Source organism: Peromyscus eremicus, chromosome 14 (assembly GCF_949786415.1).
Source record: "Peromyscus eremicus chromosome 14, PerEre_H2_v1, whole genome shotgun sequence".
NCBI lineage: Eukaryota > Metazoa > Chordata > Mammalia > Rodentia > Cricetidae > Peromyscus > Peromyscus eremicus.
Window position 1 is genome coordinate 53,291,244 of NC_081430.1, and position 71,637 is coordinate 53,362,880.

At 48.8% G+C, this 71,637-nt stretch overlaps 2 protein-coding genes across 2 annotated transcripts; both read left to right on the top strand.

Moving 5' to 3' along the window:
- Nucleotides 1-4,369: 4,369 nt before the first annotated feature.
- C14H14orf132 (chromosome 14 C14orf132 homolog) lies at nucleotides 4,370-40,817 on the top strand. Its single transcript, XM_059279171.1, has 2 exons — nucleotides 4,370-4,747; nucleotides 36,980-40,817. Exons 1-2 carry the CDS (start codon nucleotides 4,370-4,372, stop codon nucleotides 37,202-37,204), a joined length of 603 nt encoding a protein of 200 aa, XP_059135154.1. The 3' UTR covers nucleotides 37,205-40,817.
- Nucleotides 40,818-58,349: 17,532 nt separating this feature from the next.
- Nucleotides 58,350-59,047, top strand: LOC131924246 (RNA-binding protein 8A-like). Its single transcript, XM_059279507.1, has one exon. It carries the CDS (start codon nucleotides 58,358-58,360, stop codon nucleotides 58,880-58,882), a length of 525 nt encoding a protein of 174 aa, XP_059135490.1. The 5' UTR covers nucleotides 58,350-58,357; the 3' UTR covers nucleotides 58,883-59,047.
- Nucleotides 59,048-71,637: the final 12,590 nt, after the last annotated feature.

Here is a 71,637-nt window from a genome sequence, read left to right on the forward strand (position 1 = left end):
TCATTTGACATGCCTGTGAGCAATCCTGACAGAGCATTTAGAGAGGACAGTGACCTGAGGGAAGAAAGTGATCCTCTAATGTGTCACTCTGCCCAGGAGGGGGTTAAGGTGGAGGCCAGAAGCCAACATTTAAGGAGAAATGCAGAATGAGCTTCGGAGTGGGTGCCACCTTAAACGCTGAGTCTCTTTAGTAGTGGCAGGACGGTCTTCATCACAAATGGCTCCAGCACAGTTGGATATTGTTTTAGAAAAGAGAAAAAAAAACCCAACCTTTAATTCAAAGCTCATATAAAAATAAAAATAGGTGACAGTTCGAAGCACAAAGAGGAGGAAAGGTGAAACATGCATCCTTTTAGATAGAATTCTAAAGATTCACTAGATTTTATTAAAGCTAAAAAAAATGCCACAGACTGAGAAAATATTTGTGTGTGTCTGACATGAAACTTGTTTCCTGAATATGTAAAGAACACTAGCAACTCAATAACAAAGTGGGAAGTGATCCAAGCTTTCAAAAGTGAGTGAAAGATTTACACAGACCATTTGCAGAGGAAAAGAGACCCATGGCCCCTGAGCCCATGAACTCACACTCAGTATCATCTGCTGTCAGGGAAATATATATCTGAGACCTTAAGGAAATGCCACTTCACACCCAGTCGGGTGGCTAAATAAAGAGCAATGAAAGTATCAAGTGTTGGCAAAAAGTGCACCAACTGAGACTATCGTCTTCTGCTGAGAATGTAGAATGTGCAGAACAAACACAATGTCCTAAAGAGATTCAGACACCAGTATTCATAGGAACTTGATTCACAACAGCCAAAGGCTTGCCAGAATGCCAGTGATCATCAACAGGACAGTGGCTGGGTAGGCTGTGCCTACCCATCATCCGTCAGAAGTTACTCTGCAGTAAAATGGGACTGTTGGTACACACGGCGTGAAAAGGAGAAAAATTCCTATCTGTGTGTTGAGGCTTGCCAACTTGAATAGGTAACAGTGGTCCATTTGAGTGACCAGAACTACACCTGCAGACTGACCTGTGGACAACTGTGGAGTCCTCGAGTGTCCCAGGAAGTTGCCCTTTTCCTTCTTTACGGTGTGATGAACTAGCGCTTACCACTGAGACTGGAAATGAACTCTGAATTAACCAGGCATCCCTGCCTTTTCTTCCAGAGGTGAACGGCCCACAGCCCAGGGACAAGGAGGGCAGATGAGCCTTGTCCAAGGACATGGGGCTGGACTTAAGTACTGACCTTGGGGTGCTCAGGGAGCCGTGGGTTTGCAAAACAGAAATGAAAACAACTGGATTGACTCCACCCAGTCCCTCTCGTCCTCCTGGGCACAGTCAGGAGAAGTCTGGGTTTCTAGTGGGCAAGGTCAGACCTGCAGGCTGAGGAGCCACTAAAGGCCCTGATCTATGGGACGTACTGTAGAGGTAGCATTGCTCCAGGGCCACAGCCGTGGGAATGGGTGAAGGACATGTTCATAGAACACCTCAGGCATGCATGTGTATAGCAGCTGTTTTCATAAGCATCAAAGAAAAGAAACACCACTGTGGTGATATTGTGTTCCCCAAAATATTGTGCACCCTAATAAACTTATCTTGGGTCAGAGAACAGAACAGCCACTAGATATAGAGGCCAGAAAATGGTGGCACTCATGCCTTTAATCCTAGCATTCCAGAGGCAGAGATCTACCTGGATCTCTGTGTGTTCAAGGATACAGCCAAGCATGGTGACTCACACCTTTAATCTCAGAAAGTGAGCCTTTAATCCCAGGGAGTGATGGCAGAAAGCAGAAAGGTATATAACGTGTAAAGACCAGAAACTAGAAGCATTTGGCTGATTAAGCTTTTAGGCTTTTGAGACACAGTTCAGCTGAGATTCATTCTGGATGAGGACTGAGAGGCTTCCAGTCTGAGGAAACAGGGTCAGCTGAGCAACTGGTGAGGTGAGGTGAGGTGGCTGTGGCTTGTTCTGCTTCTCTGATCTTCCAGCATTCACCCCAATACCTGGCTCCAGGTTTGTTTTATTAATAAGACCTTTTAAGATTCCTGCTACACACCATAGATGTCCTCCGATAGATGTGTGGTTAAACTAACTGTGGTACATCAATCAAATAAAACACTACCCAGCAATAAAAAGGAACAAACTATTGCCACCACAACATCCTGGATGAATCTCCTGGTAACCAGAGGGTTAATCGTCGCGCTTCCATTTATAGAACTTTCCTGAAATGATATAATTACAGACATGGAGAACAGATTACTGGGGAGGTCAAAAGCAATCATTGAAGCCTTGTTCATTTTAGGAGAAAATCTGGGTAGCCTGTAAATACCAGCAGATCGATGATGGCATCAATCACCATCAACACAGACGCAGTGCTGACTGGTATGGGGAGGCCAGGAAGAATACATTTCAGATGGATTCTATGTCCCCATAAAGGTTAAAGCAGGTAAACAATGTGGGGGAGGGGGGAGCTGCAAGAAGAGAACAATGATTGTGACCATTTAGATGACAGGAGCCTAGGGCCGTGGGACAGACAAGAGCGAGCTTTGGAGAGACGCCCTCAAGATTAAAGGACACTGTTTGCTCTTTTTAATTATGAGCCTGATTCTTTAATGGACAGGACATCTCTCCAGCTCCATTTCTCCTTCTTGTTAGACTACAGAGGGTTATTACTGTTTAAATTGTACCCCATACACATTCACACATATGTGCACATGCACAAACAAACTCATGCATGCACACACACATGCACATGCATGCATAAATTCACACACACACACATGCACGCATGAATTCACACACACACACACACACACACACACACACACACACACACACACACACCTCTGCGGGTATAAGACTTCATGGTGAAAGTGCAGAGAAGCAATGGATGTGAAGGTTCTGGGTAGGCTGAGGAACTACCAGGCCACAGACCAGTGGTTCTCAACCTCTGGGTCAAGACCCCTTGGGGATCAAATGACCCTTTCACAGAGGTCACATATCAGATATCCCGAATATAAGATACTTACCTTACGATTCATAACAGTACCAAAATTACAGCTATGAAGTAGCAACAAAAATGATTTCATGGTTGGGTCGAGGGTCACCATAACATGAGGAAGTGCATTAAAGGACCACAGCATTAGCAAGGTTGGGAACTACTGCCATAGAGGGATGAGACCCAGTAGAGTAGCTCTGGGCACTAAGACTGGAGGTAGATACTTGGATTGTGTCTTAGTTAGGGTTTCTGTTGTGATGACCATGACCAAAAAGCAAGTTGGGGAGGAAAGGGCTTATTTGGTTCACACTTCCACATTACTGTTCATCACTGAAGGAAGTCAGGACAGAAACTCAAACAGGGCAGGATTCCAGAGGCAGGAGCTGATGCAGAGGCCATGGAGGGGAGCTGCTTCCTGGCTTTCTTCCCCTGGCTTGCTCAGCCTGCTTCCTTATAGAACCCAGGACCACGAGCCCAGGAATAGCACCACCCACAGTGAGCTGGGCCTTCCCCCTCCCACACTGATCACTCGTTGAAAAAATGCCCTGTAACTGGATCTCATGGAGGCATTCCCACAAGAAGCTCCTTCCTCTCTGACGGCTCCAGTCTGTGTCAAGTTAACACACAAAACCAGTCAGTACAGATTGGAAGGGTACAGAAGTGACGGGGGCCAGAGGTGGGGAATGAAGAGGAGCTGAGCCTAAGAAGCAAGAGAGGACACAAAGCAGAAGAGGAGGGTGGGAGGTGAGAAGGGAGAAAAAGAAAGGAGGGAGGAGAGAGAGACGTTGACGGGGTGGACACCCCCCCCCCAGAGAGCCCACTGGGCATCTCTGTGGCTCCCTGCTTTGCAGCTATGACACCTGTGTGGCTTGGGCCACCTTTCTGAGGTAAGACATCTTAACGGAGCCACAGGCACTGTCTGCAGGTTGTGTATGTCATCCTGGAAGGACATTCACTCCACGGTCTCCGCTAAGGGACAGTGGTCGTGCTACAGCTCACCCTGTGGTGACACATGCCACGGTCTTATTTAATTCATAGGTTCCATTTACTCCCGTTATACAAATGAGGGTACCCAGGCTCAAACAAACACTGATTTACCAAGCCACACAATACAGAAAAGCCAGACTTCCCGCTTTGTTCTGCCCAATTCAAGAGCCAAGCACTCCGGAGTCTGGGCACAGGGTTGCCACTGAAAGCTCGGGTCTATCTACTCCTGGTCACCCCGTCACTCGGCCAACCCCAGGAAGACTGGAGTCGAGTGCCCTAGGAAGGGCGCCAACCACGCTGGATTTGGGCTGGAGGCTGGCTCACCAACCCAGCTGGCCCACCGCAGCCCTCAGTTTCCCCGTTTGGCCAAGGCAGAGAGCGGATGGCGAGAAATCAGGGGTCCTGCTCGGCCCGCCCCCGGGGGTGGGGCTGGGAGTGGTCACGTGGAGGGGCGCCGCACCCGGGGTCTCCCGCCCACTCGGCGTCGGGAGCCGGAGCCCGGAGCCGCCAGCGAGGACGCCGCCGCGAGGGCTGGAAAGGCGCCGCCACGCCGGGGCTGCTGAGGTCACGGTCACCGGGGCCTGAGGGCACCTGCTCGCTCCTCCGCCCGCTCCCTGAAAGCTGTGCGGGTGGCTGGACCCGCAGCGGCGACGCCGACGACAGCAGCAGCAGCAGCAGCAGCGAGGACTGGAGCGCGGGCAGCCCCAGCAGCAGCCACGCCAGCAGCGACACCATGGATCTGTCTTTTATGGCCGCGCAGGTAACCCGGAATCTTCCCCCACGCTCCCCAGGTCTCCAAGTTTGCAGGACCCCAGCCTCGCTGTCCTCCTCGGTGCAGCTCTAGCGTCCGCGGCCAGGTCCTTTGTCCCGAGCCCGGCAGTCCCACCTGGTGCACGTACCCGGGGCCGGCAGTTTGGCTGTCCCGGGTGAAGTGGCCCGTGTCCCTCGCACACCGAAGGTGGAGTGGAGCTGTCTCCACTGAGCACCCCACTTCTGAGCAAGACAGCTCTGAGGAGCCTGGACAGCAGGAGTCGCCCCTCCCTGCCCAACCCCCACTCGCTGTTTGCGGTGGTGCCCCCGGGCTGGCAGAGGACAAGCTGAAAAGGAGCTGCCCTCCCCACTCTGGTTTTGCTTGGTGCTGGCACTTTGTCACTTGTTGGTGTCCTCGGGGCAACCTCCTTTCTCTCCACTGTGGGTGGGACTTTAGCCCCTACCGCTCAGGGAGGCAGTGGCAGGGCTTTGTGACAGAGATGGATGGTTTAATCCGTTTTTGCTTTGTGCCGGATTTGAGCAGGAGACCACTACCCTTCTTCCCTCCACACAAAACAGGCTCCTCCTGGCAGACATACAGATGACCTCTTGGCGCTCTGCCTGGTCTCCGCGGCAGGAGAATGCCTTGGAGTTGTGATCTTAGGTGTTGATTCTCTTGAGCCAGAACAAAGACACACGCCCTTTTTTCTGGGGTTGTGTGTAGCCCTTGAGAAGACCTGGAGCTGACCATAGTGTAGCTACAGGGAGAGGCTACATCTGGCTGGACACAAGTCCCAGCCTACAAGTCAGACATTCCACCTTCTGTGGTTGTGTTGGGAGCGCAGGGACAGCGAAGCCAACCCTGTTGTCTCCTGGGTCTGTGCCCAGGGCCCCAGTCCCTGCTGCTTGTCTTCGGGAGTGACGTTTGAAGGGACACTTTGCTTTCTCCAAACTTCACCAGTGTGGTGGAAGTCTGTTTAAAATGTAACTTCAAAGGCCAGACTGGATGTAGAGGGTTATTCCCAAATGGGAGCATCAAATGACACAAAGTCCCCAGGTTGGCTCTGGGTGATCAGGACCCAGAGTTGAGAATGGTTCAGTTAAGCAAGTGAACCATAACCCTAACAATTCCTACAACCTGCCCTTCTTTGCTGATGACCCACCCCGTATTTTACCCGTATGTAAATACGGTCATGTGGAAAACAGTCACTTCCACTGAAGATGGAAGCGTGTTTAGCTGAGCTGTAACTGAAGTGAGGAGAGAAACTCAAATGCTCTCTGCATCCCACAGAAGCTGGTGTTTCCATGGTTACAAGATAAATTGATCGTTACTAACTAACCTTTGGGGCTGGCTAGAGCATCCACGGTTGCTATGGTGACTTGACAGTACAAACAGGGCTTTTCTGCACCTGTGGGCAGAGCCTGCGGGAGTCAGTTTGTTGTGGTGGTGATGTGTCAGTGGGGTTTTGTTGTTTTTGGTTTTTTTTATAATTCACATTTCACTTGGTCAGTTTGTTCGTGCCAAGAGACGGCATTGATTACATGCTCAGCACCCTGCTCCCTGAAAGGAACAGAAATGTGAATAGGCACACCAATGGAAGACACACTAAGGTTTGTTGAGGACCTACTGTGTGTAAACGCTTGCAAGTCCCATTAGCCTGGAGTTCTATAGGTCAGCATGCCAGATGTCAGGAATAATTTACCTAAGGGCAAGCAGTTCGTGAGGGAGGAAGCTGGTTTTTTTTAACTTAGACCTTAGGCTCTGCAGAGATTCTGGGGTTTCCCCAGTGTGACTTCACCCTAGGGACACATTCCAAGATGGTTTATCTGTCCCCTCCCTCTGGAGGTGGAGTCAGTTTGTTGTGGAGGTGCTGGCACCATGGTGTCTCCTGCACAGCATGGCCTTGGTTGTGCTCAGTATTGCTTCCTGCCATAGATTTGTCTCACTGTCTCCATAGGATGGGAATTGCTACTTTTTTAAAAAATCTGAAGGACCTAGCAGTGTATGGGGAGTGAGCACTCAGCCTCTGTACACCTCTATATGTGTCTGTGTCTGTGTGTGTGCGTGTGTGTGTGTGTGTGTGTGTGTGTGTGTGTGTGTGTCCCTGCTTCCTGTCCCCAGTTTTGTCTGGCAGTGAGCGCCTGCAGAGATATGATGGAACTCCATTTACTACTTCTTCAGTACCTTTGTCATGGACCCTGTCGAGCACTAGGACAGGAGAGCTGAGAGACAGAGTTGGATGGGACCTAGATCGTTTCTCTGGGTGCTTACAGGTCAGACCAGGACCCAGCAAGAGAAGTAGATCAAGTACTGGGCCCAGCATGGAACTAGCACACAGTAGTTCTTCAACAAGATTGGATGAGGGTGAGATGAGATGTGTGCTCATGAAAAGACACAAAGATGAACAGAGAGCGAATGCAAGATGTCACATGTGTACACCATCACCAGGACTTTGAGAAGGAGGCAGTGGACGTGTTAGGATGACGGGCAGATGGTCCCGAACAAGCGTGGGAATGAGCCTTCTCGAGAAAGCAGCATGGAGGTAGTGGGGCCTGTGACATATTCAAAGCCCTTCAGAGAGCTAGAGGGCGGGAGACACAGTGGGTCTGAGAGCGAGAGGTCAGAACCAGGCTACGGAAGGTGTTGACTGGCAGATGAGAAGTCGGGGCTGAATCAGAGAACACTGGGAGCCGTTGTGTTCTCCAGCACAGAAATGGTGTATATGCCTGGGGAAAGAAACCCTCTTCCCCTGTGGGGAATGGAAGCTGGAGGAATGGGCGGAGTCAGGAGTGTGTTCACTGATGAAGGGAATGAGGCCAGATCCTACTCCAGACCTGGGCGTCCTGCCTTCAAGTGCAGCCAATACTCAACAGGATTCCTTTCAGTATCTTAACATGATTCAGAGCATGTAAGCCTTTGGAAGAGTTTGGGACTGCAAAAAATAAGTGTGGAGATGGCACCCCATCACTGTGCAGCGTGGACACGTTACCCCGATGCAGGGGTGTGCCCTTCACGCTCCATAGGAGGCTGAGAGAGAGCATAGGAGAGGTAGAGACCCTGGACCGCAGCCTGGGGCACCCGGCCACCTTGGGAATATCCCACACAGTCCCTTACGATCCCTGGATCCTGGAAGCTTTGGAGATTGTGGACATGTGGGACATCCATTTCTCTGTAGCCAGAGGTGACCAGATGGGCAGGGCCGCCAAGACTCCAGGGCTCAGGAGAGAGGGAGGGTCACAGGTCTCTAAGATTGAGCCCAGATTCTTGCACTCAAAGATGGCTACCACCCACTCTTTCTCCTCGGGAGCCCTTCAAACCTGGACCGCCATAGTGACTTTCAGGACCCAGAACATGTTGGTGACACTTAGGAACTTCTGAGACTGAGTCCTGAGAAACAACCTGGGACCGGTGTACATCTACTGTAGGGGAAGCCAGTGTCGTGCAGGAGGTGTGATATTGCTGGGACCTTTGTGCTAGAGGAAGGATTCTGCTGTGTGCCGAGCTGGCGCTCATTCCCATAGGGTTTGTGACCGGGATCACACCTGCCCGTACACTTTGGATCAAGCATGTAGGAGATGTCAGCCATGCTTCTTCTATCTTGGACTGTCTCTAAAGTGACTAGTGTCTGTCTGGTATTAGTCAATTTTTCCTGACCTTAGGGTCCTCCTGGGGGCTTTAGAAGTTCCATTACCCTTGCCTCCAGTCCCACCCCAGTACCCCTATCACAGTAGTACTTCCAGTGTCCATCAAGGCAGAGGCCTGGAATACACACTCAGCCAGCAGCGTCCCCTCCCTGTCCTTGCTTGAAGCATGTCCTCAGCTCTGTGGCCAGCCTTAGGTCATAAAAAGACATGGGGCCATGGAAATTACCAAACACAATACTGATGTCACAGCTTGAAATGTTTAAGCCAAGAACTTGCTCCAAATCTGAGAGTCCCCTTCCTGTAGATTCTGCCTGTCACAGGGGCCCATGGGTAATTCAGTTCTTCCCATTGTTCAGACTGGGAGGAAACAGATAGCCTGGGGGCACAGCTACCTCCTCCACAAACAGGGGAGTGGAGCCCCCAGAAGTGGTGGTGCATTGAACCCTTCTAGAATCAGCCTCAGGGAATCCCCCATTTTCTCAGATATACAAAACCTTAGGTTTTATGCCCATGTTTTAAGCAAGTCCCTTAAATGAGCAGAAAGCCAGTTCAAACTAGAATTTCTACTCCTATACCTCTGAAGCCAGAAGTCCACACACAGGTGTCCACCTGTCCCGATCACTGAAGGCCTGGAAAGAGGCTTGCCAATGGAGCATCCGGGTATCCCCTGCCACCATCGGTACCCCTTGACCTCTAGATGTTCATCCCGGCCTCCGCTCCTATGACTACATGGCACCTCCCCGTTTGTGCTGGGTCCTCATATGGGCCCCAGCCTGGTGGGCTGAGGACCACCCTAGAACCTTACCTTAATCCCATCTGCACATAGACAGAGGCTCTCTTTGCAACTAAGAAAGCTGCTGGACTTCAGTATCCTTGAGGGGACACAACCCAACTGACAATGGGGTCTGGAGACCCCCACCTTAGCGAGTCGGTGAGCAGACTCCTCTCCTAATCTCAAGTTCTTCAGCTTTGAAATGTTGACAAAACACTGCTCATTTTGTTCACTGGGCGGGGATTTTTGGTGTGTCAAGCCCACAGGGGATTGGAGGGTGTGGCCCCAGACCCCCGGGAGCCCACCAGGAGCGCCTTTGATAGAGCTTGACTTGAAGGCTGTGTAGCTGTCATACACACACAGTGGTGAGGGGCGGAGGAACCAGCATGCCATGGTCAGCATCGTCTTTAACACGGTGTGTCCTTTCCAGTGGGGATTGCTATGCTCCCGGCAGTGGGTTAGAGCAGAGGGATGGATGACGAAGGACTAAAAGATAGCGCTAGGGAGCCTGGGGACAGTTGGGTGGCCTCGTGGAGTGGAACAGAGTGGTTGAGGGGTTGTAGTATCCTGAAGAGTAGGGGCCTCATCTGCAGGTGTGACAGACACTGGTCCCCATGCTGTAGTTCTTACTGGTACCAGGCATACACAGGCCTGGGGCAGTGGTGCTTCTGTGTTTTAGAGAAAAGTAGAAATGGTGATATTTGCATGCATACTCTCTCTTTCTCTCTCTCTCTCTCTCTCTCTCTCTCTCTCTCTCTCTCTCTCTCTGTCTCTGTCTCTCTCTGTCTGTCTCTCTCTCTGTCTGTCTGTCTCTCTCTCTCTCTCTCTCTCTCTCTCTCTCTCTCTCTCTCTCTCTCTCTCTCTCTTTCTCTCTCACGTGTGTGTGTGTGTATGTGTGTAAATGTGGAGGGGCCAGCTGTCAATGGTGGGTGCTTTCCCCAGTTGCTTTCTACCTTAGCTTTTAATACAAGGTCTTCACTGAACCTAGGGTTCACCAGTTCACTAAGGGGATTGGTGTCTAGTGAGCCTCAGGGATCCTTTTGTCTCTAACCCCCTGCCCCAGCACTGGACTGCTAGTGTCTGCCACTGTGCCTGGCTTTTTATGTGGGTTCTGGGTCTCAAACTCAGGTCCTTGTGCTTGCTGTGCGAGCCCTTCACCTCCTGCACCATCTCCCCAGCCTGCAGATTAGATTTTTAGATGTTAACAATTAATTAGAAATCTGTACCATACTGACCAGCCGCAGCGTGGGCTGCTTGGTTACTGTTGATTTTTTGGGTTGCTAAGAAATCAGGAGTTGTCTAAACGGCTCGGTTTTGTGGGACAAATTCAAGAAGGACTCTGCTCAGTAGTTTGTATCTGCTGCAGTGGCCTCCGTGCAACATCTAGGCTCCAACTCATGGCTTCTTCACAGGTATTTCTGTCGCCTCCCCACATGGCCACTCTCTACATGATGCTCCCCTTTACAGGATTTGCTTTTAGCAACTTGGGCCTCCCAGCACAGAGTCCTCAGTCTGCCCACTCCCTGTGGAGCACTGGTTCCCCTAACATGAGAGTTCAGGGGTCCCAGGTAGAGGCTTCAGGCTCCTAGGATCTAGCCTCAGATGTCCTACAGTGTCTGGAACACTACATCCTCCTGGTTGAGAAAGCTCTGAGGCAATCTAGATGCAGAGGAGTGGACCAGCCCACCATTATCCATGTGGGTTGATCTGCATATCCAGGAGGGTGGGAAGGCATGGACCATGGCATCCTTGGAGATTGGTGACTGCATTGAACCACACAGGACAGGAATGTGGGCTGGGTTCGTCCCGGAGCTCCAATGGATTTTCAAAGCCTTGTATCTCACCAAGCGTAGGAGAGAGGATAATTACTCTGAACTAGGTGGTGATTATGTTAGGTGAGACCTGTGCATATTTGACCATTTCAGACCTGACAACTTGTATGACTTGACCTCATGGCAGAGGAGTCTGAGAAGGCTTTCTGTGTCTGGGGAGATGAGATTACCCCTCATCTTCCTTCAGCCCACCCCTCGGAACTTGGCAGGTGGGAAGGCACCAGGAACAGGGTACTAACCCTGGCCTGTTTCTGGGAGACACCACAAGATCTAACCACTACTGGCATATTTCCCGCCTGCCCGTTTTGCCTCACCTCCAGGGCCGTAGGAGACTCACAGTAAATTTGCTTTTTATTTATTTATTTTTTTCCCCGCAAAGAGGGAGAACCACAGAAGACTTTAGTCATATGGGTCACATGACTTTATTTTCTCTTTAAAACAGAGGTCTTTTTTTTATTGTACAAAGGAGCCTATGGGATCATTCCAACAGATCTGTAAGAAATTAGCAGACATTTCTTGTCCAGAGAAACACCACTGCTCAAAAAAATAGACTCCCGGGGAGCCAGGCAATCTGCTATTTAGCCCATTGACGGGGCGGGTGGAGGGGTGTCTCTGCAGGTGTCAGAAACGAACTGAGAATATAAACTCGGTTTGGATTGACTTCATCAACCTGAATCATACTTGAGGGAGTCTGACACCAGGCGGTTCATTGTCAGCATATCTTTTACAAGATTTATTTATTTATTATGTATACAGTGTTCTGCCTGCACACCAGAAGAGGACAACAGATCTTATTACAGATGGTTGTGAGCCATCATGTGGTTCCTGGGAATTCAACTCAGGACCTCTGGAAGAACAGCCTGTGCTCTTAACCTCTGAGCCATCTCTCCAGTCCAGCATATTTTTCTTAATAAATTGTTTATTTATTCTACCTTTTTGACAGTACTGAGGATGAAACCTAGGACCACATGTATGCTTAGCAAGAGCTCTACTGTTGAGCTGCGCTCCGGCCCCATTGTCAGCATATTTAAAACACAATTTGGAGGAAAGTTTCCAGGCAACAATTATTCCAATTCCAAGTGCCCAATAAATCTTAAAGTGCAGCTACACAGAAACTCCTTGGCAGAGTACATGTGAACCTGAGGGTAGGCTCTATAGCTAAAAGGCCTAGAATCTAGTGTGGTCTCTGACTAGGATAGCATAGAAGTCAGTAGGCCATAAAAATACATGTGATGTTAACCCTACAGATGGATTCTAGTAACTAGGAGCTAAAGCTGAAGGTCTAGGGAAGGAGAATCTGGGTTACACATTCTGGGGGATTTGGAAGGAGAGTCTGGGTTACACATTCTGGGGGATTTGGAAGGAGAGTCTGGGTTACACATTCTGGGGGATTTGGGTGTGGTCTGCCTCCACAGATAGCAAAAAGGTCACCACCAGGTCATTAACTATATCCACTTCCATCCTTCTGGATGGAACCAGTCAACTCCTTTGAGACACCCTGAATGTTTAACATACCTGATTCCCTAGTGCTCTGTTGGCACAAGGACTTCTGTGCCAACCACAGCCCACGTTTTCTTAAAGCAAGAATTATCATGAAAGTACTAATTATCTATTATCTCAGATGGTTCTAGCCAGAGGGCCTGTCTTCTTCAAATTCTCACTGGAAAGACCTAATAAGTACGTGGACGTTCTCCTCAGGCCTCAGAAGAGGCTGTGGTGCCGTTTCTTTGGGAATGTAATGAACAATTAACAAAGGCATCAACATCACAAACACTTTCCTAGATCAAATTTCTAGGTAGTGTTTTAAAACCTAGGACTTCCTGGAGCCCAGAGAACAGGTAAGGGGGTGCACATTTCCAGGTAAATGCTGCTTATGTAACAGTTTCCCCATGCTCTGCTTTGCTTTTGGGCCAAACTGCAACTTCTGTCCCAAGAGTTGGAGACCCATAGATGCACCTTCCCTGCCCATTCTGTCTCCCTGGGATGTGTGTGTATGTTATACACCATACTACATTATTGTGTGTATGTTATAAACCATACTACATTATTGTGTGTATATTATAAACCATACTACATTATTGTGTGTATGTTGGTTCTCTTCCATTTATTGAGTAATAAGGGGAAATCTCGTGTGTTTCCCCCACGCATTAGTGACTACTCCTGTCTCTCTTTCATTTGTGTGGTCTCGTTTCTTTGGGGCATCATTTCCTTTCTGCCTGGAAGGGCTTTGACATGTCTAGTGCTGCTGAATTGCTGGATGGATCCTTTCAGCTTTTGTAGGTCTGGACAGTCTAAGTTGGTGGTTCAGTTAAAAACACGGCTTCCGCTTCTCGCTTGTGTTGTTTCCAGAGAAAACCCTCTGCTATTTCTAAGTATAGTGTCTCCTTTCCCCTCTGGCTGCTTTTAAGATTTTATCCTTCTCTCTGATTTTGAGCAGTGTGGTGAAGCTGTACCTTTGTGCAGTTCTTTTCATGTTTCTAGTGTTTGGCCTTTCCAAATGTGTGTGCAGGAAGCTGGAGAGGTGGTTCAGCAGTTAAAGGTGTGTGTTGCTCTTCCAGGGGACCCCAGTTTGGTTCCTAGCACCCACGTCTGGCCACTCATAACTCCCCATAACTCCAGATCTGATGCTTCCTTCTGGCCTCTCTGGGTACTGCAATCATATGTGCATATACCACATGTATGTGCATATACCAGCCCACATACATGTACACATCATCAAAAATAAAATAAGTCTGAAAAATGCATATGTTCCATCATATTTGGAAACTTTTCTGGCATTAATTCTTTGTGGATTTTTTTTCTGTTCCTTCTTCTTGCCTTTCAGACTCGTTCTGACTGCGTTAGGTGGCCTCAAACTGTCTCACAGCCCGTTGCTCTTGTTCTCTGTTCTTTTTTCTCGCTGTTTCATTTGAGTAGCTGTCATGGACGCCTCTTCAGGATCACCGCCATTTTCTTCCGCCATTTTTACACGAGTAGCAAGCCCATCCGGAGTATTACTATTCCGGAGGTTGTGGGTGTTGTCTCTAGACACTTAAACTTGTGTCTTTTGAAAATTAACTTGCATTTTCTTAACATGTTCGGTGCTTGCTTAAGCCACTTAAAAACCAAGTGAAGCACAAGTGTAGCACCTGTTTTAAATGTCCTCTCACACTAATTCTTAGTCTTTGGGATGTGTCTGCGTGATGCCCTCACCTCCTAGCTTGGGTTGCATCTCCTTGTGTGTCTGGTCATTCTTGGTCAGATGTCAAACACTATGAACTTTCTCTCCCTCTCCCTCTCCCTCTCCCTCTCCCTCTCCTCCCTTTCTTTCTTTCTTTCTTTCTTTCTTTCTTTCTTTCTTTCTTTCTTTCTTTCTTTCTTTTTTAAGGCAAGGTTTTTCTGTGTAGTCCTGGATGTCTTGGAACTCGTTCTAAAGACCACACTGGCCTTGAACTCTGACATCCACCTGCCTCTGCCTCCCCTAGTGCTGAGATTAAAGGTGAACGCCACCACACCTGGCTAAGCACTGTGCATTTCACTTCATTGCATGGTCGGTATTTCTGTATTCTCTAAATCTTCTTCACCATTATTCTGGAGGAAGACCACTCATTTGGGAGCAGCTTGGAATCTTCAGGGATTTATGATTGGCTAGGCATTACAAATGCCCTATTTATCTGATGGTAACTATTGCAGCTGTAGCGAGGTGGGGCCCATTCTCCCTGCTGCCCTGTGAATTATGAGATCCCCAAAGTGACCAATGGGAAGAAACAGGAGTGGTGGTTTTGTGTGGGCACCAGGCACTGCTCACTGCCATCCCTTTGGTTGATTCTTCTCAGCAGCGCATGCATATCCATGACTCACCAGCCGCAGTCTGTGGGAACTGTGAGCGCCCTCTGCAGGCCTCCAGGGTTCACCATGCTTTCTCCGTACTCAAGCCTTACTGGCTTGACATTAAAGTCCTGAAAACTATTTTCATATACTGATCTTGTTTTTTCCAGTTGAGTGAGTGAATTCGGTCCTAATGACTCCATCTGGGCTGGAAGCAGAATTTCTTAAGCCTGTGTTTTTAGCGTCCGTATTCCTGCCCCTCTTTTCTCCCATTGTGGTAAAGAGATGTACACTGGATCCATTCTGGAACCTTGGACAAGAACTTCTCTTTCCAAAGGCAGTATAACTCAAGAGCTCAGATTACTACACTGGACGCAAGGGTCTGATGCTCGAGTTAAACCCTTGTGCAGACTGCCTGCCTTGGCCGCTTGGGTTCTTCTGTGTATGTGTCCCGTGACAAGACATTCCAGAAGAGGCTGAGGGAGCTGTTACCTGGTCCCATGTTGAGGCTGTACCAGGAAGCCAGGAGGGGTGCATCCCAGTGACAGAGCTGGGTGTGGATCTGCTTTGGGAGGGGTGGTTTCCATGTTAGTGGGGCCAGACTGTCCTAAAACTTACAATCCTTCTGCCTCCACATTCCAAATGGGGAGATTATAAGCATTCACCACCACACCCAGCTAAATCTGGGTTTCTTTAGGCTTCGGTCTCAACATCAGGACCACAGGAAGCCCCTTGGAAAGAAGAGGGCAAAGGAGGGGAGCAGATGCTGCAGACTGAGCGTGGCTGCCTCCCACTCAGCCTGTCCCCTGCAGGTCCCACGAGGAAACCCCATCTGTAGCCTCAACCCGCAGCTCTGGAAGCTGATTAGAAATGCATTAAGACCAGGCTTCTGTGCCAAGGGAGGCCTGCGAGGTGACTAATGTGTTCTCTCGTCCTCCACCCTCCGCTGTTCGCCCTGCCACAGCCACAGCGGCACCCACTTTAGCCGCTGCCCGACTTCCTGCCCTTCCTTCTCCCTCCTGTGGAAGTTCATCTGGCCCTGCTGTGCCAATCAGTCAGCATGGCAAGCCATGAGCCATGCAGATGGGCAGGCGGGAGAGTGATGAGGAGCCAGCACCATCTTCTCCAGCCCTCGTCCCTTTTGCTATCGCTCACCCCCATCTCAGAGCACAAGTGACATAAAAAACGTCATCAGGGAGGCAGGAACCCCCCCTCAGGTGGAAGAAGCAGGAACAGATAACAGAGATGGCACCCCCAAAGGACAAGTCACCCCCAAAGGGCAATCTAGTGAGTACACCCATATGAGAGAGAGAGAAAACACACACACACACACACACACACACACACACACACACACACACACACAGGCTCAAAGGCTTTAAGATGGTACCCAGAATCATGCAGGCAGGGAAAGAGCTAAGCTATGGCTTTTTAAAAAAGAAGAGTAACAGCTGGTCGATTGCAGAGTGCTGGAAGGACATCCGAGGCTCAGACACATGTGTTACTCTGTCACGATCTTCTTCAGGTCCAGACTATGTGGGCAGAATGGACCGTGGCCGAGGGAGTTGTCAAGGCTCGGGTGGACTGGGGTCAAAACTGGAAGGAAGGGACACCACGTCCTTCCACACAGCCCTCCTCCCTCCTGCACCCCACAGTTCTGTCCAGTCCTCAGTCTGAGCTGCCCTGCTTGATGCTCTCTGACAGCAAAGACCTTCATTTCATATGTACCACACTCACTGTGCCCCAGCCCAGGGCCAGACCCAGTAAATATTTAATGAACGAAGTAAGGTCCGCACAGAGGTCAATAAAAGCAGAGTGCTAAGAAGCAGGCCACATCCCCGTGAACCTAGAAGGCCAGCACTCCCTACCGGCACAAAGTGTCCCACTCTGTCCCTCAAACTCCGCCCTCCTAGTCCCCTTGGCCCCCTGCAGTGTGCCCACCTTGTGCTAGGTCCTGGCACATTCGGCTTTCCGTTTAACCTTTCGTTAGAACCTCTGATGCACCGTGTGGTACAGCTTATTGAGGAGAAAAGAGCCGGAAGGGTGGAGACGCCTGCCCTGGGGCCACGCAGCACACAGGCTCTGGGGATGCAGTTGAAGAAAGGGCTGACCCTCAGAACCTCCATACTTGTCTGTCAGGATGGTCACTCAAGTGCACCGTGACCAACAATCACAGCTCACTCAGGACTGGAGAATTTCAGTTCTGAACCCAGGATGGTGCCAACTAAAGTGGGATGCTCTGCTGCCTGCAGAGGCCGTCTGGGGCTTTGGGAGGCCTCAGGGAAGACAGCCCTGCTGCCCCAGAGTTCCATGCCCCTGAACGTGTTCCCCCGTGTTCCCTTCACCAGTTGGAGAGAAAGGCTGGAGCTGTTTGCTGAGTTGGTACATCCCCACCTACCTCATTAATCACGCAAATGTCTGGCAGTTGACCAGTATGGGCTGGGTACTGTTCTAGGCACTCCTTAATGGCTTCATGCTCTGAGACTTGGTTACCTTCTGTGAGATGTGGCCAAGGATGAGTGCTATCCACTCAGCCCTGTAATCCAGCAACGTGTAGAAAGAGATCCAATCAGTGTTGACTTTGGCTAATTCTGTCAAAAAAGCAGCAGAGGGTAAGCGTGACCCTGACACATCACGGTCCCAGGAGGCCGATGCCTCCAGTTGGGCTGCACACAGCATGAAGCAGGCTCCTCTTCCCCTGCACCCCTTAACATGTCACCTCGCTTCACAGCCCTAGGACACCCCAATCCCAGACAAGCCCCAACAGCCATACGTGGCTTCACAGAGAGAGGAAAATGTCTGACTCCTCTCTCTTCAGCCTGTCACCCAGTGTAAGGGAGCACAGTTGTAGGAACACCCCCAGCCGGGCCACACAGCTCACCCCATTGGTCCCCAATAGTCATAGTGAGGAAGTGTGGAAGAAGTGAGGTGTCTAATGAGAGTCACACAAGGGACGTGTCAGGTGACTTGAGCCACACCCCCACAGAGCAAATGCAGTGTTTTCCCTTTCCACACGTGTCTGCCTCCCTCTGTGAGACCCTCAGGTCAGTGAGCAAACATCAGTACCTCTCTAACCCCAGGGGCCTGGCACCTTGAACATGGAGTTAGAAACCTGGATGTGAATTCTAACAAGCCGTTTCATCATCATAGAGTGCTGGTCAAACCTCCCGTCCGGAATCAGTTCTTAGGTCATCAAGGATGAGTAGCCCACTGTGTCTGTATCTCCAGTGACGGGGGACTCACTACCTCTCAAAGCAGTGACTTCAGCCATGCTGGTCCTTCTGCTGTGCTGACAGGAAGTCCCTGAGTCGCTCGCTCTGTGCACGTCCACACCGCACAGTGAGGGGATTTGTGGTCAGTTACGAGAAGCCTCAGGATGCTGCAGCCTAAATAGGGCAGCGCGACACCCGTACGTGCCTGGCGAATTGGCTGATTTACTGTGACCTTCTCGTCTTGAGCCAGCAGTCTTCTCCCCTTCCCGCTGCCTGTCATCCTAGGTGGCAGCAAGTCTTTTCATCTCACGCATGGCAGCCTGTCCCCCGGAGCCTTGGAGAGTGCCGACCATGGGAAACAAGTCCAAATCCCAGGCTGTGCCACGTGTTACTTGGGCCCAGGTGCTGAGCCTCAGTTTCTTTGTTCAGCAGGAACAATGGTACCTAGCACACAGGCTGGATGAGAGAGGCAAGTGAGATGGAGGGTGTGAAATCACAGGCTTGCCCAGCATGCTCAGGGCTCTGCTTTCTAGCTCTAGCATAAAAAAAAAAAAAAAAAAAAAAAAAAAAAAAAAAAAAACTAAAACTAAAACTAAAAAAACTAGAAGATGAAAAATAACCAGCCCCACAGGGCTGTACAAATGCCAGTAGGTGTAACACTTGAGCAGTCGCCCTGGATCTCCCTCTGTGTCGCCTCCTTTCGTGGCTTTATGAGTGAACACCAGGATTGCACCCAAGCCTCTGGACATGCGGGACCTGCATTAACCGCTGAGCTGTATCCCCAGCTTTATAAATATCACCCCGTGTTTGTATAAAGCAATTTTCTTATAATATGATTCTCTCAGAAAACCCATCCCTCTTTGGGTCTTGCCCTGATAACCCTCATTCATGTGGGCTGTGGGAGCCAAATTTTGCCCCGTGCAGGGCTGAGCCTCTGGCTTATTCTACGACGCTCTATTCCTTCCTGTGGCCTCTGTTCAGGCAGGTCTTCCTGCGGCATTGGTATAGTAGGTATTATTGAACCTGAGACTTTACCCTGCCTGCATAACTTGAGAGACGCTGAGCAGAGATGCCAGACCTCTGGCTTGAAGTTGAAGGCCTTTCTTAGCCACTGGAATCAGTAGCTGGGGCTCATGTTCACGTCTGCAAGTTCTCTGGAGGTGTACAGAGTGTTGTAAGGGGTCTCCATAGCAACTCAAGCTTGGGGACTCCACCCTGGCTGCAAACCCGCCCTTGACTGCTCTTCTATCTTATTCATTGAGGAGGGGTTCTCAATCAAACTCAGACAGAGCTCGTCAGTGTGGCTAGTCTTGCTAGCCAGCTTGACCAGAGGCTCCACCTTCTGAGGTGGCATTACAGGTGGGCCGCCATTCCCACTGTATGAGGGTTCTGGGGATTTGAACTCCAGTCCTCATACTTGCAGGGCAAGTGCCTTAACCATGGAGCCATCTCTCCAGCCTGACTGCATTGTCTTTTAAGTGGCACTCATTAGTCACTGTGTGACCACTGGAACAGATGATGCCTTTAAGACCTCAAGATTTAAAAGAAGTAACTGCTTGACCAGAAATTTTCTCATATCCCAGGAAAAATCATTCTAACCATCCTCTTCTCTCTGGGTCACACACACCACTCTAAGGAGGCTTTAACTGGGTTTGACCCTCCTATTCTTAAGGCTCAGTCCTCTGCTGGTCTGGCCCTTCAGCACCTTCCAATGTCTAAAGCAAAGCTGCTTAAGCTATAGGTTGTGAGTTCCATAACTGAGAAAAATTTGGTAGGAGTGAAAGGTTGAAAACACACAATAACCAAAAATATATTAAAAATCAAAAGAGTAAAAAAGAGCCTTAAAGTGGAATTATCTAGATTAGGTTGGCCTGTGGACAGGTCTGTGGGGGATTTTATTGTTAATTGATGTAAGAAGACCCAGCCCTTTGTGGGCGGCACAATTCCCTAGGCAGGGGTCCTGAACAGCATAAGAGAGGAGAAGACTAGCTGAGAGCAGGCAAGGATCTATACATCTATTCTCTCTCTGCTCTTGACTGTGAACATGATGTTCCTGCCTTGACTTTCTCTCAGTAATCCACTGTAACCTGGAATTGTGAGCCAAATAAACTCTTTACTCCCTGTCTTAGTTAGGGTTTCTGTTGCTGTGACGAGAACCATGACCACTGCAAGAAAGGAAAACATTTAATTGGGTGGCTTACAGTTTAGAGGTTCAGTCCATTATCATCATGGTGGGACATGCCGGTGTGCAGGCAGATATGGTGCTGGAGAAAGAGCTGAGAATTCTACATCTTTGATCCACAGGCAACAGGAAGTGAACTGAGACACTGGGTGTGGCTTGAGCATATATGAGACCTCAAAGCCCACCTCCATGGTGACACACTTCCTCCAACAAGGCCACACATGCCTACTCCAACCAAACCGTACCTCCTAATAGTGCCACTCCCTGTGAGCTTATGAGGGCCAATTACATTCAAACTACCATACTCGCTAAATTGCTTTGGGCCAAGGTATTTTGTCACATTAACAGAAATGAAGCTGGGATGTGGATTTTCTCACTGGCCTGTTGATGGCTAAGTAGACCAGTCTGGCTGACTTGAGAGTCCCAGGCACCCGCCTGTCTCAACCTCCCAAGCGCTAGGATTACAGGCATATGCCACCACACCCAACTTTACACCCAACTTCTGGAATTGAGTTCAGTTTTTTTGTGTTTGCAAGCCAAGCACATTGCTGCCTGCACTTTCTCTCCTGTGTGTTCTCTTATTGGTCAATATTTCTGCCTACCTGTTTGCAAATGTTGTCTCAGGAAAATCCCACTAAGCTCTGCAAAAAGACAGGTGTTACAAGGTTACTCCAACCCTTTCTGTCTTAGGGTTTCTATTGCTGTGACAAAACACCCTGACCAAAGAGCAAGTTGGGGAGGAAAGAGTTTATTTGGCTTATACTTCCACATTGCTGTTCATTATTGAAGAAAGTCAGGACAGAAACTCAAACCAGACAGGATCCTGGAGGCAGGAGCTGAGGCAGAGGCCATGGAGGGGAGCTGCTTACTGGCTTGCTTCCCTTGGCTTGCTCAGCCTGCTTTCTTATAGAACCCAGGACCACCAGCCCAGGGATGGCCCCACCCCAATGGGCTGGCTCCTCCTCCATCAATTACTATAAGAAAATGTCTTATAGCCAGATTTTATGGGGGCATCTTCTCAACTGAGATTCCCTCCTTTCAGATAACTCTAGCTTATGTCAAGTTGTAAGACCCAGCCAGCACACGCTCTAACACTGATGTAACTCCCTGGAACATTGATGTAATTGTGGGTTTTGTCTTTAAAAAAAAATGCTGTACCCCTGAGCATCAGCACCAAGAGGTGTTTTGGAGGCGTTAGCCTACTCTTGGTCTGGCCATTATCAAAAAGATTCTTGTGCTTGTAATTGGCTTAATTAGTGTGGTTGTTGCTAACTATCTCACATGGATCATTTCACAAAGGCTCAGACATCACAGCCGCCCACAGGCGTCTCCACCCTGATCACCTTCACCAACTTTTTCAGCAGGGGACAGAGCATGTTCCATTTGAGGTAGGAAAACCTGCCTAGCTCCCTGAAGGCTGCTAGGATTATGCACATACCCACAATTCCAGGGCAGTGGCCACAACAGTCCCTCTGGGCCTCAGCAGCTAGAACTAGACCTGGGATTTTTAGCTGAAGGTCAGTGTGCCATTTTCACTCCTGGTCTGCCAAGACCACCATTTCTTGGGGTACTCTGTGTCCCAGTAGCCCTAGACGCCCTAAATACTCTTGGAATTAAACAGTTTGGCTTCTAAGATTTTTTTTTTTTTTTTGTCTCCAGCATGGAGAATATTCAGCGCAACATGATACAGGCTTGATGTTGCCACAATGCAGCGAGCTTTTATCGAGTGCCTGCAGTGTGCTGAAAAGTCATGGTCAGAGACAGCCATCTTTCCTGGCAGGATTGCCCTAGGAGTAGCTGTCAGTGTACAAAAAACAGGACCTCAATCCCAAGAGAGGCAAATTATTTAATCTTAGGCTTGCTAAACATCTGGGACCTGGACAAGAGGGGACCAACCCATCTATTTGACTGTGGTGAACAGAGAAATCCTGATGTGGCATCAATTTGCAGCTGTGGGACCAAGTCACACAACTCCCTTGTTCCTGGCTGCATAATCTTCCCCAGCCATGCTCAGTGCCTAGACCCCACCCCCACTCCGCTTCCCCTGATTCCCGGGCAAACAACATGGGCTTAGGGCTTAGGAAGTTACCTCTTATAAAGACCTCTCTGCTTGGGGACAGGTTGGTGGCATCCTCTGAGAGGTAACTGTGTTTGCTTTCCTGGAAGGTCCCTTTGGCATCCTTGTATTCTGGTGAGGCCCACTGTGTGGAGTAGCCACTGGACAACAGGATTTGACCCACCCACAACACACCTTCATTTTCATGGCAGCATGACTTGTTTGTTCCCTGTGCTCAGTCAGGGCTCGGATAGCGCTTCCTGAATGCCACCAGAGAGAGAGGACTCTCCTCTGGCTTCTGACCCAGTTGGACATACAAAAATAACCACAAATGAGGCGGATAGGGTCAGCAAGGCACAGCTGCCTCTGTGTGTCTCCTGCTGGTCCAGGTATCTGTGACAGTCGCTTCCCCAGGAGCCACGGTGCTGCATGGGGTGGGGGTGGGGGTGACTGGAATGTTGGAGACGTTCTCCTGTGACTCACCAACTCCCCAGTGTAGGATCCGAAGCATGTTCGAGGCTCAAGCACCATAGAACTTTCCCAAGCAGAGGCAGGAATAATGAACATCCCGAAGGATTGGATCAGGGAGGCGAACTCTGGATACATCCTTGTCCCAGCCCACCACCACCACACACTCCAGGATGTACCCATTCTCTGGTGTCAGCTGTCTCTTTCCTGTTTCATTTCTTCCCTTCCTACATCGCCCCCTCCTGTCCTCCTCCAAGACAGAGGTCTGCATTTCTTTCTTTATACATCGGGCTTCCAGCCTATTCTTGGCATATAGTAGATGCTCAACCAAATGTCTGTGTAGTTGATGAATGAGTGAACAGTTGATCAGATTTCCCACCCTTCGCCTTGCAGCTCTGAGTCTGTTCTGTTCAAGGAAAGGGCATATACATCTGGCTCCATCAATGCTACTGAATCACTCCAGAGGCCCTCTGGAGCTCTCGGAGGTGGAATCTGTTTGGTTTGCAGCAGCCTCTGCCAGCCGTTCCCCTAAGAGAAAGCCTTCAAGCCCTCATTGTCTTGTGTCTGCTCAGCGGTGGACACTTTGACAGACTGTCCGGAATCTCGCTGGCCTTCAGAAAGACCGACCATAGCCACTCAATGGGAGGCCAGGCTTGGCCAGGAGGTGGAGCCATCTGGCTGGTCTTGGCCATTTTTTTCCTTGATGTTCTCAACCAGTATCTTCTAAGACAAACTGCAGCTCAGGCTCCTCCACAGCCCCCTGAGTTCTCAACGGTGGCTGTGGGTTACACCACAGAGGACAGATCCCAGGTGGTGGTCCAGCCACATCCAACATGTCTGTCCCCAGGGCTAGTGTCCCTTCACTATTAGTAGTCAAAGATGATGGCTCCGTGGAGCCCGCACTTTTCTGCTGTGTGCTGAGTTACTATGGCAACAGCCTCAAAAAGGAATCTATTGCTTTTTTCTCTTAATTCTGCAATGTTCTCAGGTTTTCCAAAAATACCCTTGTTTTCCTGGGCCCCTCTGCGGGTTTGAGCTGGTAGAGCAGGCAGCTGTCTGTATGCTGTGCTGAAGATCTGCTCATGGCTGTCAGTTGAGCAAACAGTTCTTACTGCAGTTTGCTCTTAGCATGTACTTCATCTAAGTAGCCGTGCCGCGCACTGGGATTCAAGGAGAAAGTCAACTCCAGGCTGTCTGTCTATAAAGAGCTCAGAGTCCGGGGAAAGACAGACACACCCGTAATGTAAGTGCATGGCTAATTACAGTAGCAGATAAGATGATATAATAAGTGCAGGCATGTGTAATGTAATCAATACTCTGGCCTCTGTGGAGATTTGTTAGTGTCGGGCTCCAGAAGAGAAAGCTGTGAACTCGGGGTACGTGACAAAGGTTAGAAGTTGGCCAGTTTGCCGTTCCGTTTCTGATCGATTCCTCATGAGCTGTGCATTCTCAGGGAAGTGACTGTGCCTCTCTGAGGCCCAGGGTCTGTGTCATGCTGGGCTGTTGTGAACAGATGGACCAGCACCCAGGCGCAGGGTAGCTCTTCCATGGGAGACCCTGCTCATCTGTGACCAAGCTCCTGGGATAGTCAGGAGAGGTTCGGTAGGGTGACATAGGGTGACAGGTGTCTGCAGAGGGCCACCGGCAGTGGTGGGGCAAATGAGCTAGCAGCAGTGGGCATGGAGGGTCCTGGCATGGTGAGTTTGGGGAAGCTAAGAGTCGCATCAGAGCCTGGAGATCTGTGCCCACCGATATCCAGGCTCTGATGCGACCCCATGAATGTCACTGCTGAACAAACAATAGCTTGAGGGTTAGGTGCTGCTTAAGGAGCATAAAAAATAAACAAACACAGACAAGACCAGCATGTCCTCAGTACAGAAGCTCAGGTCCCCATGTTGCCACGCCTGGCCACATTTGGGTACTGCAGCCTGACTTCTAAGTAACCCACAGAAGTGACAGTGACTGCCAGGCGACTGAATGCTTAAAGTGGCCCTGGGGATGATGGCGGGGGTTTGTGTGTTGCAATGCCTAAAGTTTAGTTCCTGGTTAATTACTCTGAGCTATGCAAGCTCAGGGAAGTCATTGTACTTCCCTGAGTCTCAACCCAGTCACTTTCCATTTGTGCCTTAGTTTCCCCACCTGGAAAACAAGGATGTCAGCCCTTTATCATGGGGTGGTCTGTGACAATATACCCTCAAGTTATGAAGGTCCCAGCCCACACCTGGCCTGGAGCAAACTCTAAGTAAATGTTACTTGCGTTCTTATTGCACCCGCTCTGTTTTACATGGAAAACTGCAGCGTGGGTGCTAGGCAACAAGGATGCCGGGTTCTGCTGGTAGGCGGCAAATATTTCCATTAGCTGCATCTCTGTGGAAGAACCACGCAGGAGGAGTCAGCCACCGTCTCTGGGGGGAGTCTTTGGATCTGCAGCCATTAGCGTTTCTCCAGTATCTTCCAGAGTTTGGTGGGGAGGGAGTTGATACAGCAGAATGCCATCCTACTGCCAGGGTAGTCCAGCTGGATGGAGCCCTGTTCCAGGAACAGGAGCTGCCTTTGGTCTGATCCAGCAACATCCCACCCCCATCCCATAGCTCCAGCCGCCTCCCAGGATGCCACCTGCAGATTTATTTCTCACCACACATACTTCCTGTTGCCCTTTCTGGGAGACTCCATTCCTCCACCATCAACCCTGGATGGGTTGGTCCTACAGTCTGTACCCAGCCATTTACTTTATAAGCAGGAAATGCCCACCCACCTGGGCACTCCTGAAGCCCAGCCTGGTCTTCCTGGACCCTATTCTTGTAACTACCTAGTTCTCCTTCTGAGCCATTGGACACCAGGAGAAACCTGTAGTACACAAAACACAGACCATACTTATGTGGACCATGGGGAGGAGGGGGAGGAAGGGAGGGACAGGGGACAAGGAGACACATAGATCGGCAGTAAACCCCACATGAACTGTGTGTATATTGCAAAGCTTTATTCTTATGCTTATATTTGAAACAGATGAATCAGATTTCCATAGGAAAATCCCCAGTCATTGCATAAGGCTCAGGGAAAGAAAGGGTGCTTTTAAGGCATTTCTAAACTATGACCTCATGCAGGACGTGTATGCAGGCCTGTGCGTGTGTGCGCACTGAATTAAGAGCAGTACACTAGGGTGTTAGGAAGATGGCTAATGCTCTGTCACCTGACCCTGTGTCAGTGCTAGTGTGCGAGAAGCCATTCTGTGACTGTATTTAAGTCTGCTGTTCTTTTTTTTTTTTTTTTTTTTTGTTTTGAGCTGAGGACTGAACCTAGGGCCTTACACTTACTAGGCAAGCGCTCTACCTCTGAGCTAAATCCCCAAGTCTGCCATTCTTATCCAATAGTGACAAGCTGGAGACCAAGCTTTTAATGCATAGGTCTTTGGCGGATGCTTGGGATCCAGTCCACGGTGGCATCACTGACACTGTCCCTGCCTTCTTGGTACAGAGCTGGCCTTCAGTGTTTGCTGAGTGATATGGACGGATGGGGTCACTGAGTCACGTAACCCTCTGTGTTTAGACCATAGATTCTGTGGGAATTTAGCGCTGAGAGAAATTATCTGTATATTTAGTCTGCCTGGAGGCTTGTCAGAAATTCTCTGGTGAACTAGGTCACTCAAGAGGCCACAGATGGTATGCTCTGAAGAGACACAGCTAAGGATGTGGGCCTTGGTACCGGCTCTCAGTGTTGGCAAGCTTAGGCCACCCAGAGGGAGCAGAGAGAAACACAGCTTCCTGTTGAAGCTGAATGTCAGATAAACAGTAACTCTGAGATATGTCCAGTCAGTTACGAGATGTCTTAGTTAGGGTTTTTATTGCTGTAAAGAGACACCATGACCACAGCAACTCTTATAAAGGGAAAACATTTCATTGAGGTAGATTACAGTTCAGAGCTTCAGGCCATTATCGTGGTGAGACATGAGAGTATGCAGGCAGACATGGTGCTGGAGAAGGAGCTGGGAGTTCTTACATCTTGACTCAGAGGCAACAGGAAGTGGTCTGTCTCACTGGGAGTAGCTTGAGCATAGGAGACCTCAAAGCCTGCCCCCACAGTGACACACTTCCTCCAACAAGGCCACACCTACTCCAACAAAGCCACACCACCTAATAGTGCCACTCCTTTTGGGGGCCATTTTATTTTAAACCACCACACAAGATATAATTATTCTTTAGATTTGTATTATTACATTTATGAGGCTAGGAGGGCATGTGTAGGCATGCCATGCCTGTGGAGGTCAGAGGACAATGTGTAAGAATTGGTTCTCTCTTTCCCCAGGATTCAATTAAAGCCATTAGGTGCCTTGATCCAGTGAGTCATCACGCTGGCCCTATTTACCTTTTTTGTCCTTTGACGTATTTATATTGTTCATCTGACTGTCGTGATTAGTTGAGTCCCATGTGTCTCATCTGAGGGTGTTGGTGGCTCACAGCCCAGCAGTAGCTCACTCTGGTCTTCTCAGGATCCCCCTGGGGCTTCTTAGACATTAGCTGTGTGCAAACTGCTCGGAGGTCTAGTCATCCAGAGTCTGGTGGGACCACCAGAGCCTACTGTAGACACGGGACAGTCAGAATATTTCTGTCTCTGTGTGGGTTTAAAGTCCACATCCTCAAAACATTACATTCTATTTGCAGCTGGGCCCCAAGGCTGTGGGGAGGTGGAAAGAGACAGGCCACGCTGGACTTTGAGAGTGACCAACTGCCAAAGGAGTCTGACAGAGCTGGGGCGACAAAGCAGGCCCCTCATCCAGAGCCGCACAGACAGATGAGTTCTCCCTGAGTGACCTCCTCAGAGGGGCGCTTCCTGTCCAGGACATTGTCTGCCATTGTCCCCTCAGAGGCCACCCCTTTCCTTCTGGAAGAATCTGGTGTTCCTTTCCTCGGAGAGGTCCCAGAGGGATGTGTGTAACCTCCACCTCTGGAAGGCACCCCGCTCCTTAGGGAAGCTACCAGCAGAGAGTGGAGATCAGGGATGTAGATGGGACCCTCTGAGGCTCCCCTAGACATTGCCCAGAGTGTACAGGCCCCTGCATGCCAGTTCACCCACCACGGATTACATGGTGACCCTCACACTGAGTGTGACTTGGTCCAGAAAACAGCCAAGATTGTGACCATGACAATGTGGCACATACCTCCTTTCAGAGTGTTGCCTTTCATGACATTCAGATGCCCATGTAGCCACTGACCAGAATCAGCCACTTTGGAGGGGGTGAGAGGGTATTCAATTAGAACACTCTATGTTGTTAAAAAAAAAAAAATTGTATATAGTGTCATGCCGGCCCCATCTTCTCTTTAATGCTGTCTTTCTCCCTTATCACACCCCCGTCTTACTCAGAGGCAGCCCGGGCATGCATCCAGCTTGGGGTCACAATCCATATTGACACTTTCATTTCCCTGCATGTGGATCCACACACTGTACATGGCACTGTAATGCATGTGTGACTTTCCCTGGAGAAGGGTATCTGAGTTCCTTTGGGATTAGCCTCCCACCACATGGCAGACTGCAGGGCTTACCGAATATAAGAGACTGTCCCCGCCCCCCCTCAACCCCTGTCTGGAAACAGTCTTTAGTATTTTTCTGTTCTTGAAGGAAAAACTTGGACCGGTGTCTTAGAATTTCTATTGCTGTGAAGAGACACCATGACCATGGCAACCCTTATAATGGAGAAACATTTAATTAGGATGGCTTAAAGTTCAGAGGTTTGGTCCATTATCATCACAGTGGGACATGGTTGTGTGCAGACAGACATGGTGCTGGAGAAGTAGCTGAGAGTCCTACATCTTGCAAACAACAGGAAGTGTTCTGAGACACTGAGGGGAGGGGGGGGCTGTATCTTGAGCATAGGAGACCTCAAAGCCTACCTCCACAGTAACATGCTTCCTCCAACAAGACCACACCTATTCCAACAAGGCCACACCTCCTAATAGTGCCACTCCCTTTGGGGGCCATTTTCTTTCAGACCACCACAGCTGGGGATATAGCTGTCAGTAAGATGCTTACTATGTACTCATGAAGACCTGAGTTTGAACCCCCAGAACCTACATAAAAGCTGAGCATAGTTACCTGCACATGTAATCTCAGTCCTGGAGGGAACAGAGGCAGGGGGATCCACATACTCATATATCCCTGTAGTAAAATAAAGAGTCCTCTGGGTGTATAGCTGGATCTTAAGGTAGATCAATTCCCAGCTTCCAGAGGAACCTCCAACACTGGTTTCTTTAGCAGCTGCACAAGTTTGCACACTCATCAGCAACAAATAGGTGTTCCCTTTTCCCCATGTCCTCACCAGCATGCGCCGTGGTGTTTTGTTTTGTTTTGGCTTATTGGTCTTGGCCATTCTGATTGGGGTGAAATGAAATCTCAACATAGTTTTAATTTTAATTTTCCTGATGGCTAAGGATGTTGAACATTTCAAGTGTTTCTCAGCCATTTGTGTATCATCGTTTGAGAACTCCACTTAGTTCTATACTCATCTTTATTTGGGGAGTTTGAGTTTTTGATGTCCAGGTTTTTTTAGTATATATATATATATTTTTTTAATACATATATTCTAGATGCCAGCCCTCTCTCCAGTATGTAATTGGTTAAAAGTTGCAGCTTTCATTGCTACTGTCTATATAGAAGACCCCCAATACATAATGGTTGGTTCATCTTAAGTTTTTTCACTCTCCCGGGGCTAATGAAATGGGTCTTGCCAAACTCTGAAGGTCGGGGGCAGCAGCAGCAGGCTGCTCACAGTTCTATTCTCCCTGCCATGTCACGGGAGTAGGGGATGGTGGTGGTGCACAGGACATATGACATATGACACACTACACTGGAGTCACCTGTGTTGAGAAGGTCTGATACTTGGTAGGGCAGGCATAGCAAGACATTTCCTACTTAGGACAGTTTTGACTTATGCAGGTCTGTCAGGTAACGAGGAGATGTTGAGGAACACCTACAGGCTGTTGTTATGACTTTGTGTCAATATGATGATGATGCTGATTTAATTAAGTATATATGGTATGGCAGACATATCAGAAGCACGCATGTAAAAACATATTGCTGAGAAATTTTCACCAAGCCTAGCCCTCCCCTACAACCTTCTCATCAGGAAACACCGCCTGCCCTGAGCTCCCCCTGGTGGCCGCTTTCAGTTATCACACCCCAGGGTCAGTTGTGTGTTGTTATATAGGATGATGGCCCAGCTCTGCTATCCCAGCACTTGGGTGGTGGAGGCAAGAGGACCATGAATTCAAGACCTAGCTGGGGCAACATAGTAGAATCATGAAGAAGAAGAAAAGAAGAAGAAGAAGGAGGAGGAGAAGGAGGAGAAGGAGGAGGAGGAGGAGGAGGAGGAGAAGAAGAAGAACAACAACAACAACAACAACTTCCCGTAGCTATGTACCAGCCCCCTGGGGCCCATCTCTAATACAACAAAAGATAAAAGCACACAGGCCCCCCTGAGAGCTAGCTATCCTAAGAGAAGGTACTCTTAGCTGAAGCAGGCGGTTAGGGACCACTTATGGACTCTATGATGATTTTTCTTTACAAAGTGGCCCTGAGATCCAGTGTAGGCGTGCAACATGAAGCAACCAAGTGTCTTTTATGTATCAAGTTCAAGCTGCACCCCATGTCAGGGAGTAACCCTGCCTCCACCTCCTACCATGGCAGGGCTGCATGTTGACGGTCCTAGTGGGAAGTAAAAGAAACATTGCTTCCTAGTTGTTCATTTGGATTCCACTCAAAAGAACCCTGAACCATGGGCCATCCAGGCACGGGAGTCATCTCTGAGACTTGATGCATGCCCACTCCGCCTCTGGGGAGGATCTTCAGAGACCTGGGACAGCCTAGAGCAAGGAGAGGCCTTTGTACTGATGTGTCCAGGCTTACCACTCTCTCTCAGTGAACAACGTGCCTCCTCCACCTCCAGCTTGGGAGTTCTGATCTCCAGGAACAAACACACTAGCATTCTTAAGAAGTGTGATATACAGCTCAGGTGGAAGGAATTCAAATCAGTCTCCTGAAGGGGGAGGCAAGGACAGTTGGTCTCTAAGCACCAGAAACTCTAACATTTCATAGTTGTTAAAGCAGGAGATTGTTTATGTGGGGCTGGAGAGATTATCTGGTTGTCAAAAGCACTGGCTGCTCTTGCAGAGACCCAAGGTTCAATTCCCAGATCCCACATGGCAGCTCACAACTATCTGTAACTCCAGTTCCAGCGGATCCAGTGCCCTCTTGTGGCCCCCATGAGCACTGCATGCACTATTGCATAAACATACAGAAACCCACATCAGAGTGTGCAAAACTATGATTATATTATCATCATGGGAAGAAAGGAGGCGAGGGAGGGAGGGAGGGAGGGAGGGAGGAAGGAAGGAAGGAAGGAAGGAAGGAAGGAAGGAAGGAAGGAAGGAATCAAGCAAAAGGGGAAATTCCTAACTCTAGGGAACGAGTGATACCATGGCTAGTGTTTACAGTAGAGTATTACACAAAGCAGGTGCTGCAGGGCACCCCTGTAATCCCAGCTACTCAGGAGGCCAAAGCAACAAGGGCACAAATTTAAAGGCCTGCCTAGGCGACTTAATGAGTCCCTGTGAGTGTGTGTGTGTGTTTGTGTGTGTGTGTGTGTGTGTGTGTGTGTGTTCTCTGACCTCCACATGGCATGACATATGTGCGCTCACCCACCTCACACACTAAGTAAATGTAATAAAATAAATAAATAGTGAAATTAAAATAAAAGGCTGGGTTTTAGTACTGTACTTGTAAAAAGAAAGAAAAGAAAATTGATGCTGGAGAGACTGCTCAATGGTTAGGTGCTGCAGGCCACAGGAATATGAAGCAGGAATTCAGCGATTACAGTAAAAGCTAATACCTGGAAGAAGCAGGGCTACCCTCGGGGAGTCTTGGTGTTATTCGGCTTTGTAAATATATTAGCTGTTTTCTGCTATGAATTTCGTGTGAGCTTTCATAGTTTACCCAATTGATTCTTTTTCCTAAGAACTACTAAACAGTGTGGATTAAGATCATTCTTTGGGCATATACTATTAAGGTATTTGGATACAGTCATGTAGGCAAGGTTCCCTGCCTCCAGGCCTTCTGCTTTTTTTTTTTTTTTTCAGCTTTAGAATCAATACCTCCTTTAGCTAACATCCAAGGACAAAGCATTTTAGACCAACCGCTGGTCTCCTGAATTAAATATCCATACAGAGACACGCCTAGATATCTAGCTTTGTTTCTTGTGCAAATTAAGCTCAGACCCTCCTTTACAACCTTAGTAGTATCTCTAGAACTTCCCTTTTGACATTTAGCGTAGAACAAAAAGACTTTTTGCAGACCAGGTACATCAAGCTGTGACACAGCTGTCTAGAGATCCCCACCCTGCCAGTAAACGGCACAACCAAGTTATACCGAGATAGTTTAAGCCCTAAAGAAACATAAGCAGTTTTATTTTACTCATGATTTATACTAACATTGTAGACTCGTAACATTTTACCTAACCACTTCTAGGAATGTAATTTGAGCACATAATTCCCTTTTTCTGATATATTAACTGATTTTAGCTCTTAGTTGACCTCCTCCCTTAACCACTCCCCTTTTGGGTTGTAAAAGAAAGCCTGATAGTCACTGCCTGAGGAAAACTCTTGTCTGCCTTTATGACCCTGTAAGAATTCAAGCCTGGTGACCTTGCCTTAGCCAGAGCACTGCTATTGCATGGGTATACAACTGTAAACCTCAGAGACTTGGGAGAACTAGATTGGAGGAGACCTAGAAGGACAAGATGGAGGATGAGGAAGAACCTGATGGGGAAGAACTAAGTGAGTAAGAATAAGATGAGAAAGACCAAGATGGGGCAGAACTAAGACGAAGGAATTAAAATAGCACTTAGAGGGGACCGCAGAAAGATGTAAGAGGGAATCAGGCAAGAGAGGAGCTAAGTATGAGTACAGAGTTGAAGTTCTGTAGATAGAATTTTGTCTCAGAGCAATAAAGTGAATGTACCGTAGAGCTTAGTGTACTTAGATTTATTCCCTCGGATTACCCCCACTGTTTGTCATGTCTTCCCCTGGACTCTGGGAGAAATCTCCTCAGTTAGGAACACTTGATCTTCCAGAGGGCCTGGGTTCAGTTCCTAGCACCCACACGGCAGCTCAACCATCTATAATTCCAATTCCAGGGGATCCAACTCTCTCCTCTGACCTCTGTGGTCATAGACATACATGTGAACAAAATACACATCATACATACATAGACATACATGTGAACAAAATACACATGCACAGAAAATTTAAACTAAAAAGAAAAACTATACAATAAATTAGGATTTTTGTCAAAGCCTTGATGTTTTATTTTTACAAAAGAGCTGTACAATAAGAAGACCTGAACTTCAAAGCCATGAAAATATATTCTCCAGTCTGATCAAACTGAAGTTACATAAGTATAAGCCGCTCAGCATTTGCGTAAGGTCTGATCTCAACTGAATATCAGCAAACTTGAGAATCATCTCCCTGTAAAGAGTGCTGCTCATGTTTGGGTCCATTTCTGACACTTTCTTCCCTTCCACGTAGATGGAGCTTGTTTTTTCTGTCCTGAAAGGCAAATGCGTCACTATTCTTTTTTTTTAGCTTCACAACTCTGTCCTTTATTCTGTCCCTACTTCTAACCTTATCTGTGGCAGACATAGACAGCAACTGAGGGTCATTATCTTAATTACTTCTCTATTGCTGTGACAAAACACCATGACCAAGGCAACTTATAAAAGAAAACCTTTAATTTGGGGCTCACCATTTCAGAGAGTCCATGACCATCATAGCGGAGAATATGGGAGCAGGCAGCATGGTGCTGGAGCAGTAGCTGAGAACTCACATCCTTATCTGCGAGTAGGAGGCAGAAAGAGCTAACTGAGAATGGCATACGTCTTTTGAAACCTCAGAGTCCACCCTCAGTGACACACCTCCTCCAACAAGGCCACACCTCCTGATCCTCCCTAAACAGTTCTACCAACTAAGGAAACAAGCATTCAAACATGTGAGCCTCTGGTGGCCATTCTTATTCAAACCACCACAACCACTGATTTCTCCTCCTCCAAGTCAAAGCCAAATGATCACGTGGGAAATCCTTACTCCTAGTTGTAGGTGTTTGAAGGAATGATGTATAGGGAGAGCCCTGGTGAAAGCAAGCAGGAACTGTGGCAAGACTGTTTAAATCCTAAAGTGGATGGTTAAAATGCCATCCAATGCTGCTGTGTGTTTCCACAAGAGTGTCCTGTAAAAACTTGGTGGCACTTTACAAAAGTGCACATCTGGAAATTCTTGGATGACCTCACAGGTCCAGTGTTGTAAGAGCCATGCCTTCATTTAATCCAGGAAGCAGCCGATAGGTGACCTCAACATTAGACTTGGAGCATGCTGCAGGTCAGGCACAGAGGCCTTCTTCACATTCCATAGGCTTCTCTTTCTGGAAACATCGGGAGGTTTTTCCCACTGGGAACCCCTTCTGGACTGAAGGAAAGTCTGCTACATGTACAGTCGCCCTCAGGCCAGTGAGCCTTTCCCTTCCCCTGTGTGTGACAGTGCAATGCAACCCAAGTTCTGGAATGCTAAAGGCAGTGCCAGAGACGCCACACCCGTCCTCACCTGTGCGCACTCTTTCTTAGATGGATGCTTACCCAGAGCTCACATCTTCCTTGCTGGCAGGGGTCAACTTGATCCTTTTTGCCTTTGATCCTAGTTCATGTGGCATCAAGGGTGATGCTGGGCAAGAATCTATACTCAGTCACCCTACTTTGACACTTAATAATAGGGATACTGGAGCTATGGGGGTTGACCCACTAACAGTGATAACATCACATCTTTGGAGGATCCAAAGAAGAATGTGGTCTTCACTCCCACAATAAGCAATCATCTACCACAGAGTCCATCTTTTCTGCTCACAGTTCCAAACCCTGAAAATTGTCTAGTACCTTTCCCTCAAAGGTCTGGACAGTTTTCTTCTTCACTACAGAAAGGAACCCGTCATCACACATGCACATGCACACGCGAATGCACGTATGTGTGTGCACACACACACATACACACTCACGCACTCACATGCACACACCTCACCTGCACTCTTTCTTCCTTTCCTTGAACCAAGTTTGCAAAAGCTTTGCAAGATCTGGAAATACTTTTTTTTTTTCATTAAGCAAAAGATGCTGCTGTAATTCCCAAACTGAAGGCAAACCATGTTGCAATCTTCCTGCCAGAAGTGAACTGCCAAGAGACAGTCATCCTGTTAGTCTGTAGATGAGACATCTTCCTGACAGTGGGACAGTTGTCTCCCAGAGCTTATCTTGCCAAAAGTCTATTACTTTGCGTGAATTCAGACAATCAGAGTCAAAGGCGTCTTTTAAAAGGACTTCCCCTGTCTCAACTCAACCAAGTAATCTATCGAGATGAGTTTTCCCAACTTAGCAGCGACCTGGAAGTTCATTTGACAGACAGCTCAAGCATTGTTAGACCCGGAGGTCACAATGAAAGCCACACTCCCTGAGCCTGAATCCAGAACTGGCGGTGCGAGAGGGTCTTCAAATGGAAGCTGACACGCTCTTGCAGGAGCCCCATTGGGGAGTGTGAAATGAGCTGTTACTTCAGAGCCTGGGCCAGCAGGGATGTGCTTAGCTGCTTGTCAGTCATCAGGGCTATGGGGACTTGTCCGCAAGTCACTACAATGTTAGATATACTCGGGAAAGATAATGTATCTGTCACTCACTCCTTTGTGATTTTCAAGAGCATATTAATGAAATCCAGTAGGTATTCTGAACCACATAATGTGACCCTGAAAGCTTTGGGGTACAGCTTTACATGGGTGAATCATGTTCCGTCAGCCCTCAATAAAACCATGCGGAGATTGTTAGCCTCTCCTGCCCACCCAGTGGAGAAGAGTGACAGGCTGGCAGCGATGCCAGTTTGGGACATGCAGAAGGTGGTTTGGTCATGCTGCCATCAGAGTGGGGGACTGTTAAGGGCTGTGGGGCCATCTTGCAGCTCAAGGCTTTTCAAAGGCATTGGATCTGTGAAAAGACAGTAGGTCTGTTTGAACACATCGTCATCCTTCTATCTGTATCGAGATGCATGGGAGGTTAATTCCGGTTCCGGAGTCTGATGCATGGATTTTAAGTGGCAGCTTTCCTAGTCTGTGCTGAAGAATGGGAAGACTTGGGGGGAAGGCACTCAGACTCCGGCATCTTCACATGCAGCTCAGATCTCAAATCCACAGCATCCTCCTCACACACCTGGAACACAAGGACCGCACTGTTGGAACTCTGGAGCTTTCCTGTGCCTACCCTGAAAGACACTGAGGGTGGAGCCCATTTTTCAATCCAACAGATCCCTCTGGATGCTTACAAACCTCCCTCAAGCATCCACCAGAACCTTCTGGAAGCCCCCAGGGTACTTGCAGCAGGTTAGGTAGCCCCAGCCCAGAAGCTGTGATGTATCAAGGGGTGGGGGTGGTGGAGGATGGGAGAGAGGGATCTTCTAAAATCGGGGTTTTGTGAACTTTTTAATTCAGAACCAGAAACTGGCATGTTTAAACCGCTTCCCCCTTGTCTCTCACACACACAGACAAAAGAAAATTTAAAAAAAATAACAAAATGTTAGCTAGATAAATAAGGCATGATTTTCAGTTTTTCCTGGCATTATGTTATCACTACTTTTTATTTCTTATTTATTCTTGGTATTTTGAGACAGTCATGTTGCTCCCGGCTTTTTTCCTTCAACTGCCTAAAGGCTGGCACTGAAGGCGTGAGCCACCACCCCTAGCCTAACATGTATTCACTTTTAAAACTAGAATAGGGATAAAGGTGTTTTGTATCCCATGTGGGTTTGGAAGGGGCCCGGCACAGGATGATGGGGTGTGGGAGCTTGTGGGGTAAGATCCATCAAGCCCTGTGTGTGAAATGTGCTCAGGAGTGTCTGCCATAAAGCTTGATGTATATGCTCAGGGGTTGTGGTTGATTGGGTTTGGGTTGGGTTTGGGCTGGCTTAGAATTCATTCTGTAGCCCAAGCTGGCCTTAAACTGTGATCTTCCTGCTTGGGCTCCCAGGTGTCAGGATTACAGGCATGCACACAGCCAGCTTGAAGCATTTGTTTTTCGGCATTAAAATGTGCATTAGTGCCTTGTGAATTGCACTTCCTTGCAGGCCTGTTGAGCTGGTCCGCTCTAGGAGTATGTGGTCTCCTCAGCTGGGCAGGACTGACTCATTCTGTCTCTTCTCCTTACAGTTGCCCATGATGGGAGGAGCATTCATGGACTCACCCAACGAGGACTTCAGTACGGAATACTCCCTGTTCAGCTCCCCGGCCAACGTCCACGCAACCTCCAATGGCCACGGCCAGCCAGAGGAGTCTCCTCGCTCCTCCAACGATGCTGTTCTGCTATGGATTGCCATCATAGCAACATTGGGGAACATAGTGGTGGTAGGGGTGGTGTATGCCTTCACCTTCTGAAGGCACAGGGATGCTGAAGCTGCGGGGAAGCCCCTCTTGCACTGGACTCACGCGGCAAGGCTATCCATGTGGCTCCATCTTGCTCCCGGCCACTGGAGACGCACCTGTGTTCTAGATCTAGGCTTGAATGGCCTCTGGAGGGGCAGCCACTTTGCATCTGTGACTTCCCCCAGGCAGTTCTGATTTAGAATATCCCAGTGTTGTGGTCGAGCTGATGGAAGCAATGCCTTGAAGTTGGTGCTTCCAGCCCCTAAAAGCTTGATGGGCCAAGTCCTTCCAATGACAGACTGAACAATTCTTGAAGTTTCGGTCAGTCCTAGAACACAAGAACAGGTTGAGCATCTTATTTAAAAAAAAAAAAAATGTAGACCTGGTTTGTTGACACTTGCCCAGCAGGCAATTGTCACTTGGATGTCTTATTTTCTGCAGACTTATTGAACCCAGTGTGTGGGTACTGGGACAAGAAGAACTCTCACCAGTTAGGACTCCCACCTTTTAATTTTATGTCCCACTGCTTGGAATATTGATGGTGATGTTGTAGGGTCATAGAATGTTGTGAAATTGACTTACAGACAGTGCTTTGCCACCAGACACTTAGACCCTTGCAGGACCCAAGTGCATCAGAAAACCCAAGGACTGGGATGAAGGCTCTGATCTTTTTAAAACAAGCAGAGGATGCCTTCAAAATTTAGATCCCCCCAGGCAGTTAACCCTTCACTACCCAAGCAAAGTCACCCTCTCTTCTCCAAGGATGTGTGGGAGTTAAAAATGAATTAGCCGTGTCCCTTCATCATTGGACAGATGTCATGGCAAAGGGACATGATGATCCTGTGGTTAGATAATGATGGAGTCGGAGCAGCAAGGCATTCCCTAATCTGGCTGAGTCTGGTCTCCACCCTAGCCAAGCTCTCTTTTGGGCTCATCCCCACCTCAGCAACTGAGGCAGAGATGGAATCCCCAGGAGGTGTTCAATGTGGGGACTTCCCAGGTCATCCAGTGTCTATGCTGTAAAATGGTGTATAGATGCTGTGATCTCCCTCACAGGTCTCATTCCCCACATCCATCACTGTATCCAGCCTACTTGTAAATGCTTTGGCCCCAGGGGAAGCTGTTAGTATTGAGAACTGGTCCAACCTCTGTAGCCAAGAAGTAGGGGCATAGGGTGTCTGCTAAGATGCCTAGGGTCATCAGCAGGGCAGGATGCTGGGCTGGCAGGTAGCTATTGTGTGCTGGTATTGGAAGTTGCCAGATGTTTGCTCTGGCTTCCTGCCTCACTAGCAGGACCCTCCTCATCACACCCCCAAGTCTTTCCCTAGAGCAAAAGGAGGGGCATCCTCATGAGAGAACCCAGGCAAGGGATGGGGGCAGGAGTGTGCTGTGATATCTTCACATGGCACCTCTTTCCCAGTGCTATCTGATTTACCCCAGGGGAGTAGCAGCCAGTGGTCCATCCCCTACCTTGTCTCCATGGAGACAGCAAGTTGAGGAGGGATCGGTGCCTGCTGTGATGAGAGAGGAAGGGACAGAAATGATGAGGACAGCTCCTAGTCTTGTAAAGTATTGGCATGTCAGTGCTTCGTATGTACACACACACACACACACACACACACACACACACACACACAGTCAGTTAAACCCGTGTTGATGTCTCTCCTGCTCTCCTGGGTCAGAGCCGCAGATGGTCATGAGCATTGGAAGCCCCTTTTGTCCATATGGCATCAACTGGTCCCATTCTGTCCTTCTGTCCCTGCAGTTTCCTATCCGAACTTCCTCACCACAGATGACAGTGAGGAGTAAATGATGGGTTCCAGCCAGGGTGAACCACACTCTCCCTCCTGTCTCTGCTTCATTCTGTCTTGGTCATCAGGAAAGGGACAAACAGGCCTGAGCTCGGTGCTTGAGTACTGTGAACAGGCACGATGCTAGATTTCTGTGCACAGCCTTTGTCCCTCTGTCCCCTCACAACAGCAGTGCCCGAGTGTGCAAAAAGGAAGCCAGAGGCTCGGAGCAGTGGCATAACTTTCCTGAGGCCACACAGCATGGAAGTGAGGATCTGGGATTGGAACCTGGGAAGCTAGGTTCTTCAGCTGGCTCTCCCTGTGGCACTGTCCCGCCTTCTGAGGCTGATGGCACCACGGAGGTACATTTGAACTGGACTTGCATCTTCAGAAGGTATTTCCCAAGGTGTCACACTTTGGAATGGTCTGGGCCATCCTTGGGTCTCAGACCATCAGAATGGGGCAGCCTCGGCATTGCCTAGACTCAAGAGGTGTGGTCCTTCCCCCACCCATTCAAGATTGACCTAGAGTCTCCATGTAAGCCTCCAAGAAGGGTCCCCGAGGTGGGTTTCTTGGGTGCATGTAGAAAGGGCCCCAAAGCCCTAAAAAGTTGCACATTAGAAGGCTTCCAGTGGACAGCACTGAGGTCAGAGTGTGGGCCTCGCCTGTGTGGCAAGTTGACCTAAGCTGAGCTACAGTCTTTCTGTGAGCCCCAAAGCTCTCCCGAGCAGGGAATGTGTAACTTCTTTGGGATCCCAGCCAGAACCCCATTGGCTTTGCCCTGGATAAGGTGGACCCCAGAACCTCCTTACTTTGACAGGAAGGGCCTGGCCTTTTGTGTAGCTGGCCCTTGGAGAAGTACTGCATTTTCTGGAATGTCCTGTGGTCCATGCAATCCTATTAGAGAGACTAATGAGTCCCTTCCCTGCCCAGAGGGAGCCCTGTCGCTCCTTGCATGAGTTTCTAGGGTCCCAGGGAGCGGGAAAGGGGGCAGGCCAGTGCCACACAGCCAGAGAGGCAGCAGGCCAGCCTCTTGGGTGGATGTCTGCCAGCCCACCTTAGCATTTATCAGGATCTGTCTGGGAGCCAGAGCCATCCGGCTGCCTGTGTGCTCTGCGCACTCTGGTCCTCTCATGCAGGAGCATGGCTCCCCTTTGGGATCAATGGGTAGTGAAATCTCTCCTGCTGCCTGTCCTCCTGACAGCTCATAGACTCCCCAGGTCGGGGCCAGGGAGGAGCAGCTGGAGACTGAATGGCACGTGTGTACCTGTACCAAGCCCCCCTACCCTCTATCCCCAATGACTACTCAGCGCAAGGTGTGGAGGAGAGCATGCTGAGCTGGAGAGCCCAGAGATGCAGGCAGAGGTGGAGCCACTCTAAGAAGCTCAGGGGAGTGAATTACGAGCCCAGGGCACTCCCTGTGTCACCTCCTGGTATCAGAGCTTGAGCAAGAAGTGTCATGGGGGAGGGGATGAACCACACAAACCACAGGGCTAAGGGTGATGCACATTACTACCAGGGTGACAAAACCCTGTCATCAGTCAGGACAGATGGGGGTACACATGTTGTAAGTCTGAGTCATTTCTCCTGGCTCGCTGTGGATGTCACCGGTGGGTTTTGATAGGAAATAAAACCAGAGAGCTAGGAGATTGCTCAGGGGGTACATCATGAGAACTCGAGTTCAGATCCCCAGAATCCACATAAAATAAGAGGTCTGGGCATAGCGGTGCATGTCTGTAATCCCAGCACTGGATCGTAGAGATAGCAGGTCCATGGGGCTCACGGGCCAGCTATTCTAACCAAAAAGGTGAGCTCAGGTTCCATGAGAGACCCTGGTTTTTTTTGGGGGGGGTGGTTTTGTTTTTAAAGCAGGGATGGATAAGTGATTGATGTCAACCTCTGACCTCTACATGCAACCACATGAACATGTGTGCACACAAACACACATAGACAAGGTAGAGAGAGGAAGGCTGCAGAGAGAGAGGGTACTCAGAGGGCTCAGACCTTGGGTAGACTGCATAGGTGCACCCTGCCCAGGACAACCTGGCACGGTGGTGTCCTTGTGCCTGCTAGGCCACAGCCTTGAGAAGGCATGGCCTCAGCTTCTGGTTTGTCTTTCAGCTAACTTCTGCCTCAAAAGGTTCCAGACCTTCCTTTTTGTGGGTTAAGTCCCTGTGTGCTCAGTGTGCAGGGAATGTGCATGCTTTGACCACAGGGCACTTCGGGGCCCCGGTTCTACCAGGAGCCCTCTGTCTGGTGGAGTAGCCCGAGTCGCTGTGTCTGCCTCTTGGATTTCTTTCTGTGTTTTCTAGACTCACAGGCTGGGGACATTGCGGGGTGGGACTGGTCAACAGAAGAACAGAGTCTTGTCCCCTGATGGCCAGCCACAAGATTCCTGTGGTTCTTCCTCTCGGACACCTTGGTTCCCCGGGGGACATTTGGCAATACCTAGAGCCCATTCTCATCACAATTTACAGAGGAGCGAGGACCTATTGATATCTAGTGAATGGGGGCCAGAGGTGCTGCTCATCCACACACAAGACAGACCCCATGGCCAACTGCTATCCAGCCCCCAAATGCCAACAGTGCGGAAGATGGGAAACCGCATTTAGACCTAAGAGTCCAAAGCAATGGGGGGTTTGCAAAAGCTCCAGCGGTCGTGCATGCATCTCCGTGTGGACTGGAGCAAATGTGAGCACAGTGGCCACCCCAAGCTGAGAAAACTTCAAGAGCGGGACTGGACCTTGGAAGCCCACGTGACTTTTCTTTTGGGAAGACCCCTACCCGTGTGGAGACAACCCTACAATATAGTCAGAATGCCGAGGTTGAACCTGTCCCCCACCAATGACTGCGTCCAGGACCTCCAGTGTCTGGCCCTCATCAGTGTGCCTGAGGAGCACAATTGGTGGAGAGTTTCTGATGAGGACAAGGAGGCTGGGTAACAGAAACAGGTGTCATAAAATCCAAGTCTCCTTTCTGACCCCCCTCCCCCATGCCCTCCAGCCCTGCTCCCCAAAGCTGCAGGCATACTAACTCTTTCTACTGTCTAAATTCTTCTGGAATTCTTCTTCATCACCCGCCGCCCACCGATTCCAGGTCTGTGTGTGGAGAGAGAGCATCGGCCAAGCTTCTGTGTTTTGTGATGTGTTCCTGGGCAGCTTGTAAACACGTGTAGGTGACATGAAGTTATTTTAACTGTTGTTCCAGGTTCTCCCCACCCAGGTACCCAGTTCCCCCGTGTATTGCTGGCCTCTGCTGCAGTGGGGAGGCCCTTTGCTGATATAGGACTTCAGTGTGCTCTTTTGATGTGTGGCGGTGACACCTCCCATGTTAACTTTCTTGCTGTGGTTGTCATTTTCTATTACCATAATTAAACAGAAGGGAAGTTTAATTCTGTCTGGCTCCCGTCTGCTGGTCTTTGAAAGCCACAGCTCCAGGGTCCACAGAGGCAGGACAGGTCCTCACCCAGCAGTTCTCCTGACCCCTGCACCCGCCATCTGAGAGCAAAGTTTATCTCCCTCAACTTCATGCCTTGGGAACTGCAATATCTCCAGTGCGCGGGAAGAACCAGCAGACATTCAGGGAGTGAATGAATGAATGAATGAATGATGCCTGAATGACCAGCTCAAGATGTTGCCAAGGAACACCAGGTATGCAACCATAGTGGTGTTCATGTATTCACTAGTAATAGAAGCACCATCAGGTGTGGTGACCTATCCCTGTGGTCAGCAGCAGTAAGGAGTCTGAGGCAGGAGGATCACCATCAGTTTGAGACCAACCTGAGCTACTGAGTGAGACTCTGCCTCAGAACAATAAGTAATGAAGCCAGAAAGAAAAACATTTATGGAGCAGTTGGGTGCCTGGCGGTATGCTGAAGTCTTGGCCTGTATGTCAGCTGTTGGGTAGGTACTACTGGTATCTCCACTGTACAAATGAGGAAACGGAGTCAGAGAGGGCTTCCTACCCAAGGCCTGTAACTGATGACCAGGAAGTCTAACTCTGGGATCATGTCTCAAGAAGGCCTGCAGCTTCTCAGGTTGACTCCGAAGTCCTAGGGAGCTGAGGCCATCCTGCAAGATGGCAGCTTGGCCACCACACCCTACTTGCTGCCATAGGTAAATGTACCCAGTTTCTCTGAGGTGGTAAGCACCCACCTTGGCAGCAAGGAAAGTCAATGGGCTTACTGAGGACTTGGGGAGGACTCTGCCTTGCACACCCGGAAGGATGAGGGTTCAGCAGGGCATGCTTCCAATAACAGAGCTGCTGGAGCCCAAAGTTGAAGGCAGTCATGGGAAGAGGTGGGTAGAGGGACAAAACTTGCTGGAAGGGACCTGGAATACCAGAATGAGGAGCCCAAGAGGTCAGTGGCCACTGTCAGTGTGTCCCTGAGAAGGCTGGTGCTCAGGAGAGGCAGGTGGTCTCTGGAGGTGAAGTGACAGGCATGTCTTGGCAACAAGGGAACTAAGAAGTGACTCTGGGCGCTGCCACCTTCCACGCTCTGTAAAAAAAGCACCTCTCTCCTAGCACCAACTCTACCAGTTCCTCGGGGATCCCCCCTCATCTTGTTTCTGGTGAAGATGGCTAAGGCCTTCTCGCTGCAGTGTGTTCTCTGTTTGCAGGACCCAGCTCCACTCTTTGGGATCCCTAAGGAAAGGCTGTCTATGAGATCGTCTCCTTCACAGCCACTGTCCACAGCCCAGCGCTGCTAACTTCATATTTTAAGCAGCTACAGTTCATTTCCATTGACCATTGTCCACGTCCCAGCTCCACCCTGCCTGCCAGCATTGGTACTGCATTTGGGGACTTAGCAACTTGCCACGTAAACGCATGCACTCACGGACTGTGTCCTGTCCCCTGGCCATCTTAGCCTGTGTGGTACAAGGCAGGTGTATTGTGGTAGAAGTCCACGTGGCTGTGAGCTCTGCTGAGATGTGTGTAAACAACCAAAGCTGCCCCTGTCCAGGATCCTGCTGTACTGTACCTAGGTAGGCAGCTGTCTCTCCTGGGGACAGGTCTGCCCTCCTTTGGGGTGCACCCCCAGGGCTAATGTTCCCTCTTGCTCTCTCATGGGCCCTCAGAATGCCGTCCAAGAATGGCATACTAATGACTTCTGCATACAGATAAATAGACAAGTAGCAGGAATCAGTTAAGGAACAAGTGAGGGGTAGGATGAAGCATGCACCCCACCCCATGCTGGCACCTGTCGGGTCAATGGCTTCTTTTATCACCTTACCAAAGCTGGCTGAACCTCTGAGGGGCAGGGAGAAAAGGGACAGGGCCCTGGGACCATAATGGGCTCTCCAGTGATTCCTGACTGGTTGGTCTGTTTATTTAGCTGCCCTCTACAGTCTCCTAGGCCCGCCTTCTCTGGGATTTTCCATTTGGCTTCTAATTGCTCTGTCTCCTGCAGCCCCCACAGTTAACATTTATATAAAGCCAGGATGCTGGTGCCATCCGTGCAGATGGCACAAATAAGGTTACCCACCATGGCAACCAGCACTTGCATGGACGCTGCCCAAGGGTCTGCAAGAACATTCCAGTCCAGCCCTCTAACTTCCGGACCAGAGCTCCAGGCATCTGCCTCCACACAGCAGGCAGGAAAGCTATCCTTTTCCTTCTGGGGGAAAACAAATGACCAGATGAGAATCGTGACGTGAAATGTGCAATACTGAGAAGCCCGGGGGTGGGTAAGAGGAAGCCAGACAAGGCATTGCACCAGGAAGTTCGAGAAGAGAAAAAGAAGTCCGTTACCTGCTCAACAGCGCCAGCCATTTGATGAGCCAGGCTCTGTTCTGGGCGGTGGACAAAACAAAGCCCCATCCTTCTGGTGGGGAAGGCAGAGGAGAAGCAAAGAAGGAGTTGGTTTGAGAATAAGGGGAGCAGGGTGGGTGGCTCAGTTGGTAAAGCGCATGCCTCGCAAGCACAAGGCCCTGAGTTCAATCCCCAGGACCCTGGTTGAAAAAAAAGAAGCCATGTGTGGCAGTACACACTTGTAATCCCAGAGTTTGAGAGGTGTGGAAAGGGGATCTTAGGGGCCCCCTGGCCATTCAGTTTAGCCTACTTGGTGAGCTCCAGGCCAGCGTGACCCTGTCTCAAAATAATAAGTAGATGGTGCTTATGGTGCTTATCTTAGTCATGGTTACTACTGCTGTGATGAGACACCATGACCAAAGCACATTTGGGAGGAAAGGGTTTATTTGGCTTACACTTCCATATCACTGTTCGTCATCAAAGGGAGTCAGGAACCTGGAGGGAGGAGCTGATGCAGAGGCCATGGAGGGGTGCTGCTTACTCATAGCTTGCTCAGCCTGCTTTCTTACAGACCCCAGGACCACCTGCCCAGGGGTGGCACCACCCACAATGGGCTAGTCCCTCCCCCATCATTCACAAATTAAGAAAATGCCCAACACAGCCTTGCATACAGCCCGATCTTATGGGAACATTTTCTTAATTGAGGCTCCCTCCTCTCAAATGACTTTAGCTCGTGTCAAGTTGACATAAAACCATCCAGCACAGTACTTTAGAAACAAAACCCAAAGTTAGTGTCCAGACTACACACACACACACACACACACACACACACACACACACACAGAATGGAGTGGCACATAGGAGCTGTGAGGAATTAAAGTAAGCACAGGGCTTCAGGGCAAGCACCTGTGGCTTTGGGGGTCTGTGGTCAGGGCATTTGTCACCAGGGAAGAGGTGGAGCAGAGGCTCAGGCTAGAGACAGTTTTGAAAAGTGGCCTGAGTTGCTCCCATGTGCTGACATCATGATCTCAGTCTCCCAGACTCCAGAACTGCAAGAAATAAAATTTTGTTTATAAACCATCCGTCCCCTGGCGCTTTGTTGCAGGAGCCAGGACTAAGGCACTGCACAAGCACAGGGACGTGCCATGGTCGGCACAAGCACAGGGACGTGCCATGGTCGGCACAAGCACAGGGACACGCCATGGTCGGCACAAGCACAGGGACATGCCATGGTCGGCACAAGCACAGGGACATGCCATGGTCGGCACAAGCACAGGGACACCATGGTCGGCACAAGCACAGGGACATGCCATGGTCGGCACAACGCTCTGCCCAGGTCCCCCGGGGGGATACAATGGTCAGTTCCCATTACTTCTGTGAAATGTCTGAAGCTGTTAACTTATAAAGAGAATAGGGTGGGGTTGGTGAGCTGGCTCAGAAGGTCAAGTCACTCAGTGCAAAGCCTTGAGGCTGCATTCAAGCCCCGCGACCCACATGCCATAGTTAGGATTTCTAACTCTGACCACCACAACTCTTACAAAGGAAAACATTTAATTGGGGTGGCTTACAGTTTCAGAGGTTCAGTCCATTATCATCATGGTGGGACATGGTGGTGTGCAGGCAGACATGGTGAGGGAGAAGGAGCTGAAAGTTCTACAACTTGCAGGCAACAGGAAGTAAACTGTCTCACTGGGCGTGGCTTGAGCACATATGAGCCCTCAAGGCCCGCCTCCACAGTGACACACTTCCTCCAACAAGGCCACACCTCCTGATAGTGCCACTCCCTTTGGGGGCCATTTTCTTTCAAACTACCACACCACCTAAGAGTGGAAGGAGAGAACTCCACAGGGTTGTCCTCTGACCTCCCCATGTGTGCTATGCTATGCACATTCCACACACACACATATTATGCATTTATATACAATAAATGAAGAGGAAACGGTTCTGGAGGGCCCAGCTCAAGATCAGGTATCACTCCTGCTTTGGCTTGTGGAAGAAGTGCCACTCCTCAAGGCACATGCTCAGTGAAGAACCCAAGCCCCTGCCCAGACCCCTGCCATAACTATTCTGCAGCCATGACAGGCTGTGGAAAATACCCAACAGAATGTAGGCCCCTGGCACAGTACGATATGCCCTTGAGCCCCCAACCTTGAGCCTAGCTCTAGTTACAGGAAAACCCCGCCAGATGTCCTCATACAGTAAAAGATGCCAATTAAAAGTTACAGCCAGCAAGGTCAGCATAAAGAAAATATGTAGTCACCCTAACAACTGCTAAAAGAGATGATAGTTTTCTTGCAGCTGCAAACTGACCAAGGACAGCACCTCCGGATGGGAGAAAAACATCAAACCCGAGTCTGCTCCTATGTAGCCAATAGACCCCAAACTCCCCTTGCTTCACCCACACACCGTTGCTCTACTCCCTATAAACACCCTGCCCCCTGGCTACTCGGGGTCTCTCCTGCTCTGCTGCTGTGTCAGACGGACAGAGAGTCCCGAGTTAACTCGTAGTAAAAAGACTCTTTGCTTTTGCAACGGATTCAGTCTCTTGGTGGTCTTTGGGGGACTCTAGGTACAACAGTTAGAAACCAGAAGCCTCGGTAACAGTCACTAGCCTGCAGCCAGCCCCCAGGGAGTACCCTCTGACTGCCTTAGCCAGGGCTCTTCTCTAAAGGAACAGAGCACAAAGGACAAATAAAGCAGGGTTGTTAGATGACAGGCTGTGGCCCAGGCCATCCAACAGTGGCTGCCTCACACTGGAGAGACAGAGAATTCAGTAGTTCACTCCATAAGGCCGGGTGTCTCAGCAGTCCCAATCCGGTGCTGAGGGCCTTGAGCAGCAGTTCTCAAGATGTGGGTTGCGACCCCCAAAGACCATCAGAAAACCTAGATATTTACATTACAGCTCATAACAGTAGCAAAGTTACAGTTATGAAGTGGCAACGGGAGTTATTTTAAGGTTGAGGGGGTCACCACAACGTGAGGAACTGTATTAAAGGGTCTCGGCATCAGGAAGGTTGAAAGCCACTGGCTTAGAAGATTCCTAGAGAGCTACTGGCCCAGCCATGTAAGCTGGAATCCTGAAGAAGCTTGTTCTGACGTGGGTGGATGAATGCCACTGCTTCGGGACAGATGGATTTGCTGGGGAGAGTGGGGCAAGCAGGCAAAAAGCAATTCTCTTCTTCTGTATCCTTTTGTCTGGGCCGCCACATAGATTTAGGGTGGGTCTTCCTGCTTCAGATACTCTGAGCAAGTAAATCCCTCACAGGAGTACCCAGCAGCTTGGGCTTTAGTTCACTCATGTGCAGGAAAGTTGACAACCAAGATTGGTTGTCACAGTGACCCAAAGTCATCACAGAAAACATCCAACAGCAGTCACAGCCTGAAGCTCATCCCTGCTTCCCTGTGGTCTTGTTGGTCCTGCTTCTTACTTTACAAACCAACTGTATGGAATTTAAAATGGAGGTGGTTTGCTCTGCATCCAGAAAAGCAGAAGATGAACCAGTCAGTGCCAGACCCAGGCGCTCGGGCTCCCAGGCAAAGCTGCTCTTCTACAAAGTTCCTCAACAAGGTTCCCCCCACATCAGCTCAGGTCCCTCCCCACATCCCATGTGCTCAGAGTGAGCTTCATTTTGAGAGGGTAGGCCAGCACGTTGCCAAGTGAACAGGACAGTGTCAGCGCCATGTGACTGACTACAGATCTGTCACCTCCCATCCCAGTGGTGGTGTCAGGTGCTTCTGGGAGCCAGGTTGGAGAAGGGAACTGGGAGGGGCTTCCTGGAGCCCTGAACCCCCACCCCCACCCCTGTGCCCATGTCTAGAGGAGTCAAACCTCATGTGGAGCTGTGATACCTCATCGCCTCCATCTCTCATTCCCTTCGACTAGAAGCAATGTGTTTGTTAGGTCTGTGTTCATGTTCCATCTTCTCCTCTTAGGGAGTCCATAACAGACCTGCATTAGGCAGGAAAAAACAGAACGCTAGTTCATTCCCCTAAGTGTCCCCCCAGAGCACAAGGTTAAGAGGAGCACCCCCAAAGAGTTAGAAGGTGAGAGAACACACCCAGAAAGGACAGAGTGTGAGTCATCCCAGCAGGGGGCAGTGTGGCACTAGAAACAGTGGAGAGAACCCCCAGAAACCTCACCCCACCCTCCCACCATTTGTGAGACCAGGACCCTCACCCAGCCTGTTCCAATGTGGACAGCAGAAAACATGGAGTGGCCTTTATACTTTGCTGCCGTTTGCATGGCCTCACAAGGAGAAGTTGCCGAACCGAAGGGTCCCCACATATCAACCTCACTGGTGTCCCATGAGCGCCCTCCAGCCCATCTAGGTAGGAGCTAAGCAGACCTACAGAGCTGGAGTCTGAACTGGAGATCACAGGCTCAACCCAGTCCCTGGGCCTTTTCGGATCAGGACACAGGGACAGAATAAGTGCCCAAGTCCTGTATACTGTTGAATGATCCCTCCAAGCTGTTATACCCATAGACCAGGAATCACGACAACAAGCCAAGCCCTCTTCCTCTCAGGATGCCCCAAACCCCTTAAGCCTACATTGTCATGAAATTCGTTTGAACCAGCTGCCCACAAGGACTTTGACAGGGAATTTTGGTTTCTGGTTTGGCTTGACCAAATGGAAAGATCTGCTCAGTGGCTGCTGGCCATTAGCGTGGGGAAGGGAGAGGCTCCGGGCCAGGCATAGATGTCTGTCTGCTGTGGAGGGTGCCCATGCTCCGCAGATCACACCAGACCCCCCGGCCCAGTCCCAAAGGGCTCTGCTGGGACCCCTTCCCTGTGCTCCTGCCGACCTCGTGTGATCCTCTCCCATAAAGCCAGGGCCTCAGAAGACCGAGACAATATGTCCAGCCACTTTTTAGGTTTAGGGCAAGGGACTACTCCGGCCATGCCCACCTGCAGCAGCCTCCTTCTCTCAGCTGCTGCAGATCGAATGGCAAGCCCCTCCCAGGAGCCTCTTTGTACATCTGTAACTCCCTAACAGACTCTCCAGATGCTGGGATTAGATGCCATGGTTCTCATGCCTCCAGGAATGTCTATAGGCCCAGGCTACCAGACACGCAGACATCAACAGGCTGCTATGGCAATGTATTTCCCACCTGTATAATGGTAAACCTTAACTAAAAAGTGCCCCTCCTCCCCGACATTCTCAGGATCACACATTCTCCCCAACTCTCACTCCCATCTAGCCCACCCCCACCCCAATGTAAGATGGCCTCTGCTGTGGGATGTTCTGTATGCTCTGAATGTGTTGCTCTGATTGGTTAATAAATAAAGTGCTGATTGGCCAGTAGCCAGGCAGGAAGTATAGGCAGGGCAAAGAGAGAGGAGAATTCTGGGAACAGGAAGGCTGAGTCAGGAGATGCTGCCAGCCACCGCCATGAGAAGCGGGATGTAAAGTACCGGTAAGCCACGAGCCATGTGGCAAGGTATATATTAATAGAAATGGGTTAATTTAAGATAGAAGAACTAGATAGCAAGAAGCCTGAGCCATTAGGCCAAACAGTTTAAATAATATAAGCATCTGGGTGTTTATTTGAGTCTGAGTGGCTGCTGGCCCAAGCAGGGCTGGAGATAACTCCAGCTATAGGCCTCTTTTCCCCCTGACCCCTGGGAGTCAGGGCAACATGTCTACAGGGCTGTACTGTGAAGAGCTCATCTGTTACATGGGTTGAAATCTCCCTTTTCCTCTGAAAAAGAAGCCAACTCCCCCCAACTCTGCCATGTGGGTACGAATCCTCCTCAGAGTTCCCGGCATACTGTTGTCTCCATGTTAGTAATGACTCTCTTACCCCAAAAGATGATCTATCTCAGTATACCTCTAGGGACCTTAGGAGGAGGCATGGGGAGGCAGCCCCACATCCGTCTGCCTATCATCTCACCCTTTCCTCCAAACAGCCCACTGCCTGTCCTGGGTTAGGAGGACCACAGATAGAAGAGGCATCTATAGCCACTTAGGTTGTACAGGGTTTGCTGCATAGATGCATCCAGCCCAGGTCAGCCAGGGCTGATGGCCAGCTGTGCCGTCTCCAACCACATACCTGCCACGGGCTGCTTCTGTCCCACAGTCAGGGGCAGCATCCTTCCCTTGTCCTCCAGTGACTCGGCTTTGCTTCCTATCCTACCCCTGACCTTGGGCTGCAGACATAGGCTGTCTCCCAGCCTTGGTCTTAATCTACAACATGAAGACAGGAATCGTGGCCTGACAGAATGGGGAAGGCTCTCCAAAAGGCCCAGATCCTAATCTGTCGGGCCTGGCAATACATCACCATCTACTCGAAGGGGTGTACAGATTGATTCAGTTAAGAACCTAGGGATAAGGGGTGACCCTGGACTCTCCAGGTGGCCAGTGACCTCATGAGATCCAATGAAGAACAAAAGATATGATTCAAAGCAGAGGACAGAGGCTGCAAGGAGGAGGCAGAGGCAGAGAAGCGAGGGGTTACTAGGGGCTATATAAGGCCAGGAGTCTCCTCCAGAGCTATAGGAGAGCCCAGGCCAGTCTTGCCTTGAGCCTGGGACATTGACTTTAGGCTCCTGCTTCCAGAACTGCAAGATAATAGACGTTGATCTAAGATATTCAGCTGGGGCCGATGGGTCACAGCATCAGCGTGGACCCACACTGGCTGTGAGGGGTCACAGGCTGCTTCTTTGCAAGTACCAGGCAGAGCTCAGTCATTCTCCCACAAAGTCCCTAAGGAGGAGTCTCCCTCCTCCGCCTCCCTGCCTCTCCCTCTGGCCCCAGGAAGACTGTGCTGCAGGAAGAGTCAGGGTGACCTATGACTGTTCGGAAGGGACAGCAGCCAGTGGAAGCCATGTGGTATAGATCAGAGTAATTGCATCCTGGCCGCTTTCCGGGCTTGCCCCACCTTGGAGGAGCCAGTGGGGCGGTGAATACATTAACTCCAGCTCTGGCTCCCAGCCCTAGCCTCCAGGGCAGAAGCTGGTGAAAGCAGAAGTTACTCTCAGACAGTCTGTCAGCAGCCCACAAACCAGGATAAATCCTACATCTCAGAGGCACACGGGGATGGTCACCATCCACACGCTACCCTTCGGCTCAGCCCCCGCGCCCCACCCCCATCCCCGCCCCATTTCTCTGGGACCCTCAGCTCGTCTTCCCTCCAGGAGGCTTGACTTCAGGTCACACCGCCAGTCATTAAGGAGAGCCATTGCATTTTTCTGAGCCTCTTTTCTCAACTGTAGAATGGATCGTGTACACTGACTGGCACATGCAACCTGCCTGGTCTTGGATGACGCATGGGTGGAGTCCAGGGTAAACGCTGTCTTTCTTCCTTTGGCTGAACCAGCACATGAGGTTTTGGGAAAATGGTTCATTTCCTACCTGTCAATCATACTTGTAAAGCAGCAAAGCTTACAACTGCAAACCACCACAGAGATGCCCCAAGACACTAGGAGAAAGCTGGGCAGTGGTGGCACACTCCTTTAATCCCAGCATCTAGGAGGCAGAGGCAAGCAGATCTCTGAGTTTAAGGTCACCCTGGTCTACAGAGCGAGTTCCAGGACAGCCAGAGCTACACATAGAAACCCTGTCTTGAAAAACCAAAAAAAAAAAAAAAAAAAAAGGGAGGGAGGGAGGGAGGGAGAGGAAGAAAGGAAAGAAAGAAAGAAAGAAAGAGAGGAGAGAGAGAGAAAGGAAGGAAAGAGGGAAGCCGATCTGCTGACTGAGCCTCAGACTAGGCTTGTGATCCCTGAGATCCAATGCACCCATCCAATCAACAAAAACATCTTGAGTGCCTACATTGTGCTAAGCAGGGACTCAACTTAATGTCCATGCCTTCCTTTTCATTCTTCATTTTCAGTGGAGCAAGACCACAGCCCCGGGAATCTGCAGGTACAGCCTGCACGCTCCAGGCGTCATCGGCTCCTTGAGTGTGTGACCAGAAGGCAGGTGAAGCTTTACTGAAAGCAGCTGCTTCCCTTGGGAGCCACTGCCATTATTAATTCAAGAACACGACGGGAAAAACGACTCCCCTTCAGGAAGGTCGGGGCTTAGAGGAGGTATTCCCGTCTGTCTCTTGCATGCTGTGAATCTCTTTCCAGCTTGTGGATAAGTAAGTGTCAGACTATTGTGGTCCCTATTTCTGTGCCAATCTCGGTGGCTTCTGGCCGGAATGACACCAACGGGGGTTTCTCTGGGCCACAAGCCCGGCTACAAACACACAGTGTGGGGATGAGAAACAGGTGGTCTCCATGAGAGCTGCGGACAAGTGCACTGAGTGACTATGCTCGGGACTTTAAAGAAAGAAAAGGCAGCCAGGAGTGGGGCGCACAGCACAGCAAGGGGAGTCTATCGATCAGATTATGGGGTGCTCCCCTAAGAACCTGTCATGAAGCCCCAATCAGGCAAACTGCAACAGGAGCTGAGAATACAAACTGGGGGTGACCCCGGTGACTTCAGAGTGCCATCACCACCTGCTATTCCCAGAGAAACTGCTAGCCAGAAGCTGACCTCCTGGTGTCTTGACACAGGAAGGGGACGGGGAGAGAGCTCCTGAGATGGGGGAGGAAGAAAGGCCCAAGGGAATAGCCCGGAAGCATGTGGGGTTCACTGAGAACAAACAGTGACAGGCGAAAGGGCCATTACTGAAGTGTCTCACTCAAGGTAGCTTCTAGACAGGACTTGTCAGCCACCTGCTTTCCTGGCTACCTGGTCACCGATTTGTAAGTGAAGTAAGGCAGTGAGGACAGGGACAGGGACACCTGTGGATCTCAAGCACCACTCAGGAGAGCAACAGGTATCCACATGGTGCCCTAGCTTCATCTCGGTAGCTGTGATAAACACTGACAAAAAAGCAGCTTGGAAAAAGCAGCTTGGCGGGGTTACTTGGCTTACCATCCGAGGTTACAGCCTACCATGTCGGGGAAGTCAAGGCAGAAACTAGGGACAGCTAGTCACATCACATCCTAGAGCAGAGAGGAACAGCTGCATGCACACTCAGGTTTTCCATTCCCATACAGTCGGGAGCCCAAGCCCAGGGGATGGCACCACCCACGTTCAGGGTAGTGTTTCCCACCTCTACCCAATGAAGAAAACTTCTCACAGACAGGTCCACTGGCCAAGCCAATCTAGACAGTCCCTTGCTAAGACTTTCTATTCAGATGGTTCTAGAGTTCATCAATTTGACAGTGAAAACCAAGCATGGCACATGGTTAATTAGCAAGTGTTGAGATCAACATGTAGGGTTACGGACCAGGCAGGCTAAAAACTGACCTCCTCAAAGACTTAAGGGGTACCCTTTGCTAATAGTCAGATCATGGACACCTAAACAAACATGATTTGGGGACTCAGATGCGGCTCAGTAGGTAGACTGCTTGACTAGCAAGCATGAGGCCCCAGGTTCAGGCCTCAGCACTGGATAAACCTGGTGTGGTGGTGCAGGCCTGTCATCCCAGCACTTGGATCTGGGGGCAGGAAGATCAGGAGTTCAAGGTCATCCTCAACTACATAGCATGTTCAAGGCCAGCCTGAGATACATGAGATAAAGTCTTAAAATAATAATAACAATAATAATAATAATAATGCTAAAGAGAAGGCTTAGTGGTTAGGAGCACATACTGTTCTTGCAGAGGATCAGAACTGAGTTCCCAGCATCCACAACAAGAAGTTCACAACCACCTGTAACTCCAGCACCAGCAGATCTAATGCCCTCTTCTGGCCTCTGTAAATACCCACACAGAGACACATACACATAATTAAAAATAAAAATAAAAATAAGCCTGAGAGAGATGGCTCAGCGGTTAAGAGCACTGGCTGCTCTTCCAGAGGTCCTGAGTTCAATTCCCAGCAACCACGTGGTGCCTCACAACCATCTATAATGAGATTTGGTGCCCTCTTGCGACATGCAGGCATACATGCAGGCAGAACACTGTATATATAATAAATCAATCTTTTTAAAAAATAAATAAAATAAAAAATCGACTTTTTTAATTAAAAAAGATAAATATGAGTCTTATGAATTCTTTTTAAAGTCAAAATTGTTACCAAAAACCCCATGATGGATAAAATATTAAAATTTTAAACAATACAAAGAAGCGTTTGGCGGCAGACCTGGGGCCCAGCAGGCTCTCACTGAGGGGCGAGGCTCTTCTGAAACAGTGGTGCCTGCCTCCCACCGGCCCACCCACCAGCCGGGAGAACCCAGCACATGGGACTTCTGCCTCCTAGGAGTCAGGAAAGTTTGTTTCAAGAAAACTAGAAAAGATCATTTCTTGGTAAGATGGATATCTTTTCAAAAAATGGGGTCTGGGGGGCAGCTGGAGAGCTGGCTCAGTGGTTAAGAGTACTGGCTGTTCTTCCACAGGACCCGAGTTCAGTTCCCAGCACCCACACTGGGTGGTTCACAACTGTCTTTAACTCCAGCTCCAGGGGATCTGATGCCTTCTCCTGGCATGTGTGTGTGGGTGCTGCACACATGTGTGGCATATATATATATATATATATATATATATATATATATATATATATATATATATTTGTTAGAAGACTTAAATTCATATGAGAATGAATTAACTATGAAAGGCATCAAAATAAAAGCTCAGTAGAAATAGTTAAATGTGTAAAAAATATGCAAAAAGGGAACCCCACAACATTTTCAATAGCGTTATTAATCAGAGAGGAAATGAGTTTGAACAGCAATTCTTTCTTTCTTCCTTTCTTCCTTCCTTCCTTCCTTTCTTTCTTTCCTTCTTTCCTTCTTTCTTTCTTTCTTCCTTTTTTATTTTTTTATTTTTAAGACAGGGTTTCTCTGTGTAGCCCTGGCTGTAGACCAGGCTGGCCTTGAACTCACAGAGATCCACCTGCTTCTGGCTCCCAAGTGTTGGGATCAAAGGCATGTGCCACTACTGCTCAGCTCTGAACAGCAATTCTTAACATAAAACAAGCAGGAATTTAAAGTCTTTCATAAATGGTCAGACAGTAACACAGCCCAGCTTTCAGGTTTTAAAAATAACATAGCATTTACTGAGGTTGAATCATAACATAATTATCTACTGAAAGTAATTCTTTTCTCTCTCATGGGCCCCGTTTTCGTTTCCTGGCATCTTCTCTCTCCCTTGCTCCCAGGAAGAAATGCACATATAAAATTGAGAAGCTCAGATCTGAATAGGAGAGAGATGATGTGATTTGTGTCTTCCTGAGTGGGGTTATTTAACTTACTATATTTTCCTGTTTCATCCATTTTTCCTCGGCAAATTTTATAATTTAATTTTTCTTAATGGCTGAATAAAATTTCATTGTAAGTTGTTTGTTTGTTTTGTTTTTTTTTTAACTCAGACCCTCATTTGGTCCTACTGTGTGCCAGATGCTCAAGCAAGGTCTACTGAAATGAGAAGCTAGAATAAAGCAGGTCATGGTTGATGTCAACACGTAGTGTAGTATACACAGAAGTGAGCAGAATGGACATGTAGGCTGGGTCTGCTGTCTGGGCTACTCCACCTCTCTGCAGAAGCCCCTGTTCTGTTTGAGTTTATGCTGGATTTGTTGTTCTTATTTGTTTTGTTTTGCTTTTTTCTTGTGGTTTGTTGTGATGTTCAAAAATACAGGCTAAATATCTCTTACCTGAAAGGCTTAAGACCAGAAATGTTCTGGGAATATCTGCCTTTACCTTGGAGATGCCTTCAGGAATCTAAACAGGCAATCCATGTGTGGCTCATCTGCTCTGTATGCACAGCGGGGAATTCTAGACAGTACTGGCAGCATGCCTGTGTTTTGACTGCAATCCATCCTGGGAAGTCAAGTGTGGAATTTTCTGCTCATAGTAATGTCAATGCTCAAAAAGCTTCAGGTTGGGGCTGGAGAGATAACTCATCCATTAAGAGCTAGTTTAGACCTTCAACAGATTGTGACTTCCAAAAACACAAAAATGTCAAGATGGCTGTCACACGCAATAGAGAGAAAAGTGGTCTATGCTTGCATAGATCCAAAGCCTCTGAACTTGTTCAAAGTTGTGCTGGGATGATGCTCAGTCAGTAAGCACAAGACCCTGAGTCCAGTCCCCAAACCCATGTCCAGAAGCCCCGTGCGGTGGCAGGTGCTCACACTCCCAGAAAGGCAAGGTGAGAGAAGCAGGCCTTTGGCATTTTCTGACCAGCCATCCTAGCCTACTTTATGAGTTCCATGCCAAGTGAGAGATCCTGCCTCAGGATAAAAAAGAGGGGGGTGTGGGGAGATGCTCATCAGTTAAGAGCACTAGCTGCTCTTCCAGAGGACCTGGGTTTGATTCCCAGCACCCACATGACAGCTCACAACTGTTTGTAACTCCAGGTGCACGGTATCTGATGCCCTATTCTGGTCTCTTCAAACACTGCATGCACATGGCACACATTGCATGCAGGCAAAACATCCATACACATAAGAAAAAAAATCTCTCCAAAAATAAAGAAAGCTGAGCCATGTGACTGTGAGTCCAAGGCCAGTATGGGCTACACCAAGGCCCTGTCTCAAAAACAAACAAACAAACAAACAAACAACAAACAAACAAAAATCAGTGTAGGAATTAGGACACCCAGAGATCCCAGAAATATATGCTACATAAAGATCTTGGGAAGATGACAATTTGCAACCCAAGAAGAGAGGCCTTGGAAGAAAGGGGCCTTGCCTCCATCCTCCAGGACTAGGTGCAAATGAATATCCGCTTGTTTATACTGCCCAACCCATGGTGTTTCTGTATAGCAGCCCCAGCAAGCCAACACACATTTCTATGCTAAAAATAAAAATCCCAAATCCAAGCCCCTATCCTCCACTGCTATTCTGAGTACTTCTGCTAAGATAGTCACTGGCCTGCCCACAGCTGTAAGCAGACCCTTCTGAAGTGTGAGCAGAGCTGCTGGGTGGAGAATAGTGCTGCTTATGGGGGTCTGTCTGCTTGTTGGAGGAGTAAACTCTCAGCAGGGAGGTTGCACAGGGTTGAGGACCAGCAACCTTCTTAAAGCTTGCAGGGACTTGTAGAGTGCCGCCTGGGGAGGGTTAACCATGCAAGTGTTCCCTTGCCTTATTAGGAGCGTCTGCATGCCTTAAGAATGCTCTGTTGCAATATTCCAACCCCAAATCTGGCCAAGCAAACATAGCAGGCTGCAATAAACAATTATGGGTTCAATGGACTTGGATCAACCACATCCTAACAACCACAACAAAACCACCTCCACCACACTAGCTCCAACAGGGCTGACCAGGCCATTTCATGTGCCCCCAGGGAGTTGGGGTGGGAAGGCTTAGGTTTTGACCCACATCAGGGTGGGGATATGGTGTACAATTCACACATGGGGCTGAGTGGGGGGAAAGCCTACTATCCTATGTGGTGGGTTTATTAGAGTCTTTATTAGCTTTATTAGAGTCTCTAGGGTAAGCAAGTCTGGTGGTAGCTGGATCAAAGACACTCAGCAGCTGCCCAAGGTCCTCTCGCTCCCACTGTCTCTGTAATTAGGTCATGGTGTCTTTGATGTCATTAATTGACAAGAGTTGGCCAGCCCTCAGGAAGCAAGGGCAGGTAGATCTCTGTGAGTTTGAAGTCAACCTGGTCTACAGAACAAGTCTCAGGCCAGCCAGGCCTGTAAGACTTTGTCTCAAAAAGAAGAAATGGGGTGAGAGAAGCAAGATGGCGGACGTGCTGGACCTTCATGAGGCTGGGGGCGAGGATTTCGCCATGGATGAGGATGGGGACGAAAGCATCCATAAACTAAAAGAAAAAGCGAAGAAACGGAAGGGCCGCGGCTTTGGGTCCGAAGAGGGGTCCCGAGCGCGGATGCGAGAGGATTATGACAGTGTAGAGCAGGATGGCGACGAACCTGGACCACAACGCTCTGTTGAAGGTTGGATTCTCTTTGTCACTGGAGTCCATGAAGAAGCCACTGAAGAAGATATCCATGACAAATTCACTGAATATGGGGAAATAAAAAACATCCACCTTAACTTGGACAGGCGTACAGGATACTTGAAGGGGTATACTCTCGTGGAGTATGAAACATACAAAGAGGCTCAGGCTGCCATGGAGGGACTCAATGGTCAAGATTTGATGGGACAGCCAATCAGTGTCGATTGGTGTTTTGTTCGGGGTCCACCAAAGGGCAAGAGGAGAGGTGGCCGAAGACGAAGCAGAAGTCCAGACCAGAGACGTCGTTGATAGATCCTCTGTTGACCAGGTGGTCTCGCCACGAGTCCATTTGGTTGTGCTGCCTTGCATAAATAGGGTTAGGGTAGAACTTTTGTTTATATTTAATAACTTACCCTATCTACTTAGTATTGCTTTGAGTTAAAAAAATAAATAAATGTTTCATTTTGTTTTCTACATTTAAAAAAAAAAAAAGAAGAAGAAATGGGGGTGGGGTGGGGGAGCAGCTCAACCATTAAAGTGTGAGGTGCATCAGACTGAGGGCCTGAATTCAAATCTGGACCCACGTAAGCCAGACTTGGTTGTCAAAGCCCGTGACGCCAGCACTGGGGAGGTGGAGGTGAAAGGCTTTCTGGGGCTTGCTGGACAGCTAATCAAACAGAATAGGTGCGCTCCAGGTTCAGTGAGAGACCCTGCCTCCAAATACGAGTTGAAGAGCAATGGAGAAAGACACCAAAGGTTGGCCTCTGGCTTACACACACACACATATGCATGTACACCTGCCCACACATCATACACACACTCACACGTAACAAACAATTATAAGTGCAAATTCTACCAAGATGTCCATGTGACCAGGTAGAAGCAGCAGGAAAAAAAAAAAAATGTTACAGAGACAAAAAGAGTGAAGAAGAAAAAAAAAGGTCACAACCAAAAGAAACTCAGATTTACTATTGGGACCAGCTGGACAGAAATGAAGCTAAGGGCACACTGATCCTCAGTCTCACAACGGTGAGCCCCAAGAAGTGGAACTGTCCCCAAGAATCTCACACTGGGAGAAGGAGAAGGCCCCAGCCAGAGGGGGAGCTAGTCTTCTAGAAGGAGATTGCACACAGCTCTAAGAGCCAGGCAGACCACCTCACAGGGTGGGACCAGCTCAGAGGTGGGGTAGAGCACACCTTGGCAGGAGCTGCCTGGATGTGTATATCCCTGGACAGACCTCCTCAAACTGCAGCCTCACACCAGGAGCCTGAAGATGGACTTGGATGATTCACTGGCTCTCTGTCCCTCTTCCCGATGTGGCCACACTGAATAAATCCCTTTTCTGCTCTCCGCTACTCATTTGAGCCTTTTGACTGGCCAACTGAGGATGGGTGGGCAGACCCGGATCAGAGCCCAGGTTGTGAGCTCCAAGTTTGATATTATTATTGAGTTTGTGAATAAACTATCAGACTTTCACATCATAGCCCCTCCCCCCACCAAGGCTCAGGGAACATTGAAGAAGGGACAGGAGTGTAAGAGCCAGAGGTCAAAAGGGACTCTTGAAGAAACAGTGTCTTCTGGACACCACAGGATGGCTGCCCCCAGGAGTCACAGCAGCTGCGGTTGACTGCACAAGACCTACATGAGATCAGGCCAGTCAACACACCAGCTCGGGCTGGGAAGGGGCACAGGATCCCCGTGTGTCTCACCACCACCACCACCACCACCACCACCACCCCACCCCTGCCTAGGTGAGGATCTATTGGCCACTGATGGCTCCTGGGAAGGAGGAGCCAGTTTTCTTCAGGGGTGGGGCCCTCTGGTATGTCAATCATGCTCCCGTGGATGGCCCCACAGCCACTCATATACAGGCAGCCCTGAATGGACTCGTTAACTTAAAAAAGAGACATGAAAGTAGGAGGGAGCCCTGGGAGGATCCAGGAAGAGCTGAAGTGGAAGGGATCACGAATGTGATCAAAATTCTTTACAGACATGTGTGAGATACTCAAATAATTAATAAATTCCACCCATAAAACAGCAGAACAACATGAAAAAAATTAATACTAAGTAAGAGTCAATAAATACGCTGAATGGTAAGACTCTAAGAACCTTCACTCAGGGTGAAGAAAAATTTTATGAGGCATGGAATCTCGCAGGATTATAAAATAAACATGTTTCAGATGCCCAGAGGGGTCAAAGGGAGCATCATACTTGCTCAAGGAAGAGACAACAAATGGAGGCAGACACTAGGTAAACTTGGTAGGTAAATGGAGAAAGAAACCTCAGATTCACCCGTGGTGAAGAACGAAATCTTGTCATTTGCAGGAGAATGTGCAGAGCTGAGATCAAGTTCTTAAGTGTAAAAAAAAACAAACCCAGCTCAAGTATTCCATACTGTCTCTCACACATAGAGGCTAGCATGAAAAGTAACAATATCCTGAAAGCAGTAGAGAAGCCACCCCAACAGTGTGGGTGGATCACAGCCAGGGAGGGAGGAGAGAGCCCAGGTAACACAGAGATGAGTGTGTGGAATGTCACAGTGAAGTCCGTCAACATGTACAATCAATGTGCATTGATACTTATAATTTCCAAGTGTTAAAAGCTTAGTCTTCATATTATTCTGAGAGCTAAGTGGGGTATTTGCTGATATGAAGACATACCCCAGAGCTGAAGTTAGTCATGGGAGTGTGGTGTCAGCATTTGTGGAGAATGAATAGGTCTAGAGGCTGTAGCTTGGTGATGGAGTGTTGCCTAGCGTGTGCAAGACCCTCGGTTCAATTCCCAGCACTGCAAAAACTAATAGGTCAGCGGGATGTAACTGCAGAGTGTAGAATGCCATCTGGCCTTTAAAAAATATCTGTTCCCACCTAGAAGCCCTGGTTGTGACCTTATTTAAAACAGGATCTTCGTCAAGGTCATTACATTAACAATCACCTTGACAGAATGAGAACAGACTGGAATTAGGGTGGCCCTAAGTCCAAAGGCTGGTTCCTAAAGGCATCAGTTACACAAGACCCAGAGGAGACAGCCATGGAAAGCCTGGGGCCACCAGGGGCTAAGACAAGAGGAAGGACTCTCCCCATGAGCCTTTTGGAGGGGGCAAGGCTGGCCACCGCCTGGATTAGGGGCCTCCATGGTTTTCAGCTGTCCAAACCACGTTGACTTGTAGGAGTGAGTCTTCAACTTCTCCACTTGTGACCTCTTCATACCTGGGAATTCTCTACCTGGACCTGGGTGTATAGGTGAATAAAACCGACACACAAATAAAGCACTTATGGTAACAGGTCATAAAGAAGTTTATTTGACAATGATTATTTTGGATACATATAACTGTACCATCTGTTGATGCCCAGAGCAAATCTGCACACCAATGAGATGGATTGCTCATTGATTTTTACTTAAAGAATTCAATCTTGACTGAAGATTTGGTGCTACAGGGTGCAGGGAATCTTCAACACTGTTCAGCAATGATTCATACTTTATTTTCATAATCATCAATTCTGAGGACATACCTTCCTATAAATACATAGTACAAAATGACGGAAAAATAGTTTTAGGACTCACTGGAAAGTCTGTGCTAATCCCAAGCCAAAGTTCATTTGAAGTTTTTTTTATTACTTTTGTTTTTTAAATAAAATTTCAAAGCTGGATGATGGCGGTGCCCACCTTTAATCCCAGCACTCAGGAGGCAGAGGCAGGCGGATCTCTGAGTCCAAGCCCAGCCTGGTCTACAGAGAGAGTTCCAGGACAGCCAGGACTACACAGAGAAACCCTGTCTCAAGAACAAAAACAAAATAAAATAAAGTTAAAAATTCAAGTTAGCAACTCAAACAGCTATTTTTAAAACCAGACATTCTAGCACAAGGCAATCTAAAGACCAGTGTGTTACTTTCGTGCAGAGTCATAGTGGCAGGGAAATCTCAGAATGGTTTCTGCAATTAAATCATTAACTTTCCATAAGAGCAGAAACCTTTGCTGCACAGTGAAAACAGCGTGATTGACATCACATCATACAGTAATCTCAAATATGGTCCAAAGTGTTGCAAATGGGGTTCCCTGGTGTGGCAGAGTGTGATGGAAGTCTGGTGTAAATGTGCATGGTGTGTGCTCAGAGCCAGGCTGCAGTAAAAGTCACACTATGACACAAACTGTTGCTGCCGGAAATACCTTGGATTCATTGCAGGAATGATTCTGAATCAATTTGGGTCACTGGGTATTCAGAAACCTCTTACTGTTACCGAAATCTCTGAAGGCCCCACATTGAACTATGTGGCACAGCAGAAGAGGTCACTGCCCACAGTTTAAGGAGCTCTGTGACAAAGGAGCAGAACAGAATCACTCCGTACAGCCACCTGGATCCTAACGGAGTTCCTGGTGCGAGTCCACAAGGAATCTTCTCAAACTGTGGTGGAGTGACTTGCTATTTAAGGCGAGAAAATGAACCCTCAGCCATCAGCGGCATACATACATTGATTTTAAGTGAGTCATAGAGCTAAAAGCTGAGACCATAAAACTTCAGAAGAGATCAGGAGACATTTTATGAGCCTGCAGTGGGAAAAAAAAGTAAGACAAAATAAAAAGCACTAAACATAAAAGAAAAGAAATGAATTGGGTTTCATACAAATCCAGACTTTCAGCTCTTCAAACGATACCATCAAGGTCTGGAGAGATGGCTCAGCAGATAAAGGTGCCTGCTAACAAGACTAATGACCTGAGCTCAGTTGCTGGAATCTGCACAGTGGAAGGAGAGAACTGACTCCAGAGACCTGTCCTCTAACCTCCATGTGCATACTATGGCATGAGCACACACACACACACACACACACACACACACACACACACACACACTCACATCTTCCACAAAATAAACGAATATATAAAAAAATTAAAGATACCCTTACAGAAAAGGAAGTTGCAGATGAAATATCTATGTGTATACCTAACAAAGTATTTGCGTCCATACCATACTAAGAACTCAAGTGTCCTTAATACTCAACAGCGAAGGGGCTGGAGAAATGGCTCAGCAGTTGAAAGCGTGTGCTGCTCTTGCAGAGGACTCAGGTTTGGTTCCCAGCACCTGCTTTGGGCGGCTCACAACCACCTGTAACTCCAGCTCCAGAGAGACCTGGTGGCTCTGGCTTCAGCAGACACTTGCACTCTGAAAAGGTCAGCAGTGGTATGTGGAGTGGAGGAGGTGTGCAGTATGTATGCAGTGAGTCCTTCCTGCTGCTCTCTCTTTCCACAGCCATGCATCTACCTTTGCAGACTGCAGGCTGCAGCTGTCCTGTTCCACCCAGGAGGTCTGAAAACCCTGCTAGCTAAGCAGTACAGTGCGCAACTTTTGTCAGTGGGTACCTGCTGACCCAGTGTGTGATGGGAGGTAGCTAACCCCAGATTCTGGGAAGGAAGGAAAATGGGAATCATTTTTTGATGGGCAGGACGGTAAAGGCCATAGCAAATGGCGAGTGTCTGGGCAGAAGAAAAGGACTGTGATCATTTTCGCAGTCTACTCTTTATTCCGGCCACCACCATCCCATTCTGTGTCAAGGACCAGAGAAGTTGAGCAACTCATCTAAGGCCACACAGCCAGCAAACGGCACAGCTGCTGGACTGCAATTTCAAATGGCTCCAGCAACAGAACCTCGATTCTAATCTTCAGGCACTTTCAACATTTTACGATGTGTAATTCACTCTTTCCCTACAATTTTAGAGCCTGGGAAGATGAGAACTTGATGAAACAGGAAGTCCACGAGCAGTGGGTACTTCTGAGGCTATTCCAAATGTGACCTAATTTCTAAACAGACCAGAAATCTATGTCCTTTAGCAGTGTGGGGGGCTGAGAATGTCCACGTCCACAGTGGCTCATTCTTCAGAAAACAAAGAGCATAAACACGCCCATGCAGGCCATTCCCTAAGAACTGATGGGGATTCGGGTTCTTCTCTGGACTCAGCAGGACATGCCATGTAGTGGCCATGGCAGTTGAGGGGAGGGGAAGTTTTCTCTACACAGGCTCACAGTCAAGCAACCAGTTCCTGTACCATAATCCCGAAACTCAGCAAGCAGATACAACCCCTTCCTCTACCATGTTTAGGAACTTTACCAGGCTGTTGCCAAAACAAGTCAACTTGGAGTTGTGACAGGTGTCGGACACATGAGGCACCAAGGGAGCTTTATTGTTTCTGAGATCTCAACAGGACATGGGTGAAACAGTTAGACCATGCTCTCTCAGGGCAGTGACTACTTGGGTGGTGATTGCCCAGCCAGGCCGGTGCAGGGTGTGGGCAAGGTGTGGACGTGAGAAATGAGGAGCCCGGAAATGTTCACATATACATTGACAAAGGGAGGAAGTGGCCGCAGAGGTCTGGAAGCAGCTGAAGCTGGGAGCTATTTTCTGTAACTAGAGATATAGATATAGAATGTTGCATCTGTAATTTGAATGATTCTGTCTCTCGGAAGTAAACGGAGTGGGTCTCATACTTGCCCAGTCTGACCTGCGGAGCTTGGGCACTCTCCACCTGCCTGTGGGGAGAGCCTGATGCTATTGTAGACCTCAGGTGAGGTGTCTGAACAAGAGTACCAGGTAACTATGGCACTCAGGCATGGACACTGTGGCCATGCTGGTGCTCAGGGCTTCCCAACGTCTCTCAATTGGATAGGCTGGAGAATATTCGGAGACGAGAACATACTCTTCTGGGCAGATGAGGATTATCAAGGGTAATTGGTTTCTTAGTGTGCCAGGCGAGACAGGCCGGGCAGTTACAGAGCACAGTCTCCGACCCCAGGTACTGGAAATGGCTCCTGTTCTAGTACCTTCCCTGTTTCTGTGATAAAACACTGACCAGAAGCAACCTCAGGGGAAGAGTGTTCATTTTATCTTACAGTTCTAAGTGACAGTCCATCACTGAAGGAAGCGAAGACAGGAATCTGGAGGCAAGAACCAAAGCAGAGACCATGGAGGACCACGTTTACTGGCTTGTTCAGCTAGATTTCTCTTGCAGTCCAGGCCTACCTGCCTAGGGATGGCACCACCTACTGTGGCCTTGGCCCTCCTAATCAATTAGCAATTAAGAAATGTCTCACAGACATGGCCATAGGCCAATCTGATCCGGGCAATTCTTCAGTTGAGGTTCCCATTTCCCAGGTGACAAGTGGACACAAACTAAGCAGAATATTCCTGAGGTCCTGTTGTGACAGATATCAGTCACTGTGGGTGAGACTAATGTCAGGTACTAGGGAGACGGTGGGTGGGGCAGCAGACTAAAACTAAGGGTTTAGGCAGGCTTGGGGTCTTAAGTACACACCATTATAAATGGAAGCATCTCAGACCAGGGCATCATGCTGCTGAGATATGCCTAGAGGACTTCTCTGGGTGCTAAGTACAGACTTCCAGGTTACACAGAAAGCTTGGTGTTTGAATGCAGATCCTGGGTTTCCATGCAGATCCTGGGTTTCCATGCAGGCACCCTGACTGTGGTACCTGACATGCTCGATCCTCGGTTTCCTCTTTTAAAGGAGGGTGGTGGTGGGCATCACATGACACTGATGCAGTGCATCCCTCAGGTCCAGGCCATTGGATGGTCACCGCTTCCCCCTTATAGATTGTAACATTTAAGATACCCCAAGTTCACACATCGCCGGGGACTTGCTTTTTTCAAGTCAGTGTGGTGTTGCGAGACACACATCCAGGTCCACAGTCCCTTTCTCTGCAACAGCCATGCCCAAAACTGGAATTCCCAGAGATGTACCACATGGAGCAGGACAGATTGCCCTGCCCCAAGTGTGGTTCCCCATAAAATCTGACACGGACAAGGGGCCCTGGCAGGTTTTATTTATAATCTGCCTGTGATCTGCCTCAGGAATATTAGTGAGTCCCTGTGGAGCAGCTTCCTGATGTGGGGGTAGATAGAGGGGTCACACAGTGAATAGTATTTTCTCCCTGGGAAGTTTTGAGTGCTGGGATAATCTCCTAGGGGATTTTCTGAGAAGGGGTCTCTCTTCTTGTAATGAAGTATTTGGAATTATTAGCTGTAAACAGCATCTTTGAGATTATTTATGACCTTGGCCTTCCTAATCAATTAGCAATCAAAAGAGCCCCTTCTACTGTCTCTTTCTCCTGTAGGCATCTTCTAATCAGTGCTTGGAACCTTCTAGAACCAAAACCACATTGCTTAAGATCCTAGACACACATTTAGCCTACTTTGCTCCTCAAAGGAGGTCTTGTGTCTGAACTAGATCTATCTCCTTTAACCTACCTTCCCGGCTCCCCGTTAGCCCTGTGGAGCCCAGAGGAAGCCTGGAAGCCCCTCTGCAGACACACATTTAGCCTACTTTGCTCCTCAAAGGAGGTCTTGTGTCTGAACTAGATCTATCTCCTTTAACCTACCTTCCCGGCTCCCCGTTAGCCCTGTGGAGCCCAGAGGAAGCCTGGAAGCCCCTCTGCAGCCAGATCCATCCTTGAGCTGCTGTCTCATTTGTAGGGTGAAAATGTGGGGCTCTTGTTTAGAACAAAATTCAAAACAACCCATGGAAAGATGGCATTGAAGGTACTAATATAGACAAGTTATCGATGTTCTCCTTTCTCCACTGGAGTCTGTACTTAACTATTTAATAAATGGGGGGAGGGTGTCAAAATGTTAAGTCACTGCCCTGAATTTGATTGAACATATCCAAGTTTTGTTTCTAATGTTGGGGCCATGCTGGAAAGTGAACTGTGAGTCTCGAGCATCCTAAGCACATGCTCAGTAAGATGCACCCCACTTCCGTTTTCAAGTGAAAATGGAAGGACGTTGAGTTTGTAAGTGGAATGGTTGAAGCTATGCAGTTTGTCCCTTGAGATGGGATTCAGAAGGGATGCTGGGCAATTCTTGGGAGGTGACACTTCAGTAAGGAAGGGAGGTAGGAGTGGGGTGGGGGGGTGGAAAGCTGACCCCCCTATATAGAGCCCCTGAGACTTCTCATAATCCCACTTTGGAGATAGGACTGATCTTTGGAGGTGTTCCAAATTGAGAAAAGGGTGTTGAAATTTTACATCCCTAATTAGCTAGTCATCAGCTGTGACTTCCTCTGGAAGGGGGCGGGACAAAGAGAGTGGCAGAGGAAGGACACTGCCCAGGATGCCTAGGACCGTAGTTGACATGCAGTTATGATCAACAGATGTAGTTCTGACGTGAAGGGGGGTTAATGGCCTTTAATTATGTTAATGAGCAAGATAAAAGGGATTGTCTGGGGTTGCAGGGAACCTTGGGGAGGTACCATAATATCCACACATGCTGGTCTGGCCACTTAGCTTACACCCATGTCAAGACAGTCCTGGGGGAATAGGGGAACATTATTAACAATTGTTAGTGTGACAAGTTTCAGTGTCACCTCACAGATGAAGAAACTGAGGCACAGGAAAGGTAACTTGCCCACTTGTGAAAAGCAGTTGCTTTGTGGCTGGACCAGACTTCACACAGACAGCTTTCAAGACATCAAGATATCACTGAGGCATCAGCAGGATGGTGATGGGTGGTTATGGGGTGTAGACTATGAGAATAGAAGGCGCCCAAGCTTGGGCTGAAACACTGGGAAGAATGCTGACTAGGTTAGGCGTCCTAGCAAGATGAGAAGAGAGGAGGAAGTAGGTGTCTTGCATTGTTTTCTGCTACTCCAACAGAATACTTGAGACTGGGTACATTATAAAGAAAAGAGGTTGTTATGATTTGCATATGACCTCTCCCCTCTGAAAACTCTTCCTGAAATCTCATCTTCATCATGAAATTTTAAGATCGAGGTTTCTACCTGACTCTGGTGGATGAGAGTGGGCCTGGAGAGGTAAGTAAGATTATCTGAGGACATCAGGGGAGGGGACGTCACAATTGAATCTGGTGGCTTTCTAGGAGAGAACCCATGTGACGCTGTGTGAGGCCTTGGGACTCTGCCAGCAGGAAGGCCCCTGCCAGATGTGGCCAGTTGACATCAGACCAGAGATTCTGAGCCAAAATAAACCTCTTTTACAACTTACCCAGCCTGTGGTCTTGTGTTATCAACAACAGAATTCGAGCTGAGGCAGAGATTTACTTTGGCTCTGGTTCCAAAGTCTGGAGAGTCCAAGGCCAGTTATCTACATGGGGTAGGGTTGGGGGGACTTCAAGGCCAGCTCTCTACATGTGGGGGGTGGTTCAAGGTCAGCTATCTACATGTTGGGGGTGGGGCTTCCAGGCCAGTTCTTTACATGTGGGGGGAGGGGTTCAAGGCCAGTTATCTACATGGAGGGAAGGGCTTCCAGGCCAGTTATCTACATGGTGGAAGGGGGGCTTAAAGGACGTCATGTGACTTCAACTGATGGAGGAAGCAAAGCAAGCAGGTGTGTGCAGAGAACACAAACCGCCCGGGGCCAGCAGCCTTGTGTCCTAACACCCATTCTAGAGATAACCAATTCAGTTCCCAAACAGCAAAAACTCACCCACTCCTGAGATATTTAGCCCTGGTCCCCAGAGCTAGGTATTAATCTCTCAGGAATCTGATGGCCTCTAAAAGACCTTGCCTTACTTATCTCAGTACTGGTTCACTGGGAATTAAGACTCCAAACGTGAGCTTTGGGGAGCACAGCCCAACCACAGCAAGGGAAGAAGGCACCTACAAGCTTTCATGGGTGGCATACCTCACCCCACACTGGCTTTGATGTGATAAATGAAAGCCAAGAAATGGTTTTCACAGATGATTTGTATTTATCACAGAATAATTCAATATAAAACAATAAGCCACATGGAATCAGTCATCTGGACAAAGCTTCCTACTAATGCACCACACACGCACATTCCTTCTGGATGGGAGCAGCTAGCTCCAGGACTTTGCCCTTAGAAGAGCACCGAAAATCCTGAGAATGACCCCAGCCAGAGTGATGGACCTGGACTGCAACTGATAGAGAACTCTCTCAGAGCAGCCAGAGGCTCTTGCCCAGCACTAGAAAAGAGACACAGAACCAGACCCCATACTGAGAACAAAATTCTCAGAGCTAAGGACACTCATGGTCTAGAGGTTTGGAAGTCCAAGATCAGCTGGCTGCATCAGGGGAGGGCTTCATGATGCTTCAGCGTGGTGGAAAACAGAAAGGCCGTTTCCAGTGAATCTAGGATTGATTCCCCTGGGGCTACCAATGCCCACAGCCTTGCCATTGGCTATATGCAAAGTAGAAAATCTTCACTTGTATGCCCTGTGTCCAGTGTTGACTGGGCTATCCTACACACTGTGCTGTGAGGTTCGCTGACTATAATTAAAATTGGGTAGCTTATAAAACAAGAAATGGTACAATGCCTCAGCCAGAGCTGGAGCCAACCATCATAATACATGTATGCAGTGATTTGAATGGGAAGTGTTTCCCACAGGCTGCAGTACTTGAGCACATGTCCCTGGTAGGGGTATTGTTAGGGGAAGTTTAGGAGGTGAGGGTTTGCTGCAGGAGTATGTCATGGGGTGGGCTTTGAGATGAAAGCCTTAAGACACTCTTAATTATTCTCTCTCTTTCGTGGTTGAGGTTGAAGAAGTGAGCTGTAAGCTTCCTGATTCGGCCACCATGCCTACTGGAGGCCAAGCCTGCCTGCCATGATGGACTCCTATGCTTTGGAATGATAAGCTCAAATAAACCCTTCTGTCTATAAGTTGCTTTTGGTCGTGGTGTTTAAACACAGCGACAGAGAAATAACTCAAAAATGATATGTGCCATAAATAACACACATTTACACCTGTACAAGGGATTCAGATAAGAGAGACAAATAAGAATGAATTCAGGATTCACTTTGGCCATGATGTTTGAGGTACACATTTATGAGAACTATATGTTCATGGGAAGTTGGCTTTTTAGGGTGGTTGCAGAGAGAGAGGGGGCTTTTAAAAGAAGTCTAAGGACTATAGCTGATTGGTGCTCATTATCTGTGATATGGGAAATTAGTGATATTTTTAAAAAAAGAGCCAAGAGTTGGCTAGAAAGACAGCTCACTGGTTAAGAGTATTTGTTGCTCTTCCAGAGGACCAGTGTCTGGTTCTCAGCACCCACATGGTGGCTTACAACTGCCTGTCACTGTAGCTTCAGGGGATCCAGTGCCATTTTCTGGCCTCTTTGGGCACACATACACACATATGCACAATACACACAAACACAGACACCACACACACGTACATAAATAATTTTTAAGAGAACCCAAGAATAAAGCAGTAGAGCAGGTAAGGGTTGGCTGCAAGAGGAGAACTTAGGGAAGGAAAAGATGAGGGTGTCCATGAGGGGGACCAGGAAAGCAGACTGTTAGGGATCAAGGGGAGGGAGAAGGAGGGGCCGGTAGTTTAAATGTGGTGGGCAAGTGAGCATGATCAAGTCTCGTGCAGCTCACCTCAGTGAGAGCTGATTTCAGGGGTCCGGGGCAGTGAAGCCTGAGGATTGGTTTAAGAATGGGCAAAGGGGCTGGAGAGGTGGCTCGGCGGTTAAGAGCACTGGCTGCTCTTCCAAAGGTCCTGAGTTCAATTCCCAACAACCACATGGTGGCTCACAACCATCTATAATAGGATCTGATGCCCTCTTCTGGCATAAAGTTGTACATGCAGATAGAGCATTCATATACATAAAATAAATAAATCTTTAAAAAAAAAAAAAAAGAGTGAGCAAGGATTTCCCTTGGAGTTAGGGAGGGTAAGGTCAAGAACTTGCCTACAATGGGAAGGAGAGGGAAAACAGTCCACCCAGTAAGAACATGAGTTCAGGGAAGTTTGTCAAAAGAAGAGAGAGCTAAGCAAAGTCTGTGCTTCTGGGACAAAACTAATCAGGAGCTTGGTACAGGCAAACAGAGCTCACTAAAGAGATGGGAAGGACCAAGGGGGCTGGATCCTGAGAAGGCAGACATTCAAAACGAGTGCAGCCTATCCTCTGTAAACACCAACCATAGCATAGGAATTACAGAGTATGCAGCTGTGGAAGAGGAGGGCAGTAGGAAAGGGGAGGTGCTCTGTCTGCATGTCCACTCAGCTGCCTAAACATCGATCCATATACCATCTGTCCACTTATTCATACATCCAAACACTCATCCATACAACA

Coding starts and splice junctions, on each gene's coding strand:
- C14H14orf132 (XM_059279171.1), top strand. CDS start 4,370: ATGGCGAGAAATCAGGGGTCCTGCTCGGCCCGCCCCCGGGGGTGGGGC. Junction 4,748..36,979: donor TGTCTTTTATGGCCGCGCAG/GTAACCCGGAAT, acceptor TTCTCCTTACAG/TTGCCCATGATGGGAGGAGC.
- LOC131924246 (XM_059279507.1), top strand. CDS start 58,358: ATGGCGGACGTGCTGGACCTTCATGAGGCTGGGGGCGAGGATTTCGCC.